This window comes from Cavia porcellus, unplaced genomic scaffold (genome assembly GCF_034190915.1).
Source record: "Cavia porcellus strain 051 isolate PalLab524CR breed Dunkin Hartley unplaced genomic scaffold, mCavPor4.1 scaffold_1, whole genome shotgun sequence".
Taxonomy (NCBI): Eukaryota; Metazoa; Chordata; class Mammalia; order Rodentia; family Caviidae; genus Cavia; species Cavia porcellus.
The window spans coordinates 174,848,744-174,901,854 of NW_026947484.1; the positions used below are offsets into that span (position 1 = coordinate 174,848,744).

The window sequence follows — 53,111 nt, forward strand, 5'->3', positions numbered from 1 at the left end:
AGAAAATTAAAAGAGATGATTTTTAACTTCAATCTTATAAAAGCTATCTATGAAAAACCAACAGGCAATATCATATTAAATGGTCAAAAACTGAAAATTTTCACTAAAATCAAGAACAAGACAGGTATGACCATTATCACCATTTCTATTCAGTACAGTTTTGGAAACATTAGCCAGAGCAATTAGGAAAGAGAAAAAAATAAAAGGAATGAAAATAGGAAAGAAAGAAGTTAAATTATCATTATTTGCAGATGACATGATACTTTACACGGAAGACCCCCAAAACTCCACCAAAACACTTGTACTTTTAATATTCAAATTCAGTAGTATAGTGGGATACAAAGCCAATGCTCAAAAATCAATAGATTTCCTGTACACAAACAACAAACTCACACAGAGAGAACTTAGGGAAAGTACACCCTTCATGAAAAATCCAAAAAAGTGAAATACTTAGGAATCAATCTAACAAAGAATGTTAAAGACCCTGTACAGTGAAAATTAAAATACTCTTTAAAAGGTGACTTAAAAGAATATCAGAAAATGGAAAGATATCCCTTGTTTTTGGATAGGAAGAACCAACTTAGTGAAAATCACCATACTCACAAAATTGTTACACAGATTTAATGCAATCTCAAATCAAAATACCATTACCATACTTCACAGATCTAGAGAAAACATTCTTAAAATTCATTTGGAAATACAAAAGACCTAGCATAGCAAAAGCAAGTTAAGGACATCACAATCCCAGACCTGAAATTATACTACAAAGCTACTGTGATAAAAACAGCATGACATTGGCAGAAAAAGGAAAACCAGGCCTGAAGATCAGCAAAACAGAATAGAAGATGCAGATGTATCTTCAAACACACTCAGCCACCTTATCTTTAACAAAGTAGCTGAACTTGTTCGTTGAAAGAAAGTCTCATTCATAATTTGTGCTGGAAAAACTGACTTTCCACAAGTCAAAGACTAAAACTAGACCCATGTGTATCACCATGCACTAAACTAAAAAAATAGATCAAAGATCTAAATATTAAAACAGAAACACTAAATCTGCTGGAAGAGAAAATAGACAGAAATCTCAAAGACATAGGTATAGGCAGAGACTTCATGAACAACACCCAGACTGCAAGGGAAGTAGTACAAAGAATCAACAAATAGGATCTTACCTTATTAAAAACTTGTGCACAACAAAAGCAATCACCAACAGAGTAAAGAGACAACCCATAGAGTGGGGGAAAATTATAGCCAGTTGTCCCATAGATGAAGGATTTATACATAGAACATACAAAAACTGAAAAAAATCAGACCACCCAAATTTGAAGACTCAATCCATAAATGGGCATCTAAGATGAATATGCATTTCTTAGATGCAGAAATAGCAAAGCAAATAAATACACAAAAAATGTTTAACATCATTGGTCATTCAAGAGATGCAGATTAAAACAGCACCGAGATTCCAAAGTCAGTCAATAACAAATGCTGGAGAGGCTGTAGAGAAAAAGAAACCTTTCTCCACTGTTTCTGGGAATACAGACTGGTGCAACCACTGTGAAAATCAGTGTGGATATTCCTTTAAAAACCAAGATTAGAGGCCCCATTTTAACTAGTTATTCCCTTCTGTGTATCTTCCCAAAAGAATTAAAAACTTCATACCACAGCAATATATGTGCACCTATGTTTATAGCAGCACAATTTGCAATAGCTAAATCTTAGAATCAAACCATGCACCCATCAACTGAGGGGTGGATAAAAAGATATGGGTTTTTAAAATATGTAATGGTGTACTATTCAGTCATAAAAAGGATAATCAGGATTATTTTTTTTCTCTTCTTTTAAAAATAAAATAAATAAAATCAAATTTTAAAAGACATTTTCTAAAACATTCATGCAGATCATTTTGGATCTGGATTATTGTATTTTTCCTGATTATAAATCTTCAAAAATTTTGGGTTTGTCTGTCAACTCACAGTTTTGTGAGGAGACTACTTGATCACTATTGTAATTATAAATGATATTATAATAATTTTTAAAACTGTAAAAAAAGAATATATTAAGTGTTGGTGAGGACTTAGGGAAATGGAAATTCTTGTACATTGTTGGTGGGAATATTAAATGATGGAATTAAGATGGAAAATAATTTGGTATTCCCCCAAATTCTCAATATAGAATTTCCAGATAAGCCAACAATTCTACTCCTAGTATATATATATATACCCAAGAAATGAAGACATTTTTGTGGAGTAATGGTCATTAACAACAGCCAAAATATGAAAATAACCCATGTGTCTGCAAACAAATAATGGATAAACAAAAAGCTGATTATGATCCAATGAAATTTTATTCAACCCTAAGAAGTAATGATACATGCCTACAATATGGATGAACTTTAAAAATGTTATATTAAGTGAAAGAAACAAGAAACAAAAGGAAGAATGTTGCATGATTCTACTTACATGAAATATCTGAACAGGTAAAATTATAGAGACAGGAGGTAAATTAGAGGTTAAAGAGATGGATGGGGAGCAGAGAACAAATAGGAATCATTGTTTAATGCTTATGGAGTTTCTGATTTAGGTAATAAAAATGTGTGGGAGCCAGATGTTCACACCCCTAATCCCAGGACTTGGGAGGCTGAGGCAGGAGAATCGTCGTAAGTTCCAGATCAGCCTGGGTTACAAGGTGAGTGCATGGCCAGCCTGACCTGCATAACGAGACCCTGTCTCAAAAAAATGTTTGGGAAACAGAAAGGATGGTTGTACAATATTGTGAAGGCAACCAATGCCAATGCACGGTATACCAAAAATTGATACAATGGAAATTTTTATGTTATATAACTTTTACCACAATAAAATTTCTCAGAAAAAGAAAATGAAGAAATGGGCAAAACATAAAGCTAACAGTTTTACAGTAGCTGTAGTAGTGTACTTAAAAGCAGGACTCTTAGTAATTAACTGAGAATATGCACTATTTTGTGTTTTATTTTATAAAATGAACACCATTGTGCATATAAACACATTTATTGACTTACATACTGAAGTGAGTGTTTCTATAAAATGTATTCCTGGAAACAGAAGTAGATACTAAAGAGCATAAATTTAAAAAAAAACTTGCGTACACACATAACTGTGGGAGACCAGATCGGAAGACTGAGGTCTAATAGATCACCTCTGTGAGCACTAAGAAGAAAGGCGCCATGCAGGAAGCCAGGCAAAGACAACAAACCAAGATCTGCTGCTTACCTGGACATGTACTATGGGTGGTGGAGGCAAAGCAGTCTTGTGTTAGTCTTCTTGCTTGTACCAATGTGTGAGTGAATAAAGGCAAGGAGAGCCAGATAGTCAGGGCTCTCTGTCTAAGGAGGCAAGATCCTCCCAATCCCCACATTTTAACCGATTCTGTGTCTCTTTGTTCTTATCCTCATTCATCCGCGGTCAGGTACAAACTCATAAGCTGGTTTCCTACACATAATCACAGAAGACTTGGGAGATGTCCCTCAAACTATGATGGAAGCTTGACAGCTTGGTCTGTCATCCTCATTCAGCTCTCACCAAATCTGTGAAGTGGATGAACGCAGCACAGCTGCTGCTATGGACAATCTGAACTGGCCATCCTCCGACAAACCTTCCAGATGGAGGGAACTGGGATTTCAAGCCTTCCTGGCTAGCTGGAGAGCCGTGCTGGAGTCACAGTCATCAGGTGCACAGCCCACATGGAGAAGAGGCAAAAATTATACACATTCTTTATCCAAGGGTTCTATGTTCTCTAATAAAGGTGCAGTTTATGTAGAAACTGCAGTAGCTTACATTGTTCCTAGAACATATATCATTAGGAGTGGGCTTTAAAAGCTTGGAATATTGAGGGTAACACTACTCAGTTTTGAGAGGGCCCTAGTTCAGCCTTAAATCACTGGCCAGGCTTGTTAGGGATGGGAGAATCATTCTACATCTCTTCCTTGTTCAGAAGCAACATGGAGTCTGTGCACTTGTCAATACACCCTGTTTCACCTGAGCTATGCTTTAGGTCAATTCAGAGGCTTAGACCAAAGCCCTTAGCTTCCTAAGGTACACACTAACAGGTTATGAGAGTTGTCCAGCAGGGACCCTGGGCTGTAGTGGAAGTCAGCATTACAGACTGGCCTCTTCTGGTACTGAGAGCACATAGGAAATGAATTGATCTTAGCTCACATTGGCCATACAACCACAGTGATGACTGAATAACATCTTCGTGTGGAGATCTGTCAGAGGGCAAGGAAATGTAGAAATGAGAGACAGGCATTGCTGGGAGCAAGGACAACTCTAAATGGCATTTCTGTCTTGTGTCCAGGGCCTTCTTTTTAAGGATGCTTCCACTGCAGACAATCTTGGAGGATAGACATCTGTGGCAGAGGGCACAGATGTTTCCTGACCAAGAGGGCAAAGATACTGGCCTTCCTCTGTTGCTGTGCATCAGTCTTTCCAAACTGAAATTCTAAATCTGAATTGTTGATCTCTTCAAAACCTATTGCCCCTTCATTTACCTTTGTCAATGGATATTTAAAATTTTTCTTCTCCTTGGGTGAGGAGGGATCTAAGATGTCATTCTTTGATTTCTTCCTCTTTCATTGAACATCATACACAACATGCAATTGTTTTGTGTGTTTTCCACAATATATGCAGAAACCTCCCTTTCTCCCATCTCTAGCACGCCACCCTGCAGTCACATAGTGGAGTCTCCTGTCCATCTAGTGTTCATTTCTGACCCAGGATACTGGAGGTGCCTTTCACCTCCCGCTGTGTCAACCTGGAATCGTGGTCCTGAAGATCTTGCTTTTCTCAGCTGTCCCTTCTCCTGCGGGTGCCACACGCCCAGACCCCAGCTTGGATATCTCAGCCCCAGGACACCTGCTTGCCAACATCTGAGAGGGACACCACCCCTCTGCTGTATTTCATGTTTCATTCCTCACCTTGGATGCTTCTGCTACCACTCCTTCATCTCTCCCACCACACTTTTAATTTCTAGGTATTTCATAGATTCTCAGGAAGATGATCCTGCACCAAGTGTAGCATGTCTAACTGGGAGTCCTAATGGTATTTTGGGGAGGTCAGCTTCTCCTTACAAGTACACATTTCTAATACATCATGGTGATATTCCTTATGGGCATGCACATCACAGACTGGTAATTTCTTAAGTATAACCACCCTCATAGGCCACATTGTGCTAAACGTGCCATGCCCTTAACAATACCTCTTATACATTTTAGGTATCAATGAGTTATTTCATAAGCCATGTTTCAAAAGCACTGGAAACAGGACTAACATGTTCAAATTAAAACTAATATTAACAGTGAGCTAAATCCCTGGCCTCTCTGCCCCTTAGAGAGAGTCACCTTTATTGCAGGGACAGAAGCCTGAGCCAAGGGAACCAGGAGTCTGATTGTGAATGAGGATAAAACAGGGGGCTTTTCTGGGCACCGTGGACAGATCTGAAGGGGTGAATCTGTGCTCCTGTCCCACAGTTCACGTCCTGTTGTCTGCAGACTCTTGCAAAGGGAGGGCAGGCAGCATGGAGGAAGGGAAGGAAGGAGAGGAAAGTGGGCAAGAAAGGAAAGGAATGGAGTCCTAAGACTGGGGACTCCTTCCTTCGTGACCAAAAGCATGTCCAGGAGTCATTCTGGCAGCTCCTGCATGGGGCACTTCAGCTGGGTGAGCTAGGTCACATTTTCAACTGTGCTACGCTTTTCAATCACCTGGGAAGTTTTTAAAACTCTCCATTTGCATGACGTTAATACTTCTCCCATTCTTCACCGATCCAAGCAAGTGACCTGGCTGCTCCAACTTCCCTGTGCCTCAAAGAAACAAAACTTTAATGGACAATACTGACATCAGCCTGAGAGCAACACGCATGAGGTCTTAAAGACAAAGGCTCAGTGGTTTTGTAGATATATTTTCTATAACAATTTGAATTATCCTTAAGAACAGACCATCCAGCAGCTATCTGAATTATTTGCAAGTGAAAATCTCCCTTATACATTTTAAGAAGTCAGTATTACCTTGAAATTAAAACTTGATAACAAAAAGACTCTAAGATAAAACCCAATTATGATGATAGATACAAAAATTATAATTGCATAACTAACAAAGTGAATGAAATTATAAATATATTTTTTAAAAACAATGAAAAAATCTTTATATAGCTTGTCCTGTGAGTCAGGCACTATCCTGAGATAGGAGAGAAAGAGGATGGATTTTCTCATCCTTCCATGGAAATGCATTTGCTAACAAAACCCTAACAAATGACCATATCCTGCTGGATACTATGTGAGGTGAACAAAAGAAGCTCCCCTGCCTGAATGTTACTGCATTTACACTGTAGAGGGAGAGGGTAGAGGTAAGCAGAAGGTGAGCTGGAGGTTGTGCCACATGTGGAGTTGGAGCAGTCTAAGGGCCAGAAGGCCCTCATGCCAAGGGACTGGGATGAGTATTTCAAAGGTGTCAGCAAAAACAGGGGCCCAGCAGTGGGACTTTTCCTGGGTGTTAAGGAAAATCATATGCATGAGTAGTTCAGATTTAATGGAAACCCGGGATAAATGTAGAAGCAGTAGTTTTCCCTCACCATTCGATTTACTTTCTGTTTTCAGTTACCTGAGGTCAACTGCAGTCTGAAAAATGTTAAATGGAAAACTCCAGAATAAACATGTCATACATTTTATACAGCTTCTATTGCAGTGTTGTTAAAATTGTGGAATGTATTGCTTATTGTTGATCATCTTTACTGTGCTAATTTGCAAATTAAACTTCAGCACAGGCATGTGCACAGAGGGAAAACATAGGATATTATGAGTGATTTCAGGCATGCCTGGGGTCTTGGGAGGTTACCCCTGGTGATAAGCAGGGGTGACTGCTGTTGTGTTGAGATGTGGGACTCCTGAGAGCTGGGGAATGGCTCTCAAACCTGCTTACTAGGTCTAATGAGCATAGCCAGGTTCTCTGTGCACACACTAGTTTCTGTTGTTCTCGTGGCCAGCCAACAATCGCCTATTATTCTCACAATCAAAATCAAATCCACCAGAAACTTTTGGAAACCCATGTAACAGTGCTTCTGAAATTGTACCTTTCAGAAACAACAGCGAGAATTTTGATGGGCCTGTTTCCAGGGACAGACGAGAAAGTCCGCTAAGCCAGAAATGGGGATTTAGAGGCTTCACCATGTTCCTTGAAACTCCAAATCACCTCCAGGTATCCTGGTTTGATGTTTATTCTGGAAGTTCATTTGACATTTATTTAATTTTATTCCAGTACAGGTAAGGTTATTCATGTTATTTAAAGAGAACGGTAATGAAACTACTTAAAAATTATTCTTAAACACACAATCCTATAATTTAATGTTCACTTTATTCCAGGTCCATTTGTCAGATTTGTTTAATTTGGGAACAATGCATCAGAAAGAGCTACAGTCAGTAGCAGTTAGGAATAAAGGCTAAAGTCTAGGAAAGGAAATCAGTAAACATTTTCTCTCAAGGGCTAAGTTGTAAATATTATAGGCTTTGCAAAAATACTTTTTGATAAAAAATATCAAGGCATTCATGCAACTATTTCTTTAGTAATAGAAATGTTGAGTCCACAGTAACAATGTCACAGGACTATGACATGGGTGCAAAGCAGACCAATTGCCCCATGGAGCATACTGAAGAGTTTACGGGTCACCCTAGGTGTATATGTGAGCTCAATATGACAGAGATAGCTATAAAGTTGGACAAGTGAAGACAGATTACTTAGTGGATGATGCCAGTAAAACTAGATTTCTACTTGACATGACCTACAAAGGCAGTCTCCAGATATTTTAAGACTTTCGTGTATAGATGGGATGAATGCCCCTAAGAGCTCTGTGGGATAACGTCTAGGTTCCCCAGGACAGTGTTATTAGAATGTGGTAGAAGCTTCAAGAGGTGAGATCTCAAGGGAGTCCTTGGTTCATTGGAGGTGTGTCCCTGAAGGGAATTGGGAGATCCTGATCTCTTGTTCTCTTTCTGTTTCCTGTCTCAGGGTGTGAGTAGTTTACTCCACCATGCATGCTCACCATGATGACCTGCCCTTGTCAGTGGCCCAAAGGAACAGACCATCTGGTCCTGGACTGGGACCTCCAGAACTAGGAGGCAAATTGACAAGCCTCGTGTCATTAAAAATTAAAAATCTCAGGGATTTTGTTACCGTAACATGAAGCTGGTTAATATAGATCTAAATAGAAATGGAAAAGTTAATAGGAGAAAATATGTCAGTATTGTTTTTATAGCAGAAGCACTGAAGAACTTCGAAAACAAAACTTCAAAAACTTGACACATAAGCCCACCCCCATATTATGATACACTTGCTTATATGAAAATTAAGTATCCATGAGAGAGGGGTAGGAGAAAAGTGTAATTCTGTGCACAGCATCATCATTGGATCAGCAGGGAGTTAGAGGCAATGTGAGTGTCAATTACGTGTGTGTCTGTGTGTGTGTGTGTTTGTGTGTTACACGTAGTAGGTGTACCTGTGTGAGTACTGGCCAGAGGATAAAAGCTTTCAGTAAAATATCTTCTTATTTGTTTTCTATTTGTCTCAGTGTTTACTTTCCTCATTTCTGCCTTTGTTGGATTAGGTGTTTGTTATGATTTCGTTTCATCTCTTTGTAGGAGGTCTATTAGCTATGAATCTTTGTGCTGATTTGCTGTAATGGCTGGTTCATGGTTTATAGTACATCACTGTAAGATCTCTAACTCACTGCAGCCTACCTTTGGGGGATATTTATTACTTCATATATAATACAAGAACCTTACAACAGTGTATTTCCGTTTCTCTCTTCCTACATTTTGTGCTGTTCTTAGCATCTTTTATAAATGTAATACAAAAAATGTGGAAACCACACACCTTTGCTCCTTCTGCTTTTCATCTTTACTTTCATCATTTTCATCCTGCCAGAAGGGTTTTGTTTAATAGTTCTTGTAGTGGTATGTGTTTGCTTCCACGAATTGTAGGTGTCAGCTGAAAAGTTAGTTACAATTGCGTGTATGAAGTCTTTATCTGTCAAGTGAACATCTGTAAATTTTAATTATTTATGTTTGCTGCTCATTGGAAATCACAGTTTTCTGTATTTTGTGTAATTTTAAATATGAGGCATTGCAACTGGACTATCTCCATTTCACTTTACTCCTACTTCTTGTCTTCTTCTTCCTCCTCCTCCTTTTCCTCTTCATCCTCTTCCTCTTTCTTCTCTTTCTCTTTCTCCTGTTAAGGAAATTTGTGTGGTTTTATTGTATCATGAGACACTAAAACTTCTGAAAAAATAGTTATCTGAATGGTGAGGCAGCTGCTTTAGAACAACTTGTCAGAAAACTAAGAAAAAATGTCAAGCTTTTGCGTTATTTAAACCTCTGCAAGGCATGCGCTGATGTGACACAAACTTTTCTGTGATACTACAGTCTGGGGTCTAAATATCTCTTACCATGCTACGGTGGCAATTACAGTCCTCACCCACTTCCAACACAGCCCTGCTTCCTTGTGTGTGCCATTAGGAGCATCTGACATATCAGGAAGAGGAGTTAGCAGGAAAGGCATGAATGTATGACGGGAAGGAGGTTGGCTGAATTTTTGCAGGGCAAGTATGGACACCTCATTGGTGCACACCCAAGCATTGTTGATGTTCTTTAACATTCCTGATGAGACCTTCCCCAGCCTTGAGCGATTCTACAAGCATGAGGACCAGAAATCTGACTACACACTGGCCTAAGATGATGCATCTTTCAAATGCTTTCTCCAAGGTATTGAAAGTACTTGTGTTGAGACTTCCGGGAGAACATGGTGGACAGATAACAGCAACTACCGGAGGCTGTCTGAAAAACTAGGCTCAGAAGCCAGGAATGGTGCGGACTAAAGAGAATAAGCAGGTGGAGATATGCTCTGCTGACTCAGGAACGAACTGGGCTGAGAGAAACCAACTTGGAATGCAGTCCTGGTGCTAAAACAGGAACAGAAAAGCCTCGGTGTGGAGGCTGGACCCCGCGCCATTGGAAGCCGCGATTTGGGTTTCCCGCCACGGCTGCTGGCTGCCTCTACATCGGCTCAGCAAGGAGAGAGACGCGTGGAAGCTCTGAGAACGACAATCTGGGAACGGAGTCGAAAACAGGACAGGCAGGGAGGTGTTCACCGACTAGTGGTGAGGTGAGTGAGAAAAACTGACACTCCACCACAGTTTGACTCCAGCGGACTTTCTGGGCCCGAGCAGTCCTGTGGGAGCAGGGCGCGGTGGCGACTCCAGCCACACATCCCACTCGGGCGGGATTGGTGAAAAGTGCCTGGCCTTCGTGACGCTGCCGGCGGACCCAGTAGGCTAGCCCAACCCAGATCCCAGAGCCTGACGGTGGCCGGGAGGGGCGGGCCCCACGTAGGCTGTCTGGTCCATAACTCCTGGTGCGCTGCGGTGGGCAGGAACGCCTAACCGGTGCAATTCGATCAGGCTGTGGCTGACAGGGAGAGAAGCTGGGTCTCCTATATAAGCTTTCATATATAAGAAACAGAGAATATGGGAAGAGGCAGCAACAAGAAAGGCTCCTCGGCCCCCAATTCTGAGAAACAGGCAATAGCGGACACCGCACCAATAGACATAAAGCGCCATATAGAGAGCCTCATAGATCAATTCAGGAATGAAGTTATCAATGACCTGAAGCAAGAAGTATGCAGAATAGTTAGAGAAATGCTAAGCACCACCCAAGAAAAAAACAGATGGTGGAATGGAAGAACAGAAAAAGAGGGGAGAATTGTTTGATGGAGAAAACAGAGAAAGCATAGAATACATGAGGCAGGTTCAAAGGGACTACCAAGAAACTAAGAAGTCTATCGAAGACTGGCATAACAGCTTGAAAGAAACTAAGGACAGACTGTCTGAACTGGAGGGCAGACTTGTAATATGGGAGAATGAAATGAAAAACTTCTTAAAAATAACAAAGAAACAAACAGCAATAATACAAAGACAAGAAGATGATAAGAGGAGCCATAACTTAAGGATTAAGAACATAAAAGAAGAAGTAGGGACACAAACAAGTGAACTACAAAAGCTACTCACAGAAATAATCCAGGAGAATTTTCCTAATTTAGCAAAAGGTAAAGATACCCAGATTTATGAGGCATACAGGATCCCAGCTACCTACAACCCAAACAGAGCAACACCCAGGCATATAATAATAAAAATTCCAGAAATTCAATACAAGAACAGAATATTAAAAGCTGCCAGAGACAAGAAACAGACCACTTACAAGGGAACACCCATCAGAATTACAGCAGATTTCTCTGCACAAACCATCAAATCACGAAGAGTGTGGGGGGAAATAATTCAAGCTTTGAAAGATAATAATCTCCAGCCAAGATTGAGATATCCTGCACAACTGTCCCTGGAAATTGATGGAAAAACAAGGTGCTTCCAGGAGAAGGAGGAACTGGGGGAATTTGCAACCACCAATTCAACTCTACAGAGAGTATTGCAGGATATTCTAAAAAAAGAAAAATACAAAGAATCCAGAAATAGTGGCGGGGAGGCCACAATGAATGGAGCAGAGAACAAAATGAAGAAGACAAACTGACAGCTATTGACAGAAAAAGAGCTCAACAGAAATGAGGCAGAGAAGGTTGGATGATAGGAACAGCTATTTTGGAGAACATGACATCTTAATAGGTAATACTGATTTAGTATCATCTTGTTTTGAAGTCTCATCTAGCTTTTGTCCTTCTGTCTCCAATGGTCTAAATAGGTTGTATCTTATTGGATTTTATTATGTATGATAGTATAAGCAAAAGCCTTTTAAAGACAAGGAGATTATACAGAAACCATTGTTCATTTTCTGTTAGTCGATTCTAAATACTCTGTAATGCTGTCATTCTCTTAAATGGTTTTACATTGTTTTGATATACTTAATGCTACAGTATACAAAGTTGCACTCAAGGATTTCAAGGAAAGAGACAATATGGTAACTACTTTTAGGTCAGGATTATCTGGTGGTGAAACACTATTCTGTTTAAATGGTTATGTTTTGATCTGTGCTGTTTCGCTGTTATGCCCTCCTTTATCTCAATCTCCACTCCATGATTTACTTTTTTATTTTTATCCTTTTAATTAAAGGAAAAAAATAGCAGGATATATTATAGTAACCCACTTTGACTTTCCATTATCTCGATTTAAAGCCCTGTATTACTCTCACCATCTTGTTTTTGACTGATGTTCCCCTATTCGGTTTTGCTGGATAATATCAGGTTCAAAAGTTTAGGCATCAGTTGTGAAGATAATAAGATTCATTATAACACCCATTCTCGTTGATTTTTATCTACTTTTGAAGACCTACAATGTCTCCAATGTTTTGGTTTTGTCGGTTTTATTCTTTACTGTTTTGTTCAATTGTATTATAACTAATGATATAGGCAATTCTATTAGAGATAGCAGGAGGCATTATGGTAACCATTGTTGATCACCTTGTATTATGTTTTTACATTAGGTATTATGTCCACCCTTTTGACTTGACCGATTCTGTTCTGTTATGTCACATTTGGTTTTACTCTCTTCCAAAAAAAGTAATAAGAACCGTGGGAGCCATGAAACCCAAAATGTGAAATAGTCATTGTACAAAAGAGAGGAAAAGAAAGTGCTCTAAACTATATAACTGCATGTATATTTAAGTGTATAAGATAGAAAATGATATCCCAGAGTTTTATTGGATCATTGAACAGAACTGTTTGCAGTATCATTGTTGGAATGTCCACTTTACAAGCTTTAATTTTGTGACTTGAACAATTATTTCTAAGATGACAATATGTAATCCATTAACTAGTGATTTCCTACTGTTTATTTTTTTTCTGTAAATCTGTATAACTTGTACCCTTTCTCTGCTTTTTTTTCTTTTCTCCTTAAATAAAATTTAAAAAAAAAGAATGTTCAAATGGATGCTCTCTGGAGATGTTGTACTAAAATGCTAAAAAACTAAAATAGTTAAAAAGGATAGTTATTAGCAGTACTGTAATTTTGTGCTGTGCTTGTTACCCTAGTAACCAAGCACCAACCACATAGTTATAGATTAACTGACTGAGTCGTCATGCTGTTCTGTATGTGTTGTCCCCCAAGTAACCTGTTCACTATGCCAACCTTTGTTCCCCTTGTAAGAGACAAATGATGCTGTGTCAACCATTGTTTCCTTTGTGAGAGACAAATGTTCCTGGAATTGTCAGACCAAGGGCTATGAATTGGCTAACCACCCACTGTGAAATGCCTTTGACCTCAAGCAAAGGGGAACAAACGCCCACCTTGTTTCTGTTTCTCATTGCTATGTACTTAAGTTGTCAATGAGCTAATCGTAAATGAACTATAAAAATCTGTCAAAATTCTAACCCAGCTGCACAGCCTTGCAAACTCCATCTGCACTATGTCACTAGGCTTAAATAAGGTGCTCTTTTAAAGAAGTCTTGCCTCCCCCCCCGTTTTTGATTAATATGTTGGGGCCTTGTTTTGGGGTACAACACTAGGGAGAGCATGAATTCTTAAAAGAAAAATTAGGAGGAGGGAAACCCAGTTATTGTGAAACTGGAGTATAAGTTTATTAAGATGGGTCTTCAGGAGGCTGTTAGCTTTTCCGACCTCACCAGAGCACTGATTGACTGGAGGTAGGGAGACCAAACCTTGGAATTATATCAGCTAAAAGACAGTACAAGTTGAGGATTTCTCTGACTCTGCAGACAAAGCTTCCATTTATCTAGTAAAGGTGTCTACCCAAACTAGGAAGTATCTTAACTTCCACATACACGGCACATGAGGGAAATCAATCTTTCAGCCCAGAGTTGAGGGAAGCCTGGATCTTGGTGATCAGGAAAGGAGGGAGCCTCAGGAAACCCTGAGGGATGATGGAAACCCTGAGGGAGGTGTAGTAGAAAACCATTCAACAGTGTGAGTTTTAAGTACAGTTTTCCAAGAGGGAAACCAAGTAAGAGGCTCAGTCAGCCCGGTTAGGGGTCTGTAACCTGCCTGAGAATTTATCATCAAAGGTTGAGAGCATACTGTGGGCCTGTGAAACAAGGAGTAAGAACTTTTCCTGACTTAGGAAAAATTCATGTTTTGTGGGAAAGTATTGTGTTGCTGATGTTAAGAATGTGAATAGACTACAGTTATGCCTGAAAGGGTGACCCACTGGCCCTGAGAGGGGTGTTAGGGGAGACCAGCTGCCTCTTAAGCAGTTTTATCTGCAAAGGCATTTCTGCTGGCAGTGGGATCTCAAAGTCTTGATGTTCTCTGCCGTGAAGGACTCCCAGCTTTGTTGGTAATGGACCAGCCCGAAGAAGCGCTTTATTGAGTGGAGCATTAATGATTGAAAACCTTGTGAAGTGAGAAATGCCCTTTCTGCCCCAATGGCAGCACTAATATGCAGTATAAGCAATGCATGCCTTGAATGTGTATAGATATTAACTTGTAAGCTCTTAACTAGTGTGAGAGCATGGGTCAGCATGATTAGTTTAACATGAGTGGTACCTGTGGGCATCAGCTTCTATGATAGAATCCTGGGAGATGCTAGTGTATCCTGGCAAGGAGGTTAGGAAAAGGCTTATAAAAAGTTCCATCAATGAATCAGGTGTGACCAGGTTGGGAAGCAGGAGAGTAGAAATGTGTGGAAAAGAGGAGGTTGCTAAATGGATTACAGACACACAGTCATGTGGCTCTGGCCCTTTAAGAAATGTAGGTTAATGAATTGAGAATCCATGGAAATCATGGGAGTTTCTGTAAAAGTTACATAGAGTGTAAGAAGTCAATGGGCAGAGATAAGATGTGACAGGCAGGGCAAAGATATGAGTGCCTGAAGAGCACAGGAGAAATAAAGAGTGAGGGGATGTATCTAGTGATCTTAGAAGCCTCTATGAGTGTCAGGGCTGCCAAGGCCACAGCACACAGGCAGAGCTGCCAGCCTAAGATGGTAGGGTCCAGTTGTTTGGACAGGAACCCATGGAGTGTGGGGTGGACTCTGGGACAGAACTCGTATTGACATCTCCTGTTTGCAGTTTTATGCAGACTGAAGGGTTGGGTGGAGTCTGGAAGAGCTTAGGTGGGGTAGATTTTAAGGATTCCTTTTAGGGTCTGAAAGGATGAGTGAGCAAAGTCTTGGGGTCTATGGGCTCCGCTGGGTTTCCCTTTGTAAGCTTGTAGTGGGGTTCAGTGGGAAGGACAAAGCTGGGAACCCACAGCTGTCTTACTATGCTGAGAAAGGAGAGGAGCTGTTGTCTGGTGGTGGGAGTTGGGATCTGGGAGATCAAATTCAAGTGTCCTGGAGGTAGAGCTTGGGTGCATTTGTGAAGGATGACACCAAATTAAGTGACAGACAGGGAAGAGATTGGAACCTGGTAGGGAGAGACACACTATTCCTTGAAATCTAGGTGCTGCAATAGGAAGAATGACCTGCAGGATGACTCATAGGAGGGGCTACAGGGAGGGAGGTCATCTACATAGTGTATAAGGTGAGAGGAGGAGTATGACAGGAAAGCAAGTCATGCACGGACCTGACCAAAATAGTGCAGCCTGTCCCAGAAATACCTTGAGGTGGAATGGTCTGGGTTAACTGCTGGGACTGGCAAGTGTCAGGGACTGTCCAGGGAATGGGCACAGAGAGGCTGTGAGGAGGGCGCAAGGGAATAGCAAAAAAATAAAAAATAGGAAGGCCTCTGATAAATCTAAGACAGTACTGAGTGGTAGGTTGGGGGACTGACGATACAAGGGTAAAGGGTTGGGTACCGCGGGGTGTATAGGAAGAACAATCTGATTTATAGTCAAATGTCTTACACAAGTCTGGTGAGAGCCATCTGCCTTTTGTCCTGAAAGAATGGCGGTGAACAAAAGAGAGTTGATAGGAATTGAAAGGTCATGTCATACTAGCTGAGAAATAATAACCTGTAGTCCCCATTAAGCTGAGTCAGAAATGAGGCACTACTTTTGGAGAGGATGGGGAGGTCAGGCTTGTGAAGGATACTGAGTGGTTGTTGGAAGGAAGTCAGGGATGGGGTAGAAGGGTGCCAGACTCTGGGACTCAGGTGAGGGCGAAGGATGGGGGGTTTTCTGGGGTGGGGGGAGTAATTAGGGTGGCTATGAGGGATGTGTTCTGGTGGTAGCCAGAGCAGAGGGCATCTTGGTTAAGATATCTCACCCTAAAAGAGGAACAGGGCAGGTGGGGTGACTACACTGAGTGTGGGAAAGGTTTTGGCCCAATTGGCAGCAGGTTGAGGGAGTTTTTAAGGATCTGATAACTTTGCCATTAAAAGCCACACAGTAGCTGGTGCAAGGAGATTGGGTCTTGGAAGGAAGGTAAACTAGAATGGCAGTGCTTGCATTAGTGAGCAATGGGAGGACTTGCCCTGCACTGTAAGAGTCACCCGGTGTTCAGCGCTCAAAATGTTCTAGGAGCCTCTGCACATTTGGGGCCTAGTCAGTCTTCAGTGGCCAGGCCAAGGAAGTCTGAGAAGGAACCTGTTGTGGGGCACGGGTTCTGGGGCTATGGCCCAGAGCCATCAGGGGCAGCTACTAGCTTTGGACAATCCAAATTCCAGGGGAGACTGCAACTTCCAGTGGAGACCCCAAAGGAAGGACCTGGCTGTGGGCATTCCCTGGCCCAGTGAACATTCTGGAGGCATTAGGGCCATGGCCCTGGGATATCTTTGGACAGGGAGGCCTTGGAAATTCTTTTAGAAGTAGTCTGGGGCTGTGCTCTGGCCTGAAGGGTCTTGGAGCAGAGACCAACATCTGCAGCTCAGAAATGCATGGTTTTCAAGCACTCACATCTCTATTATTAAAAACTGAGGGATGACACCTGCCTGTGCACTTTGGAGACTGAGGCAGGAGGGTCATTGTAATCTTGAGACCAGCTTGGGGTGCAAAGTGAACTTACTGTCAGCCTGAACTGCATAGTGGCACCCTGTCTCACCGAGACAAAAAAAGAAAACCTTTGATGTTAAGTTAATGAAGCCCTAATGTGAGGTCTGAGAGCAGGCATCCAGTTTCTATAATTTTTAATGAATGTCTGGTGCTAATTAGATAATAAAATGCATCTTAAGGGTAAATTATCACTTTGACCTTCCTGAGTCTAATTCTATTTGTCACTAAAGGGCAGGAGCCAGGTGAGCAAGCCATAAACAGCTGGGTTTTCATCCCTGTTCTGAGTGGTTTCCTTTAGCTTACCGAACTTAATTGCCTTATGGACTACCCTGACAAGTTCTTCTGCTGAGTAAGAAATCATGTGATCTCAGCTTGCTAGGTCCTCAGATTCTGCCAAAAGGTTCCAGTTAAGAGCTTCCCAGGGGAAAGCTGTCCTTCCTTTGGGGAGATGTCTGGTGAAGATGTTGGCTCATAAGACTAAGACTAAGCCAGGGTGATCACTCCTTCTTGCTCTTCTGAAGAAAGAGCGGAGCCAAGGATCACATTTACCTCAGTGTGGCTGAGTCACACCCAAACTCTTGGATATATTGAGTTAGACCTCTGCACACTGATTAATTTGGCAGAGATCTTTCCAAGAGAAAGTAACATGGACTCTTACAATTCTCTCTGCCTCTGCTACTTCCTGGCATGGAAACTGTGGGATGAGGGGCAAAGTCTTGGGGCCAAACTGCCATCCAGATTTTGTGCAGGGTGGAGAGTGGTCAGGTGAAGCAGGTATAGCACATGAAGAGGTATCTGGTCAGCAGGAGGCCCTCCAAGTTGGGAGGGAGCTGCAATAGTGTGAGAAGCCCTGTAATTGGCTGCTACCTTATATCAACAAGCAGCAGCCAATTTAATGTCCTCCAGAAGTTAATCTTCCATTTGGAAATTGAGTTTCTCTCCTTGTCTAACCTGTTCAGCCTATTCAGGGATTATGTTAATCAGTCCACTATATGAGCCAGTGCATGTGAGATTTGAATTACCCTATAATCCTCAGTCTTGCCACTGTTACTAAGTTACCTGCTAATGTCTCGAACCCAACTCCCTCCTCCTCCAATACCCTATGTATTTGTTACTCTTTCTTTGAATCTGATCTTTGATCAGAATCCTGTCTTGTCTCAACTCTTCGTGTTCCTTGTCTCTTCTCATCTACACTACCCCTCTAGTATCTACATTGACTCACCCACAGGCCGGGACATGATGGAAACACTGGGAAACTCTAGGGTGGAGAAGAACTGATTCTAGGTTGAGGTTGGAGCAGCAGGAGGGTATGGAAAAGCCACTCAGTGGTAGAAAATCCCGGATGTTGCTGGGGGAGAACAAGGTCAGCGGATGTATTGCCATTCTTTATTGCATGGGACCTGTCCTCAGCAATGTCAAGATGACATTAGTCTCAGCAGATTTATCTGTCAGTGCCACATTGGAAAAAAGGATTCTAAGGTGGGGAAATTATGGATCAAGTCTTGTGTTCCTATGGTATGTTCAATGGTCTCATCAGGTCCCTGAACAACATCAGAGCATAGGGCATGTGGGACTCTTGGGGACTTGGGATACCAGAGGAGGATTGAAGAGGATGAGGTGTCTGAAACTCAGAGTCAACTCCTGGATGCTAGAAGAGGTGAAGAGCCCAGGAAATGCCTTCATTCACTCATAGTCAGCCCCACCTCCTCCCAGATTCAACGATAAATCACAGTACAGCAAGGCTAATCATTTATTGAACAGTAGAGAAAGATTTTATTTGTATACAGTTTCCATAGCTATGGCAATCAAGAGAAATCTAGAGGAAAGCTTTGCTTCTAGGCAAATTGATCCTCAGCGATTAAGGAAGATCTGGAGATGCAGGGGTGACACTTCCATATGTGAGCACGATGGTTCTCAGGCCGCTGAACTTGCATGAGGTGGCAGAGTTGAAGAAGAGATGCTGCAGAATCCAGGCAGGGAAGCACTCACTAGCACTAAAGAAGCAAAGGACAAAGAGAGCACAGAAACCACAGTGAACGCTTCTGGGACTGATTTTAGGACAAGGAGAAATTTTGATACAAAGGAAAATGGTAACAATCTCATCTTGCACTCTAACCCATGTTACTTATCAGGATAAACCATAAGTAAGTCACTTTTTTTCTGTTACTAATGTCATCTGATCCTTCCCTCAACTGAACCTGTGTTAAATAGAAAGGAAGTAATGAAGGAGCCCTAAGATTGTTTCTATCATCTTAGCATAAGAAGTTTTTGAAGAATGTTTGACAAACTGAGGAACGATGACAAAAGCCATAGATACTTTTATTAAATACATATTTTATGAAGTTGCTAAGGCTTTCATATACATTCTCTGAATGAAGGCCCACGAAAACTCAGACATAGGAGACAGATGAAGAAACTCAGAGCACAAAGAGAAGGTTGACAGCGACATTCCCAAATCATGGGTGTGCAGAGTTTAAAGGAAGAAATTTATATCATCAGGTTACAGACATACCCAGCCCTACGCTTGGAAATTGATCCATGACACAGATTCAAACACATTTATGTCTGAATTTTGTGTGCAGTGTTCTATTTCCTTCTTTGTGTTTCACATTGGGTCATAATGATTTTAAGCATGTTATCCGTCTATGAGGCATTTTCCTGTGCATTACAGCCCCTCAATAACTCTAATGTAGCATAGTGACAATGGGTCTTGATTCTAGGCCCTCCATCTGAAAACTTCAAACTCAAAGCTTCATTACAAACTTATTTCTGTTGGGTGCAAACCCCCACTGCACTTGGAAGGCCCTGGCACCTGGTCCATCCCCTGCTCGCCAGGGTCAGAGGTCACCAACCTGGAGGCTTAGGTTACTTTTCACCTCTGGCCTGGAGACAGCGATCTGCAGGGATAGAAGAAAACACACTCAGACAGCAGCTCCAGGTTCTTCATCCAAGAGAAACCAAATGAGTCTTCAGTTGGGGACACAGGGGACTGATTTCCCTCCTCTGGCTCTCTCCCTTCTGTGACATGGCATACAGGAAAGAAAGCCCAAGAGCTGAACTTACCAACGGTGGTCATGTCTATTATGTTTCCCTCACCAATTCCATTTTTATGACAAAAGTCTTCAAACCTTGTCTTGATTTCTCCACTCACATCTGGTTCTCGGCCTGTGAGAAGAGTGACGGAGACTGCTGAGTCTTGTGTATAAATTGTCAAAGTGAATGAAAGAGCAGGGCTGCAGAGGGGCAGGCGAACAGTTGGTGACAGCTGGGTGCTCAGACAGATGTCATGGAGGTAGGATACAACCTGTCCGAAACTGACCTCAGCAAGGGATCAGTGAGATCTCTCTCTCTGCCTCTTCCTCTCTCCCCATCTTTCTTTCTCTTTCTACCTTTCTCTGTCATTTTCTCTCTCTTTATCTCTCTCTCTCTCTCTCTCTCTCTCTCTCTCTCTCTTTCTTTCTTATTTCAGAAAGGATCTCACTATGTAGTTCATCCTCGCCTTGAACTCACTATCTAGTGCTGGTAGGACTCTTGGTGAGCCTCTTGCCTCAGTCTGTAAGTGCTGGGATTAAAGGCATGTACCAGCAAATGGGGCCCGAAAGATTTCATCATCTTTCTGTCACCAAAACTGAGGGATTTCCAAAGGTATGTGTCTGTCTTCAGTGAGAAAGAGACCAGAATAAAGTTGGAATGACCATTTTGGGTTCCTGCCTTCATTTTTTCTCCCCATCACAGGACGAGTGTGTGCAGAAAAATACCATAGAGCTCCAGGAGTTGAAAGCTTCCCTCAGCCTTGAAATTCCTGAGTTGAAATATTGCATAGTTTTTATAGTCTGTCTCAGCTACGCGAAAAACATTGTATCCATCATCTGTGGAGGAAACAGAATTCAGCTCTGAAATTTATTCACAGGAACAAATAGAAATGCTTTACATGTTCTATCCACAAAACAAATTCAAGAGCATAGTCCTGAAGAGATGAAAATGAAAACATCAAATGCCTTCCTTCCATTTGCAGCCCCTGGACTTTGTGAAATGACTGATGTCTAAGAACGGAGTCCTGAGAGCATGACCACTAGGACAGAAACACTGCAAGAGCCCCAACCACATCCTCACATCTTCTGTGAGACCGAGCCACCGCCCTCAGCCTCTGTCAGTGATGCATCTCTGTGCTCTGTAAAAGTGTCCTGACCTTACATATCAGGTGCCACTTCCTGAGCAATGTGCCCAAACAAGATGACAGGAAATGGGAACCTGTCTCAGCAGTTTGCTTTGTTTGTTTCTGCTTTTGCTTTTGTTATAGAAGTTACCTCTGACCAACTAGCATCCTTTATTTGATGGTACTATGTGCTAGGAACAGGCTTTTGCAAAAACACATGAGTGTCTCTCAAATTCAGTGTATCAGTTATGAAATGACTCCTACTTTATTATTAAAATAAATATTATTCAGGAATTAATAGAAAACAGAAAAGAGTGGGGTGTAGAAAGTTCTTTACAGATAGGAATATAACATAGAAAATTATAATTTTTAGTGTACTTACATTCAACAGCATATACACCTTCTGCTACTCTGTTGCAAATGAGACTGATTTGCTTACATTCTCCATTTTCACTGTAAAAGAGGATGAATGGATGCTCAGAAGGTATCACTGAGACCAGCTCCATCCCCCGTACTTCAGCCATAACTTCAGTTTCTGATTCTACTCAGCTTTAAAATGTTGTTGTTCTTGTTGCTGTTGTGGGACAGAGTCTTGCTGTGTAGTTCAGGCAGGCCTTGAGCTCACTGTGTGCTTACGTTGGCCTCATACTTGCAGCCATTCCCTTGCCTCAGCCTCCTACATGCTAGGAGTACAGGCATGAACCCTCATGCCTGGCTTTGAACTTTTCCTTGCAGTTACCTAAAAGCTTCTATTTGCCATTATTTGACTCAATTTGACACTTTAAGAACAACATCAACAGCCGCTTCCCATGATTACTTCCACCAGTTCTCCCCTCGGTTACTTACTCTCTACTGTAGCCATTTTTCTAGGTCACTGGTAGCAAAACGGTGGCACAAAAGTTGTTTGTCTTAGACTCAGATGTTTATATATGAGTTGCTTTCTCTAAACTAAAACCTCAGCCATCAGGGTTTGTACTTTGCAATGAATACAAGGTTTTAGGTTTCAGTTGGGTCACTCATCTCTAAAAGGCTCGCCTCACTGACTGGGCCATTAGCTGAGTGCTCACCATTTGCCAGGTTCTCAAAATAAATGCTTTACATGCAATGCCTGGCATGCTGCTCACTAAAAACCACAAAGGTGAATTGTTATCACTGCCTACTACCGAAGAAAAAGTGATGGTACACAGTGATGAGGCTCCTTGGCAAACTAGTAAAAGAAAGATTCAGTTTAAGGCAAATGAATCTAAACTCCATGCTGTTAACCTATGCTATGTTGGGATATTAATTATGACTATGGCAGCTCTCTGTTCTCTGCTTTCTCCAGGACCCAATAAATTTATTTCTGTAACCAGCTCTTTACTCTTAAACAGGAAAATTCTCAAGTCCATCAACTAGTCCTCAGGGTTAGTATCAGAAGAGGGGCTCTGACTCTGGATAGAGGCTCAGAACCTGTGTGTGTTCACATGCACTTGTCTATGTGTGCACATATTGTTGTGTGTGAATATGTGCTTGGCTAGGTATGAGGTCATGCACTGGCCTCTATTTTACCTTTTACACCTAAAAAAGGTCACACTTACTGTGCCCAGAATTTAAAGGATAAGGCAGAGTCCTCCACGGGTTCAATGCTTTCCACAAACACCCTCATGCTACCACCTTTCTCTATTGTTTCCCTTTTGTTGGAGGCCTCTTTAACAGTATACCAATTCCCTGAAATCTGCAATAAATAAGTGAGATGGTTAGGTCAGAAGACAGGAAGTAGGTACCACACTGAGTGCTTTGCATTGAACTCTGGTGCTCGGGCAGCACTCATAATGGTGCTGAATGTATGAATTTGAAGTTAACATAGGAGTAATTTATACAACATTGGGACCCTTCCCCCTGTCCCTGCTGTGAGGTGGAGGTCCCAAGGTCTGTTTTATTTTAATATGTCGCAGTTTCGCTTAGCTGAAGGTCTGAAACCACTCCTTTTGTCTCTTTAAGAGCTTCTGCCTCCCTTAGAACCCAACTGGCTTCAGACTTTCCAAACCACCCCTGAAAGTCCCAGTTGCCATACTCTGTGACTCTACCTTTTCCGCATCAAAGTTGCCTCTCACAACCTCATCGCCTTCCCCTTGGGTGCACAACAGTATCAGCCCCAGACAGAGCAGCTGCAGCTTCATCTTGGCAGAGGATAAGATGTCTCCCACAGCTCCCTGGATGAGCCTTTCCCCAGCAATGGCTCTCTCCTCAGATCCTCTGGCTTTATACCCATTCTGTGTCTGGCTTTGTGGTTTATGGATTTCTACCGTTGCTCCTCCCTCTCTGTGAAACAGTTTTTTATTCACTGTTGTGAGGCCAACTATTGTTTCGACCTTTAGAAACTTGGCAATATCACCTCTTTAGATGTGTTCAGTGACCTTACATTTCTCAAAGCAATTCACAAAATAAATAGCAAGTGCAATAAAGCTCTGGCAGGTAGAATCAGATCTAACTGTGGATCTGACTTGGAACTGAAAAGCCAATTATGTGTGACAGGAATTTGTATAACTATAGAAAGTTTGTGGAACTAGTTTCATGACTTACCTAGAGTATAGAATTAATTCAGCTATTCGCCTTCCAAAATCCTAAGAAATAAGGTATCTCTATTGAAATACTGCTACTGTGTAGAATAATCAGAAAATACTGAAATAGAGTTTTTAAAATAATATCTTCAAAGTAAGGTGACTGATCTTCAGTGCATTTTAATTTCTTTGTTATTCTCTGAAATTCCGTCACTAAAGCCTTCCCTGTTAGATAATAAATAAACTAGTACTAATCAGCATGCATTAGTGTACTCTAGAGGCTCATAAAGAACCAGAGAACAAGGTATCATTCCTTTTCATCAATAACCTTCAATGAGGTAGGAAAATACCTTATATACTGAATTCTGTGTCTAAAATGACCCAACTGAGTGGTACCAAGCTCAGACTACACTAAGTGGGGCCATGCATGGCATCATGTAAAAAGAGCTTCAAGGCACAGGCGCTGAAATCATGCAGACTTTGGCTTCATTGTCATATCTGTCATTTTGAAGCAATGAAGACAGATTTTAATCTAATTATACCTGTCTATGAGACAGCTGTAGAAATTCAGTAGAACAGAGTAGAAAAACCTTTGCATAGCTGAAGGGCCCCACAGAATGCTTCATGGACAAAGTGAGACTTGCAGTAGGGTCTTGAACGTCAGGGGAGGGAATGGAGATGTGGAAATCATAGGGAGACAATACTGCAGGAGTGAGCAATACTGTGCATTAGGATCCTTCAGTGCCAGCCTGACTGCTGAAAGCTATGGTTCATTCCTGATTTAGGTTAATGGATGCTGCAACCAGAAAAAAGTTGATGTTATGGGAGGAGGTGAGCACAAAGCACTGAGCCTACTAGCTGTGACTTTCTATTTGTGGCCTACTAAAAAGTCATCCCAGCCCTCTGTGTGATGATTCCTAGTTCTTGCTCAAACAATTTGTTCATCGGTGGAATTTTGACACCATTTTCACTGCAGGTGTTGGAGATGAATACAGGGTTTTCTGGCCCTGAGGTGGAAACACTGAGCTTGACAAATGGTGGCAAAGGTTATTATTCTCTCCAAGAACTCATGACAGCCTGAGAGACTGTAGGGAGCCAAGTGACAGGCATTGCTGCCTCCATGCCTCTCTCTCCTATGGGCACTGCGTCTGCCTACATTAACCATAATCCTCTCCTGCTTACGTCACATATCCAGATGTGACGGTGACCCTGTTGTATTCATCTCTTTAACCTCTTCCTGTCCCAGCTCCCGCCCTTAGCCTATAAAAGGTGTGATCATTTCCTGAATAAACTGGAGGCTTGATCAGATTATCTTGACTTGACTTTGTCTCTCTTTGTCTCCCCCATGTCTTTTATTTAATCCCCGTTCCCCCTCCAGGAGTTCTGAATAGGTTGATCTGCAGGCCGGATCAAGCGGCGCTCAGCGTGGGGGCTCCTGGCACGGAGGAGTTAACTAGGGAGCCGTTGGAGAGACAGCCGGCTTAAACCGAAAGTGAAAGCAAATTGAACCAGAGACCTCGGCCGAAGAGTGAACAAACTGAATCAAGGATTAAAGCTTAAAGCAACAGGACATTCAATTAAGTACCGAGGCCTGCGCAGACAACTACCCAAGGTCCTGCCTGAGTCACGGTGAGTGAATGGCAACCCCATTTCCCTTCCCGGACATGGGTCAAGTATTGAGTGAACACAAATTATTTTTGGGAGGTCTTATAAAGGCATTAAAGAAAAGAGGGGTAAGGGTTGGAACAAAAAAATTATTGCAGTATTTTTCAATTTATTCATAAGGTTTGTCCTACAGGGTTCTATAGATACCAAGAGGTGGAATAGAGTAAGAGATGCTTTAAAAGATTATTATAGAGTTTTCGGTCCAGAAAAGGTTCCTGTGACCACCTTTGCATATTGGAATTTAATCTCTGAGCTGCTTGCCCAGAGGCATGCAGACCCTCAGGTTGAGGAGACAGTTACACTAGGTGAGGCTGCCCTGCGCGACTCCGTTAAATCTACCTCAAAACCGTCCTCAGAAAAATCTGAAGCCTCTGATTTCTCAGATGCAGAGGATGATGGCCTGTAAGAGGTCCTAGTATGTGGTGATCTGCCACAACTTCCACATGTTGACATGATCAGCAGGTCCCAGGATGGCAGCCCACCACTCCCTGTGCCTTCATGGCCAATTGGGTATTCATATAAGCCTTTAGACCCCGGCCTTTCTGATTCTCAGAAGGTCAACTGGGAACAACCAACACAACAAGCCTCTACATATCACCCTAACCCTGTTGCAGCACCGGCCACTATTAGGCCGTCCCCTGACTATGATGATGCATTCAGCATCTGCTCTCAATCTTCTAGCACATTAGTGGAATTAGAGCAAAGAAAAACAGATCTTTTAAAACAGATACAGCTAGAAAAAGAATGCAAAAATCTTTCAATTCAATTGCAGGCCCTCCGAGCTACACAGTTTTATAATGTCCTTGAGATGGAGCCTGCCTCCAGCACGCCTTGTAGCGCACTTAAAATGGTGCCTGCCTCTGGCAGCCAGCCTAAAATGGCTTTCCCAGTCAAATAGGCCTTCACTCCCCCACGGGATGTTGAAGAGGGCACTGAATCACAAGCTATTAGGATACACACACCTCTCACCGTGGCAGCCTTAAAAGAGTTAAAGGCCGCAGTCTCTCAATATGGCCCGACTGCCGCCTACACCATTGCAGTTCTAGATTCGTTGATTCAGGGTTGGATTATTCCTAATGAGTGGAAAGACATAGCAAAAGCCACCCTCTGCAGAGTCAATTATCTATTATGGAGATCTGAATTTTTTGATCAATGCGAGGACATAGCCAGAGACAACGCCACACGGCCAAACCTCTGGACCCTCGCTATGCTTACAGGAACAGGAGATTTTGCCACAAAAGAGACCCAAATGCGGTTCGATTCGGGCCTCTTTGCCCAGATTAATATGGCAGCCATTAGAGCATGGAAACAGCTCTCCTCAGGAGGTGAGCCTACCTTATCTCTCACCCAAATAAAACAAAAGCCTGAGGAGCCCTTTTCGGACTTTGTCGATTGCCTCTTACAGGCGGCAGAACGTCTTTTCGGCTCCACAGAAACAAACTCTGCCCTGGTTAAACAATTGGCTTATGAAAATGCAACCTCAGATTGTCAGGCTGCAATTCGACCACATCGCAAAAAAGAGGACCTATCAGGTTATATCCACTTATGTACAGATATTGGGCCGGTTTATCAAGGCCTAGCCACGGCTACAACACAACAAGGTTGCATAGTTACACAACCCCTTTCTCGTTCTAAAAAAGATGCCGTTTGTTTCAAATGTGGCCAAAGTGGCCACACGGCTCGTGATTGCAAAAGAAAAAATCAAAATCAGTCCTCTACAAAAAAACCAGGGCTATGTCCTAGATGTAAGCGAGGAGACCACTGCGCTAATGAGTGCAAATCCAAAAGAGATGTTCATGGTAACCCTCTTCCCTCGCAGGGAAACAGGTTACTGGGCCGGCCCCAGGCCCCCAATTCCGGACAAACCCGTGGGGCTCCAAGGTTTGTCCCAGCAAAAAACCATCCATTTCAGACCTCTTCAGGGCAACCCCAGGGAGTGCAGGGTTGGACCTCTGTTCCAACTCCAACACAGTATTAACCCCTGATATGGGTGTTCAGATCATGCCCTCAGGAATCTATGGGCCCCTCCCCCCAGGACTTTTGGACTTATTATTGCACATAGTAGCACTACGCTTAAAGGATTACAAATTCTGCCTGGGATAGTAGATGGTGATTACACAGGAGAAATAAAAGTCATGGTTTCTCCCCTTGTCGGTGTCATACCAGTTAGGACAGGGCAATGCCTTGCTCAATTGCTGCTATTGTCATTGGCTCAAAAATCTAACAAATCCATAACTCCCTATAGGGGGAACTCCTTTCCTGGAGCTTCAGATGTATATTGGGCCCAACGTATCTCCAAACAAAAGCCCCTCATGACTCTATCCTTAGATGGAAAAGTTTCTCAGGCCTCATTGATACAGGCACAGATGTTTCCATTATCAAAAAGGAGGAGTGGCCTACTGCCTGGCCTTTAGAAACAACCTTAACACACCTCCAAGGGAATGGACACTCAAAACATTCACAACGCAGTTCCAAACAACTGGTTTGGAGAGATCAAGAAGGTAATCAGGGACACTTACAACCTTATGTCATAGAGAGTCTGCCTCTTAATTTATGGGGTAGGGACCTACTCTCCCAAATGGGATTAATTATCGGAAGCCCTAATAATGTTGTCACAATGTAAATGCTTAATAAGGGCTACCTGCCAAAACAGGGCTTAGGAAAAAATAACATGGGCATTACTGATCCCATCATTCCCATCTCTAACTATGCTAAAGTTGGGTTAGGCCATTTTTCTTAGGGGCCATTGACACTCCTGCGATCCATCTAAACAAATTACATGGCTATCAGAAGAGCCGGTATGGGTTGATCAGTGGCCCCTTACCTCTGAAAAGCTTGCAGCCACACAGCAGCTGGTGCAGGACCAGTTAGATGCAGGCCACATTGTCCCTAGTAATTCCCCTTGTAACACACCTATCTTTGTTATCCGTAAAAGGTCAGGGAAATGGAGGCTGCTACAAGACTTTAGGGCGATAAATAAGACAATGGTCTTAATGGGGCCCCTACAGCCAGGCCTCCCCTCACCCAGTGCCATTCCCCTGGGATTTTTAAAAATTGTCATAGATCTTAAAGATTGCTTTTTCTCTATTCCTTTACATCCAAAGGACCAAAAGCGTTTTGCCTTCAGTCTCCCATCAATTAATTTTAAAGCCCCTATGCAGAGATTTCAATGGTGAGTTTTGCCACAAGGTATGGCTAATTCCCCCACATTATGCCAGTCTTTTGTAGCCACTGCAATACAGCCAGTCAGAGATCATTGGCCACATATCTATATTATTCATTATATGGACGATATCCTCTTGGCAGGAGATGATCAAAGCCAAACCCTAAGGTGCTACCAGGACTTACAGGTTGCCTTACAAGAGGCTGGACTTCAAATAGCCCCTGATAGACTACAGCTTACTGATCCATATACATACTTGGGTTTTCAATTACGTGGCACTCAAATACTCTCTCCAAGGCCCCAACTGAGGCTTGATGGCCTCAGAACACTTCATGACTTCCAAAAACTATTGGGAGACATTAATTGGCTCATACCACTTTTAAAACTAACTAAACATGATTTACAGCCCCTTTATGCGCTGCTTCGGGGAGACATAGATCCAACTTCCCCCTGAGAGCTTACATCTGATGCCAGGAGAGCGCTCAGTAACGTAGAAGAGGCTATTGCTCAACAAACTGTTTCCTTTATGGACTACAATGAGCCTTTACAGTTTCTCATTTTTAATACAAAGCTTTGCCCCACAGTAGTGTTCTGGCAACAAGCTCCCCTCATGTGGGTCCATTTATCAGTCTCCCCAAAAAGAACACTTTTGCCTTATTTCCAAGCTGTCTCAGACCTAATAATTCAGGGTAGAAAGCAAGGAAAATGTTACTTTGGCAAAGAACCAGACATTATCATTCAACCTTTTACAAAAGACCAAATAGACTGGCTACTTCAGACCATGAAAGTGTGGCCTATTGCCTTAGCTTCCTTTTCAGGGACTATTGACAATCATTACCCTCCAAATAAGCTAGTTGGCTTTGCTAATCGTCAGCCATTTATATTCCCTAAGTTTCACAACCCTTTCCAGGTGCCCTGGTGTTATTCACTGATGGCTCATCCTCCAAAAGGGCTGCTTATGTATCCCAAGACAATGTTTCTACCCTCCAGGCAGACACTTCCTCTGCACAATTAGCAGAGTTACAAGCTATTCTTGCAGCCTTTGCTGCTTACTCTGACCGAACATTTAATTTGTATACTGACAGTGCTTACCTTGCTCAGTCTGTTCCATTATTGGTGACTGTTGCTACCATATGTCATGCTTCCCCAGCTGCAAATCTGTTCAAACAATTACAATGCTTCATACGGCTTCGCCGTCATAAGTTCTTTATTGGTCATCTGTGAGCTCATTCCAACCTCCCTGGGCCTCTTGCCCAAGGACATCATTTGGCTAATGTTGCTGTACGAGCACAGGTTTTTATGGCTCCGGACTCCAAGGTGTCTAAGGCCCAACAGGCCCATCAGCTACACCACCTCAATGCTCACACCTTCCGCCTCCTCTACAAAATTACCCATGAGCAAGCCAGACAAATTGTAAAAAATTGCCCATCTTGCGCTATCCACTTACCTGTTCAACACCTAGGAGTCAACCCTAGAGGTTTAATTCCTAATGCCTTATGGCAAATGGATGTTACCCATTTCAATAAATTCGGCAATCTAAAATATGTACATGTCATTATTGACACATATAGTGGCTTCATTTTTGCCACTCTCCAGACTGGAGAAGCTGCTAGACACATTATAGCCCATATGCTGTCAGCCTTCTCAGTTCTGGGATGTCCTCAACAGCTTAAGACCAATAATGGCCCTGGCTATACCAGTACCTCCTTTGCTCAATTTTGTAAGAGCCTTAATATCCTCCATACCACAGGTATACCTTATAATCCTCAGGGACATGGCATTGTTGAACGTGCGCATTGTTCCCTTAAATTCACCATAGATAAAATAAAAAAGGGGACATGGTACCCCACCCGGGGTCCCCTAGAAATGTCCTTTCACATGCTCTTTTTATTTTAAATTTTCTGACCCTGGATGCTTCAGGCTGCTCCGCAGCATCTGGATTTTGGCATACTCAAACTCAAACATGGTTTGCGTCTGTTTTATGGAGAGACCCGTAACCAATGTGTGGAATGGCCCTGACCCAGTCCTTATCTGGGGACGAGGTTCAGTGTGTGTTTACTCTCAACAAGATAGAGAAGCTAGATGGCTACCTGAATGCCTCCTTAAACAAGTAGACAGTTCTTCAAAGACCCCATGTAATGCCCAGGAATAATGTTATTTCCTGAGGCACAATCCCCTATGTTCTCTTACAGGTGACACATCTCCCTGGAGCCTTATGCTGCCTAGTCAGCCTTCTCCTTGAACCACTCCATACCCATGCTGAATTTCGACCCCTGCCAAACAGACTACAACTGCTGGCAGCCATGCACAGAACCCCATGACTGCGGAAGAGGCTCTTTTTGGTCTGAAGGAACATACACCAGCCAAATAGACTGCATCCAGTGTTATGTGAGGCATGCTCTAAGATATAGGAGAATGACTTCATACAGAGACACCAACAAATGACTGTCAACCCCTTCTCCTTGATTTGGAGGGGGGGAGTTTTTCCCTTACCTAGCGCTCCTTTTGGGTCCCCTAGCTGCCCTATTACTTCTCCTTTATGTGAGTCCTTGTATTTTTCAGAGGATTACGATGTTCATTAATAACCGGATAGATGCATTTATGGCAAGCCCATTCAGGTACACTATCATCAGCTGGAGATGGCAGATCAACAAACCTACTTGGAAGGAATTCCCACAGTGGCCCATATGATGATGTGGCCTAACTTCCCTGGAGCAATGGACAGGCAGTCAGAGACGGGCAACTAGGACATGCATGTTAATTCCAACGGCCACCTAAGACAGGCACAGGACCAACTGCTGTTCTGCAAGCCCATGACAGGTAAGGCCTGGTTGGGTTCATGCAATGAGGTCCTTGACCTAAGACAGATGCTGTCCTCACAGGGCCTGCCATACTCTTAATCAAATAATATAAAAAGGGAGGAGATGTGACAGGCATTGCTGCCTCGATGCCTCTCTCTCCTATGGGCACTGCATCTGCCTACATTAACCATAATCCTCTCCTGCTTACGTCACATGTCCAGATGTGACAGTGACCCTGTTGTATTCATCTGTTTAACCTCTTCCTGTCCCAGCTCCTGCCCTTAGCCTATAAAAGGTGTGATCATTTCCTGAATAAACTGGAGACTTGATCAGATTATCTTGACTTGCCTTTGTCTCTCTTTGTCTTCCCCATGTCTTTTATTTAATCCCCGTTCCCAGTCCAGGAGTTTTGGATAGGTTGATCTGCAGGCAGGATCAAGAGACACCAGGTTTTCAAAATGAACCCACTGTTCCTGCGTTATGATGTGGAGGAGAGAGTTGATCCTGTGCCATACACGCCAATTCCAGACCCTGTGCCACACACGCCAATTCCAGATCACCTCATAATCTTACAGGGCCACATTGTAACTTTCTGCTTGGATTTCTTTCCCTATGAGAAAGCCAACTCCTTTAATGAAGGTGGTAAGAATCTTCTTGTTCATCTTGATGCTTACAAAGCACCTAATATATAATATAGCCTTAGAAATGTTTGTCTAGTAAATCCTTATTTATTTGTAAATCGTATTGTAAACTCACTAGGAGCTTCAGGTATACCACTCTAATTTTGGTTGCAAGTTTCTCAACAGAATATATGGAATGAACTTACTTAAAATATCTGTTTTTAAAAACTTACCAGTTAGGGGAAAGTTCTTTCTTGTTCATAAGGTGGCAGAACTAATATTATTGAGATGGTCATATTATCAAAAATGATCTGCAGATCCAGTGTAATTTCTGTTAAAATACCAAAGACTCCCTTTCCAGAATTAGAAAAAAGAATCTTAAAATTCATGTAAAAACACTAAAGACTCAGAATAGCTAAAGCAATTCTAAGTGAAAAGAGCAAGGCTAGAGGCATCACAATAGCCCATTTCAAATTATAGTACAAAACTGTATAATAAAAAATACAACATAATAAAATATAGACCAATAAAACAGCCGAGAGGACAGAGAAACCAAGCCCGCATAGCTACAGCCATCTGATTCTGGACAAAGATGAAAACTGTGTTGCATAAAGGACTACCTCTTTGACAAATGGTGCTGAGAAAGTTGGATATTCATTTGTGGGAAATTGAAACTAGAACCTTACCTCCTAACCTGTAGAAAAGTCAGTTCAAAATGGAGCAAAGGCCTAAGCGTAAGACATGAAACTATGAAAGTGCTAAAGGAAAACACCTAAGGCAAAGGGCGAGGCACAGACTTCTTGAATAGGATTCTAATCATATAGGAAATAAATATCAACAAGCAAAAAATGACCTGGGGATATAGCTCAGTGGCCTACGTGGCTGCCTGGCAAGTGCAAGATCATGAGTATGATCCCCGGTGCCAAAAAAAGAAAAGAAAATCTAATGAGATGCCATCAAATTAAAGGGCTGAGGAAATAACTACAAAGTAAGGAGATAGTCTAAAAATGGGAGAAAATTCTTGCCAGCTACTTTGACAAAGGAGAAACATTTAGACTATAGAAAGATATCAAAAAAGTAAATACCAAAAAAAAGAAGAAGAAGAAAGAAAGAGATCTTAAACTCACACGGAATCAGAAAAGATCCAGAATAAAATGAACCCTGAAGGAAAAAAGCAATGCCGGTGGCCTTATATTGCTGAATTTCAAATTACGCTACAAAGCCACAGTGACTAAAACACCATATATTCCCACAAAACTAGACATAGAGATCAATGGATTAGCTCAGAGACAAATCCATGTACCTATGGCTGTCTTGATTTTGACAAAGGAGCCAAAACCATCCACGAAAAAAGCCTTCTGTGTAATAAATGGTTCAGGGAAAACTGAGTATCTACATGTAGAGGACTGACACAGGATCCATCTCTCACCCTGAACAGCAATCAAATAAAAATGAGTCAGAGTCCTAGATACAAAACCAGAAACTAAGAAACTGCTGGAAGACAACATTGAAGGAATGCTTGAAACCATTGGCTCCTACAAAGACCTCCTGCATAGTATTCTAATACCAGAGGAGACAACAGCAAAAGTCCACAAATTAAGAGCTTCTACGCAGCAAAGGAAACAATCAACTAAGTGAAAAGATGACCTACAGAATGGGGAAAACTTTGTGAGATATTCTTTTGATAGAAGATTAATATCTAAAATATGTAAAGAACTAAAAAAATTAATGCTGCCAAACAAAAGATTAATAAAAAATGAGCAAATAACTGAATAGATACTTCTCAAAAGAAGTACAAATGGCCAATAAATGTATGAAAAAATCATCAACATCTTTAGCCGTTAAGGAAATGTGAATCAATACAATTTGGAGACTCCATCTTACTCCATCAGAACAGCTATGAACAAGAAGACAAAAACAGGGAATGCTGGTGAGGATGCTGGCATGAGGGTGTGACACCCTGAGAAGCCCTCTGATGTTGTGGGGCAGAATGTAAACTAGTGAAATTGCCAAGTCATCAGTATAGAAACTCCTCAAAAAACTAAAAATTGACATAATGTTGGCAGGCAGCTGAGTTAGTTAGAAACACTATAGGCAGTGAGACAGGGCTAGGTCCTAGATGGAGCCAGTGCAGAAGTCCCCTACTTTGCAACTGTAGGGGAGACAGACACCTCCTGCTGTAAGCCAGGCCTCAAGACAAAAGATCAAACAAATGCATCTACATCCTAAGGCCTGATATTCTAAATAGTTCCCTACCCCCTTGAGGAAGCCTAGAGTCAGGATCCATTCCCCCAGGGAAGAGTTGCTCCTTAACAATGCCTGCTTTCTGTATGACTCGCTTCCCCTTTTGCCCCCAATGTAATCAATTTTACCTAAACTATTAATCTTATTGGTTAACCATAGTTCTATCCCATCTTATGCCCATCTGTCTTATGAGTTCACAGTTTCCCCCCACCTTAAACACGTCTCACCCCATGATTTTGCTCTATAAAAGTCCCTGGAAAAGACAGAGTCCTTGGCAACCCACTCTGGATCCCTTATGTCTCTCTCAGACAGAAGCTGTTTTTCTCTCAATAAATATATTCTACGCGTAACCTCTGTTGTTCCTAAAATTCATTCTTCAATTTTAGAGAAGGTGAACTCATTGCTGTACACTAGCAAAAAGACCTTTGTTATGTTCGTATTATGCCAAAGTACCTGTAACAACCGCCTACTGTTCTGTAGGCGGTTGTTCTGATTTGTGTCCCTCCCCCCAGGTGTCCTAATTTGATATGTTAATCAATGCTTCCCCTGGTGAAGAATTGAAAATCCCTGGGAACCTAACATAATTGATATGTCAACCATTGTTGCCCTCTACAAATAACAGATGTGGTGCTGAAATAAGCTGACAAAGGATTGTTAATTACTGCTAGACTTCTCTGTCCTCTGCTAAGGGAAACATTTCCTTAGCAGATTTCCTGATCCACACCCACAACCCTTCCTTTGTAAACAGTGATAACTACAAAAACGCTGCAAGTTTTGAGGGGGACACACAGCTTTTGCAAACTCCAACTGCACTGTGTCACTGGGCCCAGAATAAAGTAAATCAGCGCTGCTTTTAAAAAAAAAAACATGTTTTGCCCCATTTTTGGACTCGAAGTTGGGGACTCTGAGGGGCTCGTTTGTGGATTACAAGACTTGGGGGATCACTCAGGAATACAGGGGGACCCTCCCCCCAATTATTTTTTCACCAATCAATTGGCTAAACATCTGTAAGTATTTGGGTTTTTTTTTTGCCTGTTTGTAATCTGAGTGCACACATTTGTAACTGCAGATAAAATGAGACCTTTTCCAGGGGCCTTTTTGCCTATTTTGTAATTTAGGGCCTTGGGGCCCATTTGTAACTTTGGGCTTTGGCTCATGTGGGGGTTTTTGTCTATTTGTAACTTGGATGCATGCAGTGACTGCAGATGAGCTAGCGCTCCTTCTGCACAGGATTCTGGGGGCTCTCGCCCGTTTGCAATGTGTGTGGCCTAGGCCCATGTTGGGGACCTAGGCCCGTGTGAGTGGCCTAGGCCCATGTGGGGGACCTAGGCCCATGTGTGTGGCTTAGGCCTGTGGGGGGGGCCTAGTCCTGTGTGGGGCATTGGGGCCCATTTGTGTTTTGGGGCCTGTTTTCACCCATTTGTCTCTATGTTCAGTGTTTTTTGTATTTTAGGGTTGTCTGCCTGTTTGAATCTGTTACTAACTTTGGTTTTTTTGCCCATTTGAATTTGTTAAATTTGTTACTAGGGGCTGGGGTTTGGCTCAGCGGCATGGGCACCTGCCTTGCAGGCAAGGAGTCATGCGTTTGATCCCTAGTACCAATAAAAAAATTTTTTTTGTTACTAACTTAGGGGCTCGTTGCCCATTTCTGTTGCAGGATCCATGTGGCTTATTGGACCCAAGGTTCATAATGAAAATTATTTTCTTTTAGCTCACCAAACTATGAACAGAAAAACTTTTGTTTGTGCCTTTAATGTTGATCTTGCCTTTTGTGGTGCCTTGTTTAATGTTTTAGTCCTCAATTGATTACTTGCAACCTCGGCATGCCTTTTAAAAAGTATTTTTTCTTTCTGGTTAAAATGTGAATATATGTGCACATATATGTATATTTATGGTTTTTGAAAATCATATTAACTTTACCAAGTAAAAACCAGGTCATACTATAATTGAGCCAGTTTAAAAAGTAACAGTTTTTAAAATGTAGCATTTTAAGTTGGTAAAAAGACATAAAATGATTAAATATGTTTTAGACTACTAAAAGAAAGTCACTTCAAGGATTTTGTTAAAGGTTTTAATGTTGTCTAAAAAGCAAGAAAAAACCCCAATTTGTCTTGCACTGGAAAAAGCCGATCTAAATTTAAAAGAAGTAACTATTGTGCCTAATGTGACTGGTGATTATAGAGATAAAATATGGTGATCATAGAGATAAAATCTGGGAAATTATGTGCCACAATTACTTTTGTTACCTATGAAAAAGCCTTTTTTTTGTTAAGTATGTAATTTCAGTAGAACAATGGCCTGCCATGTGGCACCCTGGGGCAAAAAAAAAAAAAAAAAAAAAAAGGCAGTGTGCCATCCAGATGAAGCCTGCCCTCTGATTTGGAATGCCAGAGCTGTGTTTTCCTTTTGACCCCGATTGGACAATGAGAGGTATGAGGTTCCCAATCAGTGTCGTCAGTTGTTATTGGTAGCCATTAGGGCACCCCAGAAAACCCACCAATATGCCCAAGATAGCAGAGGTGAGGCAATTGGCTAATAAATCTCCCTTAGGGTTTTCTGAAAAGATTGCAAAGGGCCTATCACATTTATACACCGGTAGCACCTAAAAATGCAAGGGCCACTAATATTGCCTTTGTAACACAGTCAGCCCCTGATATTAAGCAAAAATTTCAAAAGTTTGAGATTTGAGGAAATGCCCTTCAATCAGTTATTAGAGGTTGCTTAAAAGATATTTGATAACTGGGAGGACCCTAAAGACCAGGCTGAAGAGGTTTCTGCTGGGCAGAAGGACTGCATTGGTTGTTGGACTTTCCATAAAAAAAAATAAGACTCTTTCCTCCCAGAGGATGCAAGCCATCCAACAGATTCCAGTCCCTGTGGCTAAAAAACAAATGTGAGAATTTCTAGGAGCCATAGGACTGACCAAGAGTTTGGGACCCTGGCAGAGGCCTGTTGCCTATCTTTCCAAGAGATTTGATTATGTGGCAGCCTGGTGACCACCTTGCCTGCGGGTGATTTCCTTGGTGGCCCTCCTGGTAAAGGAGGCTTAAAAATTGACTTTTGGACAGAAACTCTTAATTTTCCCCTCCTATTTGCTGGAGACTCATCAAGACTCACTGGACCGATGGCTGCCCAACTCCCAAGTCATGCATTATCAGGCATTACTTCTAGATCTGACTACCATCAGTTTTAAGGGGATAGCGGCTTCAAACCCTGCTAATCTGCTGCCTGATGATGCCCCTCCTTGCCCCTCCACTACCGTATTGGGGACCAGACTTGACAGATGAGCCACCATTCAGAGTTCCTTTGTATTTCTCCAATGAAAGCCGTTACATCTATCAAGACTCTTCAGCCAGTTCTGACTTCCATCCACTGGTTATTTTGACAACAACATCCTCTGCCTGTGGTCCACTGAGAGGATGAATGCCCTTCTATGGAGCCTGGGACACTGGTCCTTATCAAGCGGCATCACCATGAATCTCTTGAGTTGTGATGGGAAGGTCCCTAAATCATTGTCCTCAGCACTACAACCACTATCAAAGTAGCCAGAAAGCCTACCTGGATTCATCATTCCCACTTCAAGCAGGTCCCGGCTTCCAAAGGCAATCAACCTACAGATAAATGGACTGTCATTGCCTCCAAGGACTCTTTAAAGCTTAAGATTGCCAAATGTAACTGATAATCTTGTGTTCTGTCTTATGGAGATCCCAAGGAGGCCTCTGTTTTTTTTTTAAATTGTTTACTTGTATGATAGAACAGAGTGAATTTAAATGTTGGTTTTCTTTCTTCTTTTGGTTAACAGCTTTAATAATGGCAGCTGCAAGACCTTTGTTAATCCTCCTATTGGGCCTTGTATTATACACAAATTGGCAAACTACTTAAAAGATTGGGTTCAAACTAAAAAGCTGATGATTTTAAAGATGCAAGGTTATACACAGATACCTATGTCTGAAAACCCCATGGGCCAATGATTTGGACAGCTGACTAAAATCAGTGGGGAATGCTGTACATTAGCAAAAAGAGCTTCGTTATGTTTGTGCTATGCCAAAGTACCTGTAACAACCGCCTTCTGTTCTGTATGTGTTTTTTCCCTGCCTCTGGGTGACCTAATTGATATGTCAATCAATGCTCCCCTCTGTAAAGAATTGTAAATCCCTAGGAATCTAACATAATTGATATGTCAACCATTGTTGCCCTCTACAAATAACAGATGTGGTGCTGAAATAAGCTGACAAAGGATTGTTAATTACTGCTAGACTTCTCTGTCCTCTGCTAAGGGAAACATTTCCTTAGCAGATTTCCTGATCCACACCCACAACCCTTCCTTTGTAAACTGTGATAACTACAAAAAGGCTGCAAGTTTTGAGGGGGACACACAGCTTTTGCAAACTCCAACTGCACTGTGTCACTGGGCCCAGAATAAAGTAAATCAGCGCTGCTTTTTAAAAAAAACAGGTTTTGCCCCATTTTCAGACTTGAGGTTGGGGAGTCTGGGTGGTTCATTTGTGGATTACAAGACTCATGGACATAGTAAGTCAGGAGTTTCATTCCCCTATATCAATATCATTTGCTCCAGCTATACCACTCCTTTGTATGTTCTTGAAAGGATTAAAGACAGCTTATTATAGCTACATATGCATAATGATGTTTATAATAGTGTAATTCACAGTAGCTAAGCAGTGGAAATAGCCTGTATGCCTGCCCACAGATGAATGGATGAATGCAACCACAAAGTAAAAGAGATCATATAAATGGGAGAAAAATGGGAGGAACTGGAGACCATTGTGTTCAGTAATATAAGCCAGATTCAGAAAAATTAAATATTGTATGCTTTTTCCTATATGAGAAACCTAACATACAAATGAATGAATCAATGAATCAATGAATCAATGAATAAAGAAGAGTCAGTAGGACACTAGAAGGTAGACTCCCTTAGAAGGGAGGAGGAGGACAAGATTGAAAATATTCCAGAAATGCTATATACATGCATTAGTTCCCAAAAATGAACATCAGTATTCTCTATGCACTAATACAAATAAATATGAAAAATCTGCCAGTTTCCTCAAAGAGTTTACCTATAAATATAGCATCATATTTTTATTAATGCGTTATATGTTTTATTGTAAAGCAACTAAGTAAGTTTTACACAAAAAAAGAGCAACCAGTGTGACATTTCATGTTCCAAGACTGCAATGCTCAGCTTCACTGTGTGTGACGTAATCTGACTGTTTTGGAGTGCTTTTCTTTTGGATCTTTTTTTTTTTTTTTGAGACAGGGTCTCCCTATGGAATTTAGGCTGGCCTTGAGCTCACTTTGTAGCGCAAGCGGGTCTTGAACTCACAACAATCCTCCTGCCTCACCCTTCCCAGTGGTGGGATTGCAGGCATGCACCACCATGGATGGCTTGGAGTGCTTTTCATTAAGCAAAATTTTAATTTGAACCAAGCTCAGTTTCACGTGCCTGTAATCCTGGCTACTGGGACCCTGAGGCTGGAAGCCTGCAGGTTTGAGGACAGCTGGGGCACATCAAAGAGATTATATTATGTCTCAAAAAATAAAAAGAGTAAGGACTGGGAATATAGCTCAGTGGTAGTGCAATTACTCAGCATGTACAGGCCCTAGGTTGGAAACCCAGCACCCACCACATAAAAACATGAAAGAGAGAAGGACTCCAGTCAAATGCTGCTGAGAAATCAAAGTCAGATCTACATAAACTTGTCCATTTGATTTAATATCCTGGAGATAACCAGATAGACTTGATCCTAAGGGGTGACAAATGGCCTCTATAGCAAACTGGTCAGCCAACTCATCAGCCTTTCCACTATCTTTGTTAATGTGTGGATCTTTGAGCACACATACAGATGAAGGAAAGGAGGCCATAAATCTAGTTTCCCTCCCACAGCTCAGGACTCAGGTGAAGCTGAGTAATCTGTACCTGAGTTACTGAATCAGGAGCAGCAAGGTGCAAGGTTCACTCTAAACACACACTGTCCCTCCTAGGGTTGAGCTATTGTGGCTGCAGCCACCTCTTAGCTTCCTTTTCTCCCCTGTGCATTGTGAAGAAGTTGTCTGGTCAGAAATCTTGAATCATTGTTTCTGTCTGTCTGTCTGTCTATCACCTGTCTTAAATGTGGCATGTAAATACGATTTGTGACAATTAGCTGCAGAGTATCAGCAGAGAACATAGAACTGGTATGCATTTTAGTCCCTTTTAAAAGTAGTAAGTTGTTACATTGAGAAATTTGAGAAATGTAGCATTGGCTATTGTTTTAATCTTCCTGCTCAATAGGTAAGAACATTTTGTCTGGAGACACATGAATTTATGTAAATATCACCTCCTGGAAGATACTTCTGGGAACATGCTAGGCACGTTTGCTGACCTCTGTGATGACATAGTAGGTCTTGTTTGTTTTCTTTCCAGCACAAATAATAATGAGGCAGATTTTGTGTTTACTTACTTCTGCATTCCCTATCTCTCCTGTGAGGGCAGGGTCAGGTCTTTCTTCCCATTATGCTCATGCTAAGACAGAGCCCAGCTTAGCAGACCTGAATGAGGATCTGCTGTATGAGGAATTGCTCTGCACAGATCAGCCACATTTTGCCCTCTGCAGTGACATACACAAGGCTAGTTTACTAAACCAAAAAGGATATTGCTGTTCTTTGGGGCAAACCTAAATGTTGTTTATTTAATTGTTGTTTATTTGTTATTTAACTAAATGCTGATGTTTATTTACATTTTTAAATTAAAACTCAGAAGTACTCACACACTGATCAGAATGGCAAACCAAACAAGAACTTGACAACATGAACTACTGGAAGAATGTGAAGCATCCAGAATTCTGATACGTTGTTGGTGGAATATAAAAGTAATAGAAACACAAGTTGGGTACTGTGGCACACTGCTATGATTCCAGCTACTTGGGAGGTCAAAGCAGGAGCGCCGTAACTTAAAGGCAAGCCTGCACAAAGATGCTATCACAAAATAAAAAGTAAAAAGGACAAAAGATAGGGGTGTATTTCAGTGGTAAGAGCACTTGCCTATGATGAGCAAGGCCTACATTCAATCCAATTATTGACAAAAAGATGCAACCACTAATTTACATGCTAGTGAATGGAAAAGCAAGGCATATCACACTTAAATTTGAGTATGCCAGCGAAAAATAAAACAGTCAAAGAGTTACCAAGAAAAAATAGGATACTTAAAAAAAAGGAGAATGATATTCTTAATAGGAGTACTAGAGGGAAGAAAATAATACACAAATGACCTAAAAATTCTAAAACAAATATTTAAAACCTAGACTTTTGCCCTTGCCAGTGTGAAGATAATTTTACATATGAAAAGTTATGTAAATATCAGTTAATGTAAATATCAAGTTATGTAAATATCAATTAATGGATATATAAGTGTTTATTTTCCCCCCAAAATGAAGATTTTGATTTCTATATTATTTCTACTAGTTTTCTGTTTTACACGTCATCAATTTCTGCTTTCATTTTTATTTCCTTTTGTGTTGACAGTTTCCCTGATTTTTAAAGTTATAATATTAATTAACTTCTTAATTTCCTTCCATTTTAATGGAAATTCCAAACAGTCTAAGTGCTGAATCCCTCATCCACCTATCCACATGATTGTTTCAACAAATATAGGAAAAAACAGTGGGAATTTAATGTGAAAATTCTCAGCAAACCAGCAGTGGAGATTCCTCAGCATATTTAACCTGATAAATGGCCTGTAATCAGTGGTATCTTCTTTTTTCCTTGCAATCTCTTGATACAGAGGACTGGAAGACCAGACAGTAGCCATAGCATCACATTTAGAGGAATTCTTGTTCTCGGAAACAGCACTTTTACCCTAGCACAGTCATAGGAAAGCATAAGTGGCACTGTGGGAGAGACAGGGAGAAGAACCAAGTCTACTTCAAACCTGGTTCTAGGCCCTGTGCATAGTAGCTACTGGGAACAGAGAACAATTTGTCAGGCATAGCTTCAGTGTGTCACAACTTGGACAGCAGCATTCGAAACCAAACAGGTGTGCTTTGTAAAGATGCTTTAGCTGAGTTTAGGCTGTTTTGAACTTCTATTGGCATGATAGCTTTTAGGTCATGTGGCTATGTAATAGTGTAGCGGTAGCAGGAGATAGGAAAAACACAGGACAAACCCAATGACTAAAATTGCAAAATTATCACATGCTTATCTGTGGCTGAACATTGTAAGATCATCACTATGTACTTGAGAAATGCCACGACCCATGAGGCCCTTGAACTTTCTTGAATGAAGGACTGTGAAAGGATGAGAAAATAAAGAAGAGATAAAAGTGGGGTCAGATGGAGCCCTTACTCTCCTAACAGGAGAAAAGGAATTGGCCCCTCATGCAGATTTATCTATACTTTTAGCAACTTAATGTCACATGACACCCTGTAGTCCTGGCAACCCATTGTTTGCTATAGACTTTTACTGCTGTTATTCAAAGACACTTCATTCTCAGCTAAAGACACATTTCAGGATTAAGAATAAGACAAAAAATTACTTATGTTTACTTGCACAAAGGCTATATTTTAGGACTTCTATTTTACTGGGTTTTTGTTTGTTTCCTCTCCATGAAGGCATACGTTCTTTAACAACAGTTTGGAAAGTAGAAGAGGTGAAGTTCTTCAATTTTTTCATCATTCCTGCTCCTTTTGCCAAAATCTTCCATTTAGAACACCCTAATATTGGTCTAAATATTCTATTTCAAATCCCATAGTTCACCATAGACAGAAAGAAATAATAGGACTTTAAGTTACATTTCTTAACCACTAATGAGGGCTTTTTGTTAGGTAGTCCCAAAGCAAAATTTGGAATAAGCAAAGCATATAGGTCTTTTATAAAAAGCTAGAAAACAGTTGGTGTCAATATGCATTTATTTATAGACAAAGACATTTTAGAAAACAGGATCTGGAAATTGATTATCTTTATCCCATATCTTTGTGTTCAAACCATAACTGAACGTGAATGCATGTGTCTCCAGGGACCCCCGTGTGAAGATCACTGGCCTGGGCCAACTCTGTATTTTGCCTTCTACACCATGAGTAACCACTCGGGAGTTTTTACCTTAAGGTTTGCCTGATCTTTATAAGTAACATTAAGAAGGACTTCATCTGCTTGCATTGTGTTTCAATTATGGTTTGTATTTCCCTAGTTTCAGGCACTACTAGTGATTGGTGACCCCTCAAAAGCAGGACTGAAACCTGGGGAAGTTATGTTATTTGGAAAAATGGTCATTTGAAGTGTAAATAAGTGAAGGGTCCTCAGATGAGATCATCCTAGATTATCTTAGTGTGCCCTACGCTCAATCACAGGTCACTGCATAAGAGAGAGAAGGCAGAGATTGGAGTAATACCACCAAAAGGAAAGCTGACAGATATATATCTGGAGGTTGGAAAATGTGAGGAAGGTTCTTCCCTAAATCCTCCCAAGGGAGTGCGGCTCTGCTGTTCCCTGATTGCAAACTTCTGGTCTTCCAAACTGCAAGACAGTAGATTTCTATTTAAGATAGCAGGTGTGTGGTATTTGCTACAGCAGGCTTTGCACAGGAATGCAGATACCTACAGGTTCCTATGTCCATGCTCTGTCCTATGACACTATCTACCTGACATTAGCCTTAGATATCACACATTGAAATGTTCAGTAGTGTAAAACTGCTCACTACCCTCAGATATGAGGTATGATCAAAATATATGGTGAATGTCTAAATTTTTTTAAAAAAATTTTATTTTGAAAGTGGTAAAATACAACAGAATAAGACAGAATAAAGCCAACTAAGATCATACAGTGAAATTGGTACAGAACTTCACAGCAGGTTACCGGGATAACAGTAATAACTATCACAGTACATTTCATTATCTTTATAATAGTTGTTCTTTCAATCACATATATCAAAATGAGATGAAATAGAGATTATAGAACTTATCAAAAAAGAATATTGAATACAGCAGTACCATTAATCAGAATAGAGCAAAATAGTAATAAAAATATTTGCCTTCAAAGAGATGGTAGAAGGAAGTCCCCTTTATTTGCTATGGTCAACCTCCCAGGAGACGCTCAGATTTCTGGTTCCCATTTGCTAACGGGCGGGGGGGGGGACAGGAGAAGCGGGGTAGGGGAAGTGGGATGTTTGACTCTAGGCCATGCATCAGTAGGTTCACTATTGCTTAGTGGGGAGGCAGGCTGGTTGTTTGCTTTCACAGCGTCCTAAGTTCCAACATGGCGTGGAACTCAGGAGCTGCTGGTAGTTCTCCCCCTGGAAGGGCCACAGTCTGCCACACCACCTGAATGTCTACATTACAGTAACAGACACCTTGCCATTAATCCCCGTCAAAATATCTAGCTTTACTTCTAGTACATCCCTTTATTCTTACCACTTTCTAAAGCAGTTCTGGAAATGCTCCTTCATGCAGGTCTTTGTGAGATATGACAAAAAAATATGGTAACACTGTTGCTGAGTGCTATTCAGCAGAGAGGCAGGTGAGCAAAAACACTGTGGTATGTCCTTATACACTGGATCTGGTACTGCGTAACTTCTGGTTCTTCCTCAAAGCAGAACTCACCATGAAATGTAAATGTTTTTAACCAATTCAGGATACTGAAACAGCTGTAACTGTGTGAATAAAAATACTCACGAAAGAGGACTTCCAGAACTGTTTTAAAATGTGGCAAGAATGATGGGATAAACGTGTTCAAAGTGAAGGAGAGTGATCTGAGGAGGATTAGGGGCAATGTTTCTTTTACAGCAGTATTTAAAAATTTAAGCATTTACTATAAAGTTAGCTAGCCTACATTTGCATCTAACATTTCCTGAATTAGAATATAAATAAAGACTCTTCAGTATAGATCCTTAGCCACTTTACTGTAACATCGTTTTTGTTAATCCTCCTATGTTAAAAGAGCAAGAATCAAGTCACTTTTTTTCTGTTTCCACAGCACATGAAAGCACCCAGGTTGCCTTATGAGACTGCCACAGCTCAGCAAATGCTAGGTTAATTTTCTTAATTTGCCAAAGGTCCAACTCAACCCAGCAGTAACTAACAGGAGCCACTGTCTCTCACCTGGAGTATCACCTTAGCTTTCTCACTGGCGCTCCTCTGCCATGCTTCGTTCCCTACCACCTATTTCCAACAAGCATCCAGCATGGTTCCTTTAAAATAAATTTAATCATATCACTTCTTAGTTCAAAATACTGCCATGAAAATTGGAAAGTTGCATGTCAGCTATATCTCAATTAAATAATAACAGTGACAACCTCCCTACCTTCCTATATCCTCCCAGACTCCTCACACTGATCACAAGGCCTAGCATGATCTGGACCCCTCTTCCCTTTCTCTTTCAACTCAAACCACGCCCCTGTAACTCACACGACCTTGTCCACTGTGGCCTCCCTGATGCCAAGTCCCATAGTGGTTAAGCACATGTGTACCTTGGTGCCTTGGTGTTTGCTGCTGCCTACGCTGGAAGCATAATACCCTCCCCTCAACCCCAGATAGCCATAAAGCTCTTTCCTCACCCTTAGGTCTCTGTAACATCATCCACGAGTGATGCCTTCTCTCCCCTCTCCAGGTCTGAAGTAGCTGCCTCGGGCCTCTCTAACGCACCCCATTACTCTGGTTCCTCCATGAACCACTGCCCCACACATTACGCGTCCACTTGTGTACTGTCTGCGAGCCGGTCCTAGACTGCCAGCTTCAGGTTGTTATTCATTCCTCTATTCCCAGTGCCTGAAATATTACCTGGAAAAATGAAATGAAATTTCCCTGAATGAAATTCATTAAGTGAAAAAAGAAAGAAAGTCTTCCTTCCTACTCAATGAGGGGAGCGTGCCTGCGCAGTGGGCCGCAGGAACTGCTGTTCTGAACCCTTGGCCAGCTGCGGGTCAGCTCTCTCCAACTGCTACAGTGTCTTTCCAGCTACTTACAAGTTACTTTGCAAACCACTCTGCTTTCCATAGTTCATAGTTCACAAGGGGTCTAGGAAGTTCTTCGTTGACGATAAACAAATATAAACCCAAAAGGATACAGTTTTTGTTAACACACTTTTCCCACTGACATTTATCAATATAATGCCTGTTCATTACATAAATAATTTATAAATATCCTGTCAATAAATAACCAACAAAATAACAATGAAACAAATTAGACCTAGATGACAGATTCATAACTGAGACTGCCTCTATTAATGTAGTGACTAATAAATTTTCGCCTTCAAAAAATAAATCTGGTCCGACATGAGAACACACGCCTGTAATTCCAGCACTTGGGAGGCTGAGACAGGAGAATCATCAGAATTTGAGGCCAGTCTGAGTTACATAGTGAGTTCCAAGAGTCCCTGAAGTACATAGCAAGATCATGTCTCCAAAAAGAGAAATCTAATAGATAGTTGGACAAAAAGGAGGGAGGATCAGGGGAGGCAGAGTAGGAAGATTTTCCAACCAAGAACGACATTATAAAGCCATAGATTTCTGGTAAAATACTTTTTCTAGGTTTTTTGTTTCTTTTAAGATTTTAGATTGTGTTTTGTTTTGTCTTGTTTTGCTAAAAGTATATCGAACTCATGACCTCGTGCTTGCCAGGTAGACACTGTGCTGCTGAGCTAAATCCCCGACCCCATATTCTCTTTAATGCTATCAAAAATAATGCTCTATGGCACTTCTTATAGACTAATGTATTCCCTCTATGCCTGACAGTAAAATTCAAGAAAAGAATTTAAAATGAAAAGTACATAGCTTTTTCCCAAACAAAAGAATATATAGATTGTAAATGATAAAGAAAAGGTAGAAACAAAATTAAAACCACCTAAACCCCCTCTGATATACTATTATATGGTATTTAAATATTAGGCTGTTACTATATCTGTATTAAGAAATCACATATAGTTACACATGCTAAAATATGTAATTTTGCATACTTTTAAAAATCATTTTATTAAGCTATGATTGACATAAAGTAACTACATGTTTAATGTACTACATAGAACTTGGATGTTTGGAGATTTATATAAACATGGACCCATCAGCCATCATTTCCATCACCCTGTATCTTTTGACTCGAGAATTGAGACCTTGCACACTCTCACCTAGAGATACTGACTTATTCCTGCCCTTGCATTGTTTTTCTGTTTCTGACTCTGTTCACTTCCTTCTGCTAACTGCTCACCCTGCCTACTAGTGTTTTCAGTCCATTAGACTTGTTTTGGCATTGTTGACTTCATGGTCTCCTTCTAGGACATCCTTGGAAGTTTCAGGAGTGCTTATTTGGTGGTCATGAATTTTTTATTGTGCTTTTTGTCATGGAAAAAATTTTCCATCAATTTTGAAAGAGTTTTATGGAATAGATTAATCTGGGTTGGAAGCTGTTTCATATGAGGTGTTGAAACACTTGACAGCAAGCTCTCCTGGTCTGTAAGACTTTGTGTTAGAGGTCTGCTGTAAGTCTAATGATTTACCTTTGTAAGTGACCTATTACTTTTCTCTAACAGTTGTTATGATTCTGTCTTGTGTTGGACTACTGGAATGCTCCATGATATGTCATGGAGAAGTTCTTTTCTGATTGTGGTTATTTGGGTTCTATATATCTTGCCTCTCTGTATGTTAAATTCTTTCCTCATATCTGGAAATTTTTTCTGCTATAATTTCTGTAAATAGGTTTCTTATGTTGCTTTCTAAGTGTTCACTAAATTCAATTAATCTTACTCTTCTTTGAATCATCTAGTCACTGTTGGATCCATTTTTAAATGTTGTTTTTTTTTAAGATATCTCTGAGTATGTGGTCATCTGTATCAGACCTATATCTAGTTCTGAATCTGCCCTGCATTGGTCACTTCTGCTGCCCATTACTGTCATTAGACTTGCTAATTCTAAATCTGGGTGGATTCCTGTTTGTTACCCTTTATACATTCTAATACTGTGCTAAACTGGTCATTCATGTTTTGTGTCATCTTTTTAGGTCAGCTGGCTTTTTGTGAGTGTCTTTTGTAAGCTCACTGATCATTTACTTATTAAGTCCATTATTTGTTTAGTTATATCTTCTTCGAGCTTGCTGAGCACCTTATTGATAAGATTTTTTAATCTTCTTTGTCATTTCATGTAATTAAGATGTTGGGTTTTTCATTTCCTCCCTGTTAATTCCCCACAGATCAGCACTGGAGAGCTGGAAGTTTTGGGAGGCATTTTGTTTGTCTTCACAAGATTCTATTTGTGTGTGTGTGTGTGTGTGTATGTGTGTACACACATGTACTGAGGTTTGCACTCCAATTATAGTGAAAAGATACTGATGGTAGTGTAGAGATCTCTCTAGTGCCTGATTTTATAATGCTACACCCTGGGCATGGATAACTGTGGACCTTTGCTTCTGTCCCAAGATGCAACACCTCCAGTAATTGTAGAGGGGAGGGTGTGCAATTTGTCCAGGATCCAGCTCCCTGGAAGTGAACCACAGTATTGTTTCTGACACAAAGATAAATCAATTAATAGCAATAAGTATGACATGCTGGCAAAAGTGACAAAATCAGCAGCAACAATAGAGTCAAAGATAAGTGGATATTGACATATGATAAAAACCAATAAAAGCTACCACTGTACTACCCACAACCATAGAAAGAAGTCTAAAACCATAGACACAGGTACAAACCAAATATTGACATATGCTAATATTTACTAAATTCAACCACACCACCCTTAAAATAGAAAGTAACTCAACAATAACAGAAGAGTTGACTAAACATCTGAATATTAATAAGTATTAATTGTTAGACTACTAAAGATGGAGGGAATGGGAAACAGCAGTATGAAAGAAGTAAAATTGGAAAAATTAAGCAAAGGAAGATGAGAAGAGAAAGTGAAATAAAGAATCCTATTAAGCAGTAAAAAAATTATTGAAATTTGATGTAATAGAAAAGAATGAACATGAAAAAAAGTTATGCCCCCTTTATCTCATCCTCTCCCTTATTCATTTTTTTTATTTAAAGAAAAGGAAATGAAAAAAATACATGGAGATTAAAAAAAGGGTAGAAATAATACAAAATTACAGACAAACAAAAGGTAAGAAATTGCCGGTTGATAAGTTACACATTGTCATCTTCGAAATAGGTGTTCAGGTTATAGAATTAAAGTATTTAGAATGACATTCAAAAAGTGACCCTACAAACCATTCTTCTCTATGATCGAACAAAAGCTTAGTAATATGATTATCAGTCCTACACATTTGTTTTACATCTAAAAGAGGGTAAGGTTAAACATATCAAAACAGAACAGAACATTTAAAAAAAAAACAATTTAAAGAAATACAGATTTCAAAGAAAGTCCACTGGAGATCTTCATTATCTAACTGTCTCTAGCTTCTTACAAATAGTTGTCCCTATCTTCACCCACTTTATATACTTATTGCATATTATAGAACTAATCAAATCATTACAGGATGATGAAGTCTTTTTAGGTCCTCAAGTTCCAAATTGTGGAACACAATAGCAACTACCATCGCATCTCTCACTCTCTTTGTGATAGCCATCCCCATCTCTGCATATGCTGAAGTTGAACTGAAGAAACCAGTGCAATGTCATTCTAATCAGCAAACAATAGATTGCTAGAATTTATATTATAATGCTACAAAATAAGCCTCGGGTTTCTCAGCCTCTCTTCCTCAGAGTATTTGTTCCTATCCTCTCTGTATTATAGGGAAAACCAAGTCATAACAAGACAGCAAAACAATTTCCTAGAAAAACATGCAATGGATAAGTCATATAAAACTACAATATAAATGATTTTCCGTAGCTACTATGTTTTCTCTTATTATTTTCAATAGATTTGTCCACAACACTGGCTTATTATAGTTAAACATACTATCACCTATTTTTATAAAAACTCAACTTTGACAGCATTGTAGGATTTGAGAGCTGTTACTGATTCATACCAGTATGGATATCCTTTACATCTTGTCATGCTCAGAGTAGTTTCCTCTACTTTTAGGGTTGATTCTAGCAAGCATACCAATTTCAAATAGAATCAGTCAAGGCCAACCAATAGTCTTATGATTCAGATACAATTAAGATCAGTCATAGTAAGACAATGCAAGTAATACAGGATTTCAGTCTAAGTCAATAGGAAAGTAAGGATATTTACCATGGTATAACCTGCTATTTTTGGTTCTAGAGGTCTGTGTCCTCAAATTTGACATGAGTGGACAGACCAGAACAAATTAAATTCAATCTAAATATGGCACTAGGACTACTGTGTCTTTTAAATCGTTATACACCATTAGCAATGACCTCTGATTTTTTTAAAATATAGTTTCAGAGCTGTCTATACCAAAGACTATAGCTTACCGTCTCTGCCTCATGTCTGCTACTCCACTTTTCTGCTATAATTTGTCCACCTTATTCCCTCATTCCATTGTCTGCCCCGTTCACTGAGGCCTCTCTGCCACTGTTGCTGGAATCCTGGTATCTCTTCCTCTCTTTCTCTGTAATGTCCTTCAGCGCTCTCTGTAGGGTTGGATTGGTGGCCATGAACTCCCACAGCTCCTCCTTGTCTTGAAAGTATCTTATTTCTTCATTAATTTTTAGAGAGAGTTTTGATGGGTATATGAATTTTGGTTGCATATTTTTTTCTTTCAGGACTTGGAATATTTCTCCCCACTCCCTTCTTGACTTAAGAGTTTGTGTTGATAAGTCTGCTGTTATTTTGATAGTTTTCTCATTATAGGTAACCTGCATCTTTTCTCTGGCTGCTTTTAATATTCTGTTCTTTTGGTGGATTTCTGGGATCTCGATTATTATATGTCTAGGCGTAGATCTGTTTTGGTTGTAAGTAGCTGGTGTTCTGTATGCTTCGTTTATCTGGATATCATTTCTTTTTGCTATACATGGGAAATTTTGCTTTAATATATCTGTCAATATTTTTTTGTATTTCATTTTTGGATGCTCCTGCTTCCTCACTCATATTCTTTATTCTTAGGTTATGTATCTTTTTGTCATCTTCCAGTTTTAGAATTGCTTCTTTCTGGTTCCTTGTTATTTTTAAGAGGCTTTTTCTTTCACGTTCATATGCCCTAAATCTCTCTTCAAGTTTCAGAAGGCTGTCTTTAGTTTCTGTCAAGGCATTTTGCCAGTGTTCAATGGAGTTTTTAGTTTCCTGATATTCTCTTTGGATCTGTTTCATGTATTCTAAGTTATGTTTAAATTCTTCTTCAGATGCTTCTCTTTCTTTTCTAATTTCCTCAGTTCTTCCATCTGTGTTCTCTTGGGCGGGGCTTGTCATTTCTTTAATTAATCTCTTTATATCTTGCCTCACTTGGATCAGGAGTACAACTTTAAATTCCTCTATGAGGTCATGTAGGTACTTTTTAATTTTGGCTGATGCTGTGTCGAGTAGTGGATGGTTACTGTGCTTGTTCTCTTCAGTGTTTAGTTCTCCTGGGCTTATTTTCTCCTGTTGCGCAGCTGGAGTTTTTTTTACTTTTATCTCTTGTCATGTTTCTGGTTTCTTTCAGACTGTCCTGGAGTTCTCTGGCCCTCTCCGAATTGCTTAGGGCCTTTCAGAAGCGTGCTGGCTTGAGTTTTTGCTGTCCTCCCCAATTTACTGTTATCTGGGGTACGCTGGGATGCAGGGGTGGTACAGGCTAGTCTCTAGCCTCTGTGCCAGTTAATTCATAAATTAGGCTGTACTTTCTGGTTGTCACTGAGTTGTGACAATTTTGTATCCGCTTATTGGGCCCCAAGCAGAGGCTTGGTTTAGCCCCAGTAGCTCCTGCCAGTTCTCTTTGTACCAGAAGTAGCTGAGTAATGTCACTATGGCACAGGGTTCTGCCCAAATCCCAGCCGTTCTCTTCCAAACCTCTCTGTGACAGAAGCACCAGAATAGCAGATCTGCCCAAAATCAAGATGTCTCCCACTAAGTTCTCTGTGTGGAGCTGAAGCCAGCACGTAATCAGGCTCTTCCAGAATTCAAGATGTCTTCCACCAGCCCTCCCTACAGGGGGACCTGGTGATGTCACCAAGCTGCAGTTTCTGCCTCCAGACTAAGATGTCTGCCAACAGACTCTGTGTTATTGATTTCCCCGTGGTGGCGGGCCAGCTGTTCTCTGGCCAACCCCAGCAGCCGCGGGGTTCCCAGTACTCACCAGAGTCCAGCGCAAGTCCTCATTCCGGGACCACTGCACACCAAGCTGCCCACCTTTCCCGCACTCCCAGCACAGCGCGGAACGGTGCACACCGCGGAACGGTGCACAGCGTGCGCTCCCGGCACAGCGCAGAACGTTCAGATATCTGTGTACCGTTTAGATTTGAAATGCTAGAGCCTTGTGCATCTCCTCTGGTGCAGCAGTGCAGTCCTGGCTGCAACTCGGAGTCCTGGGTCTCAGTTTCTCGCAGTCACCGAAAGCAACTCAGCTTTTCCTGCTGGGTCCACAGGTCAGTTTGTTGTTTTAAAGGCGCGGGATTTGCAGCCTCCCGTTATCAGCGTTCACGGTCTCAGAACCACTTTAAATCCTCCAGCTGTACTGTCTTGGTTAATAAGAATCACTATCGATTTGTCTGGCCCTCTCCATGTTTTCATTTTTTAGCTTCTAATATAATTTCTCCGGAGAGACACTTTGCTCAATCCCCTAGCAAGCCGCCATTTTTTCGCCCAATCTCCCTTATTCATTAAAAAATTATTTAATAAAAAAAAGAGAAAGAAAAACCCAAATCCCCCCTTAAAAAAACAGTAAATGAAAAAGAAAAAGAAAAAAGAATGTTTATAAAAGTGTGGTTTCTTTCTAGGGTCTGCAGCATTAGAATCTGCTGTAAATGGGGAGGGATAGTGACTCACTGCTAAGACCTATTTTGTTCCCATACTCACAGTTTTGTGTGTGAATGAGGAATCCTGCTCCACATTCCTTACTGAGCGTGGCCCGCAAATGTTGTCTGCCCTAAAGCTATGAGTACTCTGCAGCTTCCAGTTTCTGAGTTTCTCTGAGCCCCTCAAGTCACAACTTTCCCAGCCTAGCCCATTGGTTT

The 53,111-nt window shown here is 41.2% G+C and overlaps 1 protein-coding gene and 1 long non-coding RNA gene across 2 annotated transcripts; one reads left to right on the forward strand and one right to left on the reverse strand.

Annotated features, from left to right (window-relative positions):
• Positions 1-18,651: 18,651 nt before the first annotated feature.
• On the reverse strand, positions 18,652-23,285 carry LOC134478673 (allergen Fel d 4-like). Its single transcript, XM_063260698.1, has 7 exons — positions 23,125-23,285; positions 22,636-22,772; positions 21,441-21,511; positions 20,661-20,771; positions 19,966-20,067; positions 19,755-19,799; positions 18,652-18,896 (listed from the first exon to the last, which is right to left on the reverse strand). The coding sequence occupies exons 1-6, from the start codon at positions 23,215-23,217 to the stop codon at positions 19,768-19,770; spliced, it is 546 nt and encodes a 181-aa protein (XP_063116768.1). The 5' UTR covers positions 23,218-23,285; the 3' UTR covers positions 18,652-18,896; positions 19,755-19,767.
• A 1,596-nt stretch (positions 23,286-24,881) lies between these two features.
• LOC134478663 (uncharacterized) lies at positions 24,882-31,564 on the forward strand. The gene is made up of 2 exons (XR_010051409.1): positions 24,882-25,227; positions 30,619-31,564. It is a non-coding gene; the product is annotated as an uncharacterized LOC134478663 (long non-coding RNA).
• The last annotated feature ends 21,547 nt before the right edge of the window (positions 31,565-53,111 follow it).

Excerpts from the sequence above, each read along its gene's own strand:
- LOC134478673 (XM_063260698.1), bottom strand. The coding sequence starts at position 23,217 with ATGAAGCTGCAGCTGCTCTGTCTGGGGCTGATACTGTTGTGCACCCAA. Across the intron at positions 22,773-23,124 it reads GCAACTTTGATGCGGAAAAG|ATTTCAGGGAATTGGTATAC; the intron begins GTAGAGTCACAG and ends TATTTATTGCAG. Across the intron at positions 21,512-22,635 it reads TCCTTTAAATTCTGGGCACA|TGAAAATGGAGAATGTAAGC; the intron begins GTAAGTGTGACC and ends CCTCTTTTACAG.